This window comes from Abramis brama (assembly GCF_963993115.1).
Source record: "Abramis brama genome assembly, chromosome: 21".
Classification (NCBI taxonomy): domain Eukaryota; kingdom Metazoa; phylum Chordata; class Actinopteri; order Cypriniformes; family Leuciscidae; genus Abramis; species Abramis brama.
Genome location: NC_139983.1, coordinates 6,175,583 through 6,247,671, shown reverse-complemented (window position 1 = coordinate 6,247,671; position 72,089 = coordinate 6,175,583). Strand labels below are relative to the sequence as shown.

The window sequence follows — 72,089 nt, the reverse complement described above, 5'->3', positions numbered from 1 at the left end:
CCCCTACCGAGGCCTATTTGCCTGCTGGACAAGTGTTATATTCAGATAATGACCATTTAGACGGCGAATGAAATCTGGCCCCGTTTTTCCTTATAAAATTAGGATGTATCGCTCAGGGTTTGGACATTTCATGAAATTGATAACTTTAGCAGACTGAGAAAAAGATTTCTGCACCATGATTAATATTAGTATTTAAATATCAGTTTAAAGTTACAAGAAGTTTTTTGAGACCATGAGACAAGAGCAGTCCTGAAAAAAGTAAAGATGGAGGTGTAATACAACACCGCATTCATCTAATTACTGACTGAAAACTAAATACTGTATGTTTTGTTTGCTGGTGCCTGTTACAGTTAGTTTAACACCATGAACAAAATGTTATTTTCCAACAGTGATGCTCAGAAAAGACTTCCAACTGAGAAACTACATAAAACAAGATACTAGAACTGAGATGTTGCATGAATGACCTTTCCTTTCAGAGTCAAGCTCAAGAAGAAACATGGGTGAAGAACAGTTTGGCAAACTGGAAACAAATTCATTTTAGGAGTTACATTAAATTCTGTTTAATGGAAATGAAATGAGTTTATAGAGAATGGTTGCAGCTGAAAGGTAGCTACCCAAACAGTAGTCAGCGCTTCAACTACATGAATGCGACTTGGCCTTCTTTCTGCTTCGGCATCGCTTGACGGTCTTTTATCATAAGCTGAATAGCATGTTTTCACTGCTCTTGTACGAGTCCATCATTAATAAAAGACAGATATGTGTGCATACGAACAGAAAGACACTCTCGCTTGAGGACTACCCATTCGCAATTTTATCACTGGCAACTGAAACACACCATACAAGCAGCTATCCAGCGGTGGTCGCAAAAGAAATGCTTCAAAATGCTTTTTCAAAACCTATTTCAATCATGTGAACTGAAAATGTGCGGCCTTGCTTCTGCTCGATGTGTAGTTGAATGCAAGGTGAATGATATTTTTGATGAACTGGAGCATCTTTTGCTGGTTCCTAATTTCAATAAAAATTCAACCTGATCAGCCACATTGTATAACGCTGTAAGTTAAATACAGATTAATATTTTGTGAGAACAATACGCACCTAATGGCTGTTTTATATGGAATTAATGTCTAGGATAACAAAAACATACTCAAGGGCTGCAATCATACACTAAAATGTTGCTGATTGGATGATCAGCAACAGTGTCCCTCCTCCAAGTCTTAACCCCATTGCATCAGTCAAATGTTAAGATTTCTTTGACTCGAGTACGATGATGTGGGTCCTTTATAAGGAAACTGATCGTGCTCACATCTTATTCAAAGTATGTGATATTCACATAAACACAAATTCAACATTGGTGGCCTCTTAGTACATGGAAAGCAATGAAACTTGAGAGCACTTGTTCCCCATTTCAAGTACGTGCAGAACAGTTTGCTTCTGCAATGCTTCCCTTCTCTTCACACATGCACCTTGAGTCCGTTTATTCTGGGAGAACATGCTTTGAAGTCATATGGGTGATGTTTCAAAGGTTTGGGCACAATGTCTTATAACCTATATGCATTGCGGTAAACACTTGGGTAAACACATTTCTGGGTGTATTTACTCCTCTTTGGGGGAATTCTGACAATATATTTCAATGGTTATTTAATAATCAACCTAATACATGCACATTTAAACCTTCCAACTTCAGTAAGTATAATGAATTACTATTAAACTATACCATGAGATATTTTTAAGTGAAGGCAAGGTTATCCATAAAAAAAAAAAATTATCCACCTTATTCCTGACGACCTTACTGCGTTTTGAATGGGTGGCACTTCCGGTTTGGGGAACTTCCATTCAAAAAGGCTGAAACGAATCATTTCAAATCATAAGGTTGCCCTACAAATAAAGCTGATCCATCAGTTTGACTCAATGCGCTGTCAATTTTCCTTCATGGTTTATTTTCAGACATCATGGGAATAACGTTATGCTTGGTATTTTAACGTGATGTTATAACAAGAATATCTATGGCAAGAGCTTTTTTCAGTCACTGCATTCTTTTCGCCATAATTATTTTATTTTTACCCTTTGCAATCCGCTGTAAAACTATGAAAAAGGACAACATATCCTGCACATGTGTGTACAGTTCTCCCGATTTAATTTAATTCACTGGAATGTTTTCACAGGTAAATGCAATTTATAATCTGTCAAAATGACGGATATCACTTTGAAATAGTATCACGTAATCCTGAAGTTAATTAACATTTTTGATTAAGGCAACATAAATTACATAATACAGATATTACTACAGTGATATTTAACCCGTCCGTTATAGAGTGCCGAAGTTATGACGTCACTTTGTAGGCCAAAACGCGGAAGTGAGTTAGCATTTTAGCACTACCGGTTCCCTCGCCCTAAAGTCTATGGGTTTTTTGAATGGGTTTTTGCTAAATCGCCTGAAATAAGGTCTGTGGTTAACAAAGCCTCTAAATATTTTCACGTTTTGATCTATGACATAAAACACACCAGTTATAACCTGCTTGTGATTTTTTAAAACTTTATTGTGTCTTAAAAACGGTGGTTGCTAACAATTTGCTAAAAGGGACTACATCCTTTGGCGGGGACTTTAGACGTCATCATGACAAACATGAAATCTCTCACGAGCCCGCGTTTCAGCTTCACGGTCTTAGAAGTTTACCTTTCAGTTAATATACATAACGTTATTTTTGTTTTGTCCCGAGATGCAACCACAAGTCATCGAATGAAATCTCGTTTGACCATTTTCCGTCCGATGTTACCCAGCGGAGACTCTGGGTTCGTGCCAGATGGAGTAAAAAAGGCTACCAGTAGCAAGAATAAGCGTTTTTCATAACCAATTCAACAGCTAAAATACCTTTTGTCTTTCTCTTAAAATATCTAAAATCTTGTTTACTTTGCCACTGTTTAATAGATTAGATCCGCTGCAGTTTTATTAAAGGCTAACGTTACGTTGAGAAATGTTTAATTAAAATATTCAAAATAATACCTGGTTTATTGACTTTTATTGTAACTTGTTTGGATATAATTATAGAAAGGGTGGGTCCTGCACCCTGATATTTGTGAACTTGGCTTTTACCCACTTATAATAATATGATTGTATTTGTAAACAGCATTACCGGTAGTTAAGGCATAAGGTAACAATGATATTAATCTTTGTTATTTTAGTAGTAAATGTTAACTATATTTAATGTGCTATATAAACGTGGACAATTCCCAGAGAACACGCTGATATGTATAGCCTTAATGCACTGTAAGTTGCCTGTCTGACACACAAATTAAATGTTAAACTATTGTATACTACTTGTATACTATTGTAACTACACTCCAGTCAGCTCACAGTAGCCTAATGTGAATGTGAGATAAAATTTACTACACTGGCTCTCACATTGGGGCTTGTGGATTACCAGGTAAAAATATATAACGTTAGAAAATGTTAACAAAATTAGTATATGTGGTTTATTTAGGGAACATATATGGTTTAATTATAATATATTATAATAAGCATTTGCTATTGGACAATTCTCTTTAAATTCAACATATATAATTATATACAACTATTATATTAAATGTTTGGAATTTAACTGTGTTATGCTTGTTCAGAGATTATTTGTATAGTTATCTTAAATACATAGAACACTATTATAACTCCTCTATCTCTCCCTAGTTTTACTTATCAAGACTCGATTAACCTTGTCCCTCATGCTGGCCCTTACAATACCGGCAAGTAAACCAGAATCTAAGCTGCACTGTTCATGTCCAGATTTATAGTGGTTCTCTCCTCGATCTATGGTTTTTCTATCGTCTAAGAAAAAGGACTGGAAATTGATACGGCCATAACGTTAGTGCTTCTGAGAAAGCTCGTTTTTTCCTGGCGAATTAGCAAATGGTATGCAAACATACAATCAAACATAATACAGTGAAAGATAATCTTTAAAGTTTATTTGGGGCACAATGATCAGGCATAATAATCTTAATCACAAAGAAAATAATATTAAGGTTTATATAAACTAACAAAATAATAAACGAATAAATAAAACATTAACAAAAGATAAAAAAAAATCTCAGAGAGGCACGCATAAACAAAATTAGTTTCTAACATTTTTGGAAAAAACGAATGGGCAATATTTCTCATGAAAAAGTGGATAAGTGTTCATACCATAGACTGTAAAAATAGGTTCATACACAGCGCAGATCATAATGAGCGAGCGTGTTTTTTAAATAAAGTTTGAAGAAGCTTGATGATGATGTTGATCCGCGACCATGGTGTGCTGGTGTGCTGTAGTCCGTTTATAGCCTACTGTTAGCATTTTATATCTGACGGCTTTATTTAGGCTTCAAAATGTATAAATATTGGATTATCTTGTAAAGATTATCTTGATAGACAAAACGTGTTAGGGTCACAACTCTTTGTTGAACACAGATCTTATTTTTTGCGATTTTCCAAAAGTCTATGGGGAAAATGCATTACTTTTCGATCGAGGGAACCCATGCGCCGCTAACTTCCGGGTTGTCCTACAAAATGACGTCATAACTTCGGCACTCTATTGCTGTGGAAAGACTCGCGCTTTTGGTCTGCTGCAATACCTTGTTGATGCTTTTACACTTTTACATTTCCTTTTAATGTTCGATGGTTGAAGGGTGAGTAGATTAATGTCATCTCATTGTGACACTTTTTTAACGTATTGCGTTCATAGAGCGAGCGTTTCACTGATTGCGCAAAGCGTCATGGGGCGCAGGAATAAGGTGGATATATTGCTCATGCAGTTAAGAGGGAGTTCTAACTGAAAGTATCAAAGCTACTAACTTAACTACATCTTTCAGTAGCTCAGCAGTTTTTCAAAGTAGCTTTTTCCAAAATTAGTGGTGTAGCTTCATTGCTGATTTTCATGTCACATTTTAACAGCTTTAAAATCAAATGCAGTCTGCCTCTTTCAAATAGCTTTGGTATGTCTGATTCATTTTAGCGATATTTCGTAGCATTAATGAAGAAGTTAAAAACGATTAATTTCTCTTTTTAAAGGGGTCATATAATGGTAGGCCTACATGCACTTTTACAAGTTGATTATACTGAAATGTGTGTTGGCAGTGCCTGTACACAACCATCATAAAATGATAAAAATCCATCCAGTGTTTTTTTTTTTTTTTAATCTTATATGTTTTCCCCCATCTCAAATCAAGCCATTCGATTTTGTGACGTCACAAAATCGACGCCCCTCCCACGATTGTTGATTGACAGCAGTGTTTCAACACAGACCCACCCTCGCTCGTGAGAGAGCTGTCAATCATAGTCCGTGTGGACAGGCGCGGTCATTGTTGATACGCTGGAGCACTATTGTGGTCTTCTGTTCTTGGGTGTAATAACGAACACAGCAGTCATTTTGATGTTCCTAAATCCGAACCGCTGTATGGAGCTATTCTTGTGCCAATAAAAATGAACGTAGCTTTTCAAGAAACTAATGAAAATATAAATTGAAACTAAATAAATTATCTCTAAAACTGAAAAAGAACAAATCGCAGGCAAATTTTTTGACTTCGTTTTTAATACACTGCAAGTTTTGCTAACTATTTCTCATATTTCAATCGCTGATCTGAACTTACAAATGCGCTTCCAGAGTTTTCATTTACGCTTCTGAAGTTTTCGTTTACGCTCCCAGAGTTTTCGTTCGCCGTTCTGACACATTTCTCTCGTGGGGGCGGGGCTAGTAGCAGTGTGTTCTCATTGGTTACTGAGCTTTTGATTGATAGCTTCGTGACCTGGAAGTGAAGACGTCAGTGGTGTGTTTATGTGTGGATGTGAGCGTCTGTAATCGCAGCTTTCTATTTCAATTTAGTAATAAGTTATGTTTGTTTTTTAATTTTATTTGTATTTACCTGCTGCTACTACTTAGTTGGCAGAAGCTTTTTAGGAGCACAAGAGATCTATTCAGTCTATTCAGGTGTAATTGCACATTAAAGTACTGTCTGTATATAATACTTAAAATATTGTAGTGTCCAATGTTTTCGGAGAATATTTGTTTATTCCTGATGATTATTTTGCATGTTAGGCTCTGATTAGGTTCAGCTGTTACAATTTAAAGAGAATACTAGCAAACGTGTGTGATATATTCAGCCGTCAAGAAAGTCAAACTTCAACCAGGTAATCAAGGTTGGCAGCCATGGCCATCACACTACTCATTGTTAGCATGATATACGTTTACACCATCAAAATGATTGATCACTTAAATATGCTGTCAGATACAGACCTCAAAGGGCATTTCATTACATATGTCACACAAAGAATGTTCTTGTTGCCATTTTTTTTAAATTGATAATTATATTTAGTTATTTCATTTAATTAACATTTTCATTTAATTTAAATATATTTTAACAATCATCAACCGTTTCAATCGTGACTTATACAACCAGTTAAATTAATGTAATTGAAAATATGAATTCAAATAAATTTACATTCTTTATTGTCACTAAAGCATATACACAAGTATCGAAGTGAAGGTCTTGGATGCAATTATGTTGTGACAGGAAAGACCAGAATCCACAAAACATTAACTGCATAATATACATGTAATGCACAGTATTCTCATGATACATTACTATACAAAATGCACAATTACAAATACAGAATACATTTTAAAAATTCATATACATTTTAAATGTTGCAATGATTCTTTGAGCAGTTCCTGTTGCAGTACAAGTAACAAAGCAGTGACTGGACACAAGCAGTGCAAGGATAGTCCACCCAAAACATGAGCATTCTCTCATCATTTACTCACCTTCATGCCATCCCAGATGTATATGACTTTCTTCTTCATATAAACATAGACAAAGAGTTTTAAGGAAATAATCCATCTCTGTGAGTCCATAATACAAGTGGATTGTAACCCATGTACGTAAGATTTTTAATAGTTAAAACAGTTTACATTATTATTATTTTATCTAGCCTATTGTTTGACTTCAGAAGGCATTGATTCATCCACTGAGGTCGCATGGATTACCTCATTACCTATTATTATTGCTCACTGTGTGTGGTTTTTAAAGCGTCTTTAGGACTCGCAGAGATGGATTACTTTCCTTACAATCTTAATTCGTGTTTATCTGTAGAAAGAAAGTAAAATGCATCTGGGACAGCATGAGGGTGAGTAAAATAAGAGAGAATTGTATTTTTGGGTGAACTATCCCCTCAACATTCATATGCTGTTGGTATGCTAATCCAAGATCAGCATAGATTAATAAGAATAAAGTGAAACCTCTTGTGTACTTGTGAACTGTGTTTGTTTTAATCTAGAGGAAATTGAAATATTTGCTTTATATTAAATTATATTATTGTTTATATTAAAATAAATCAGGTGTCTGAAGATCAAGATCCCAGTCATTCAAAGGTGATGTGTCTGAACAAAGTAAGATTATTGTCTGATAGGGACAGTGGATCTCTGGTACTATCACTCTATCCTCTGTGTCAGCCTCAGAATTTTGTTTATGGAAAAGTTGCTCCACTCCCTGGAAAATGAGAGAAGAAATGTATTATAATCTAACAATACAAACTGCTGTGAACTCCCCATACAGTAACAAGTTGCAGACTTAAAATATTTATTATATATATATATATATTTAAGGGATTTTACAGTACTAAATATTTACCTCGGAGTCAAGCAGCATTTATCATCTGTAATACTGTTGTGTAACCAGTAGATGGCTGTATTGCCCTATATATAAACATATGGATGTGTATTCCCTAGTTGCTGGATGTTTTCAGTCATAATTACTTGCATGTATTAAGTTTTTAATGTGGACATATTTATTATTAAAGACTATTAAAGATGTAACATTTGTCAAAGAAATGTTCATTTGAAGTGCACTTTTTTCATTATTATTAGTCAAATATGGACACAGAAAAAGCAATTTGTTACTCATACTAGATACATATAATAGCTTTATCAGTCATCTTTATCACACAAAAGTAATCAGAATAAATATTGCAACCAGGGCGATACTTCAAAATAATTCAGTGTTTACATATTACGAACAGAGACGTGGTCTGTGGTCAAGTCGTGTCTCTCCTCTTTCAAAAACTTTGCATCGCAAATTAATCAGCAGTTGAGAAATTCAGGTTTAAATAGCTTTATTGGCATGGTAAAAAAGGCTTTACATTGCCAAAGTTGAATCAGGCAGTGACTGACAGCACTCTGGTCCTATGGCATCAGTCATTGACTGATACAGTACAGATAGGCTACTGCACAGTACTCTAGCTCAATGTTGTTTGGGGTGGCTGTGGGGTAATATGATCTAATCGAAGAAAATATGATCTAATCGAAGCAAATATGATCTAATCGAAGACTGTAACCTAATGTAGATAAACAAGTCATGTAATGATTGGGCTAACAGTTAAATCAAGACAACACAGCTCAGCTGTATAATGTTATGGGCTCTCACTGAGCTCTAAAATGCCTCTCCACCTGAAAAAAGCCAGTACTGTATTATAAATAGTATTAGTATAGTATTAAAAAAAACAAAAATCAGACTTACCACGAGTAGGCTAACGTTATCCAGTATCCTCCTGATATAGCGACGATACCTAATGGTAAATATCATTCGTCTGTACTATTCCTTCTATAAGAGATCATCTCAACAATATAGTGTAGCAGCAAATAAATACAGATATAAACTTAATATCACTAAAATGAAATAGAAAGCTGCGATTACAGACGCTCACATCCACACATAAACACACCACTGACGTCTTCACTTCCAGGTCACGAAGCTATCAATCAAAAGCTCAGTAACCAATGAGAACACACTGCTACTAGCCCCGCCTCCACGAGAGAAATGTGTCAGAACGGCGAACGAAAACTCTGGGAGCGTAAACGAAAACTTCAGAAGCGTAAATGGAAACTCTGGAAGCGCATTTGTAAGTTCAGATCAACGATTGAAATATGAGAAATAGTTAGCAAAACATGCAGTGTATTAAAAACGAAGTAAAAAAATTTGCCTGCGATTTATTCTTTTTCAGTTTTAGAGATAATTTATTTAGTTTCAATTTTTATTTTCATTAGTTTCTTGAAAAGCTACGTTCATTTTTATTGGCACAAGAATAGCTCCATACCGCTGAAGGCTCGGGTACATTATGGCATGTTTTCTATGTATTTTTTTTTATTAAGGACCATGTACAATTTCCAACATAAATGTTACCATTTGATGCATTGTACCAGAGTTAGCCATAGGCTAATTTACATCTGCAGTCTGACATTCTCAGTATAATTCATAATCCCACATTTATAATGAACAATGAGTTATGGTTATTGTGTTATTGTGTATGTATGCACAGAACAGAGGGGCGGGGTGAACAAAACTCATTATCATTTAAAGACACATGCACTTAAACAGTGTGCTGAAAACAGCTGTTTTTGACCAGGTAAAATGAGTGTTTTCTTACAATACTAATGAGAATTTTTAATTAAAGTATATTACAAACTTTTAATTTAGACCCTAAAGAATCATATTAGCTTGTACAAAAATGGCATTATATGACCCCTTTAAAGCAAAATTATGAGGTTAAGGTTGCCGTTCATCACTACACAATATTTTGATAGGTTTATTCAATTTATTCATTGTTTATTCATTAAAATATCCTCATTGTTTTTTGTTAACACTTTGTATGTATATACACATACACATATAAATGATGCTTAGTTATAAGCATCCCCCCTAAACCAAACCATAATTCTATAGAAATTAGGCTACATGTTGTCAATTCATTTTACTCGGTACTTACTGTGTAATTACAATGTAATAATGACACCTTATATATTAAGTTATAGTTTAATGTAATGTTACTTTTGCGTTACTTTTTCTCACGTTATCCAGGCTTGCCTGTTTGTTTTTAATAAAAAATTTTTTAAAAAAGAAGATATATTTTGGCAAATGTAAAGGCCCTTTAACACTAAGGGCCCTATCTTGCACCCAGCGCAATTGACTTTGTACACCGACGCATGTATCATTCCTATTTTGCACCCGATGCACAGCAGACTTTTCCCTCCACAGATGCACATTGATAAATTAGGGAATGAACTTGCGCTTCTGGGGGCGGTTCAGCGAAAAGAGGAGGCGTGTTTCAGCGCAAACATTCCCTGGTGCTATTTTGCAGTTCCAGAAAACAATTCTTATTCGCGTTATTCAGATGCTATTTTAAAGGCGCATACTTGGCCATAATGTAGCGTGTGCACAACGCGCATACACTTTGCTTCTCTCATCTACACACAGACACAGCAGTTGCCATTTTTGCAAACTATAGGCTACATAATTACAAGGAAAAATATTCCACACGAGGGAAATCATTGTGGTGTCCATGAAGAAACCATGAAGATGTGAAAAAATAGGCATAAATCTAGCTTACACATTTACCCAAATTATTATACGCCTGTTTAACCGAAGCTAATTTGGGTGGGTTTCTCCCATCCCCATACAGTGTCACTTCTCTGTCTTTTACGGCCCTGACGAGAACGTCGGTCTCCTCGGCTGTGAACCGCTCCTGGCTGCGCCTGGCAAATCCGCCGTTATAATATCAATCCACCATGGAACAAGCGTGCCTGCTCTTAAAGGGAATGTGAGATGACGCTCTGATTGGTTTATTTCACATTACACCCAAACCACACCTATGAGTACACTGTAAAACTTTTCACTGTAATTTTACAGTAAAATACTGGCAGCTGGGTTTCCAGCCACATACTGTAATTTTACAGAACTAGTACTGTAAACAGCATTTACAGTATTGTACTGTAAAACGTTGTACTGTAAATTTACAGTAAAATACTGGCAGCTGGGTTTCCAGCCACATACTGTATTTTTACATAACTAGTACTGTAAACAGCATTTACCATACTCCACTGTAAAACGTTGTACTGTAAATTTACAGTAAAATACTGGCAGCTGGGTTGCCAGCCACATACTGTATTTTTACAGCACTAGTACAGTAAACAGCATTTACAGTACTCCACTGTAATTACCAAATACAGTATATACCACATACTTTTACAATATTAAACTTGTCTACAGCAATAAATTGTATAGTAGTCACACTAGGAAAAAGAAAACAACATTTTCTGGGTTTTAAAACATTTATTTTGGTTAAAAGCAAAGATCAGAAAATTGCCTTCTGTGAACATGTTGGCTGAATTTTTTTGAACATAAAAATCAATTTTAACACTTAACAACAAACAGGTAACACTTAGCGCTTAATTAAAGGGATAGTTCACCCAAAAATTTAAATTAGTCCATGTTTTACTAACCCTCAAGTCATCCTAGGTCTATGTGACATTCTTCTTTCAGACGAATAAAATCGGAGTTCTATTAAAAAATGTCCTGGCTCTTCCAAGCGTTATAATGGCAGTGAATTGCTGTTTCTGTTTTGAAGTCCATACAAGTGCAAACGAAATCCCATTCAAAGTCTTCAAGTTTTTGCAGAAGTGAGGAAACCTGTAGGCTTACAGTGTAATGTAGCTACTTCAGACCAACCCATTTTAGATTTGCGTCAGGGCGCAAGAGTAATTTATCCTGCTGGTATAGCAACAGCGCCCGAGATCCACCCACAAAGTTACTTGCGTTTCGCGTTTGATACTTGCATTTCAGATCGTTAAAATAGGGCCCTAAAAGTAAAATGAATAAGCCTCAGGCTGAAGGAAATGCAAATTCATGCCTGTACAGTAGAGGGCGCAACTCAAACAAACCTTTCAGCAGTGCTGCCATTCTGGATTGCAGAAGAACAGGATGCAGGAGAAGAAAGTTGAACACTCTTACTTCAGCAATAAAAAATAAAAAAATAAACACAAACGTGATGTTAAACTAAAGTAATTTTTGCTTATTTTTATGGTTGAATTGGATTATCAAAGTTCAGCAGCAAAGACATAATAAAGTGAGATTAAATACATAAAGTGTAGGGCCCCTATTATGGATTTTTGAAAATTACCTTTCATGTAGTGTGACATAGCTCTAAGTGAATCCTGCAAAGTTTTAAATCTGAAAGGTGCACCATATATAAAGTTATTGTCTTTCAAAAGTAAGAGTCGACTCTGAGTCAATGAAATGAATTGTTTTTCAAACGAGTCATAAGCCGTTTCCTTGTGACATCAAGAGAAACATTAGCATATTACCCAACAACTTTTAGTGCATGCAGACACCAGGGAAAACTTGAACCTCAAACCAGCAGCTGATTCCTTTGGATCGCATCATGTCGAGAAGACGCTGTGCTCTACATTGTGAAGGTAAAGTAAAATAAATTTCACCACCCAAGGACGAGCATGTGAAGAATCAGTGGTTAAAATTCATCTTTACCATGATATCACAGCAGTATAGCCTAATCCTAAACTTTTGCTGTGTTCCCTTTATTTCACTGACGACTTCTTAAATCTCGGAGTTCAATGCAGGATTCGTAAAACGCTTGCTCTTGAAAGATGGTGTTCAAAATACTTATTTCTCTTACGAGAGGTTCTCTCGTATTGCGTAAGTAGCTTACGCTTCGGGAAAGTTCTCTTTCTTCGAGATCTGAAGCCAAAAAATTATCCTTAATTTTGCATTTATTGTCAACGCAGTGCAGCAGCAGGCAGACCAAAGCAAGCTGTATAAGCGTGCCCATTGGCTGCCAGGCGGCAACTGCTTAAGCCTACCAGTGAGCCCGGCGTGACGTCACACCCAATGAGGTGACGTCGCGCCCTCCACACCCTTCTAACCGTCAAGAAGGGTGTGGCCAGTGTGTATATATTGCGGGCTCACAGGCTGAACTCTGATTTTCTTGTCTTCAGCGAAGCTCTTCGCATCGCTGGATCTTGAGAAGCCGCCGCCGTCGAAACCAGCGACCAGCAAGCCTAGGACAGCGCCTGAGGAAGCCGGCCACCTTCGCCGCCTTCAGCCATCCGTGCCTGCTACGCTATCCGGCGACATATCCTTTTTCTTTGCATAATTCTGCTGAGTGTGTTTTCGCCCTGCGACACGCACTTTCTCTTCTAAAAGAGCGCGAGGCGTTTTTATCAAAATGCCTCGTTTCTCCTGCGGTTCATGCCGCGCCCCGCTCAGCAACGGAGACCGCCATCTCATCTGCGCTCTCTGCCTGGGCCGCGATCACGCCGCCGCCGCACTCTCCACGGGCGGCTGCCCCGAGTGCGAAGAACTCTCAATGTCGACCCTGCGGGCTCGACTTGAGGTTTTTGACCAGGCTGTCGCTCCGCATGTCCCTGTCGGGCCGCGCAAGAAAAAGCGCCGCTCGCAGCGACCACCGGAGACCGATGCGGCGCTTAGAAGCTCACCGGAACATCTCCCTCGAGCTTCTCTCTCGCCCTCTCCACCCCCCCTCCCGGCCGCTCAACCGCCAGCTCTCGCCCGCGCCGCCGCCGTTTCAGGGGACGAGGCGGATGAGTCTGACGAACGTGCCGCTGACAGCTGCTCCATCCTGGCGTCTGACAGCGAGGACTGGTCCACCGCCTCCTCTACAGTCCAGGATTCTGGCCGTTCTCGAGCGGGCGAGGACGCGGAGCTTTTGCGCCTCCTTACCCGGGCTGTTGACCAGTTAGGCCTCGAGTGGTCACCTCCTAAGGAGCCAGCACCAAACAGGCTCGACGGCTGTTTTCTTCATCGCCGCCGCCGATCACCAGCTTCCAGAACCACGCCTTTCCTGCCTGAGCTCCACAGTGAGCTTTCTAAGTCGTGGAATGCACCGGTTTCCGCGAGGGTCTCTTCACACGCCTCATCGACGCTCTCACAGGTTGACGGCGCCACTGAGAAGGGGTATAATGCCATTCCCCCTGTGGAAGAGGCGGTAGCAGCGCACCTTTGCCCGCCTTCTCGTTGGTGCTCAAAGGCTGCCCTCCCGTCTAAGCCCTGCAGGACCACATCAGCCCTTGTCGGCCGCACTTTCTCCGCCGCCGGTCAAGCTGCTTCTGTCCTTCACTCTATGGCCGTGCTGCAGATTCTCCAGGCCAATCTCCTCCGTGATTTGGACGAGAAAGGTCTGGAATCTGCTTCCATTACGGATCTAAGAAGCGCGACGGACCTGTCCCTTCGCGCTACGAAATCCGCTGCCCAGGCCATCGGACGGTGCATGGCTTCTCTGACTGTTACAGAGAGGCATCTCTGGTTAACGCTCGCCGACATGAGAGAGTCTGAGCGCGCGGTGTTTCTCAACGCCCCTCTCTCTCCCACCGGCCTGTTCGGCCCAGCGGTTAGCGGGATCGTTGACCGTTTTTCGGAGGTACAGAAGACTACACAGGCTATGAATCTCTTCCTGCCTCGACGCTCTAGCTCTGCTGCACGCCGTCCTCGCGACCAGCCTGCGCAAAGTTCCACCCAGCGTCCAGCTCGACCTCCGTCCTCGCAGCGACGACAGGGCGGCCGCCCTAGATCGCGCTCTTCCAGCCGAAACAGACCGCCTCCTCCCCGGGGACCCCGGCAGAGGATTACGGTGAAACCTGAGCCCGCTAAGACCTCCTAGCCCGAGGAAAGAAGCGACGGCTGTGTCCCGCTGCGGCCGGACCACCGTTAAAGCTTTATGTCCTGTCAGTCCCCGTTGCCACGGTTACTGCGGACACTCATTTCGCAGCCAACGAGCCGGTAATCTCACCCTCTCGCCTGCATACAACCGCCGTTCTCACGGCGACCCAGAGAAATCTCAAAAAGAGCATTATGTCTGGTTGCACGGCTCGCGCCGCATGTGTTTCAAATGCAGTGAATGTGCCCACGTTTCTGTGTTCACCCCTGCACACAAGCACTATAAATCCCGTGTCTTTCACAGAGCCCACTCTCATAAAGCGAGTAGAATCCGCTCGAGTGTTGAAAGTAGGTCACGTGTCCACCTCACGGTGCCCCCGTCTACTCACTGCCCGCTCTGTCACACGGCCATTCACAACCGGTTATGTTCTAAATGCAAATGCTGTGCCCGCTCCCCTGCGCTCACACATACTAACGAACATTTCGCCCCCAACGCCGCCCTCGCGCGTCGCGCCTCACGCTGTATGTTTCCCTCCCAAAGCCACCGGGACACCACGTGTAAAACGGCCAGTTATCGCTGTGTGCGATCCGCCGTGTCTAAGCACAGAGAGCGCGCGCGCTGCACCCGCCCCTCCGTTTCGAGCTCTCGAGCCCGCGATGTGCGGCGATCAGAGCCCGGAGGCCATCCTGCCCCTGGGTTATCCCAGGTGCATCAGAATGGGTGCTAAACACAGTAAAACAGGGCTATACTCTGCAGTTCGCTCGCCGCCCCCCGCGCTTTCAGGCGCGTACCGAGACGAGAGTCAATGGGGAAGTAGCACATCTGCTTCGAGCAGAAATAGCGACACTTCTGTGCAAAGGGGCTATAGAACCGGTTCCCCCTTCTATGAGCGAGTCGGGCTTTTACAGACGTTATTTCCTCGTTCCCAAGAAGGACGGAGCTCTCAGACCGATTTTGGATCTGAGATATTTGAACAAAGCTCTCATGAGAAGACCGTTCAAAATGCTCACAACCAGGCAGATCCTCGCGCAAATTCGCCCGAGGGACTGGTTTATCTCTCTCGATCTAAAAGACGCATACTTTCAGATCCAGATAATACCCCGTCACAGGCCATTCTTGAGATTCACCTTCGACGGTCAGGTATATCAATACACCGTCCTACCATTCGGCCTGTCTCTAGCACCCCGTACATTCACGGAGTGCATGGACACGGCTCTCGCTCCCCTGAGAGGTCGGGGAATGCGGATTTTGAATTATTTGGACGATTGGCTGATTCTAGCACAGTCAGAGACCGAGCTCATCGCTCACAGAACAGTGCTCCTCAGCCACCAGGAAAGCCTGGGGCTTACGGTCAACTGGACCAAGAGCTCATTAGTGCCCAGTCGTTCAACCTCCTTTCTGGGTTTGGAACTGGACTCTGTGGCAATGACGGCCCGTCTGTCGACACAGCGCGCGCGTTGCATTCGATGCCTGGCCGCTTCCTTCCGGTCAGGCAGCACCGCTCCTCTAAAGACATTTCAGAGTATGCTGGGTTGCATGGCCTCAGCTGCAGCAGTGCTTCAGCTGGGTCTATTGCATATGCGCCCGCTTCAACGCTGGTTGAACGCCCGAGTGCCTCACAGAGCCTGGGCTTCCGGCGGCATTCGAATCAGAGTGACTCAGAGCTGCGTTTCAGCACTGAAGCCCTGGTTAGCGGCCGACTGGTACCAGCGGGGAGTGACAATGGGTGCCGTCTCGCGCCGCAAAGTTATCTCGACGGACGCTTCCACCTCAGGTTGGGGCGCTCTTTTCGAGGGCAAGCCGGCATTTGGCCTGTGGTCGGACCAGGAGAAATGCCTCCACATAAATTGTTTGGAGATGATAGCGGTCGAGAACGCGCTCAAGCGCTTCCTCCCATTCATACGGGATCACCATGTGTTAGTCCGCTCGGACAACATGTCAGTGGTATCCTATGTGAACCGACAGGGCGGTGTCAGATCCAAGAGCCTGTGCAAACTGACAGAATGCCTTCTCGTGTGGGCTCACCGCTCGTTGCGCTCGCTGAGAGCCGCGCACGTGCCGGGCCACTTGAATGTGGGACCAGACAGACTGTCCAGGGACATCATTCCCCCTGGAGATTGGTCCCTGCATCCTCAGACAGTCCAGCTCCTCTGGCGCCTATTCGGCAGGGCGGAGGTCGACCTCTTTGCGTCGAAAGACAACGCTCACTGCCCGATATTTTTCTCGAAAAGCGAGGACGCGCTGTCCCAGACCTGGCCCAGCCTCCCGCTGTACGCTTTTCCCCCGATCTCCGTTACCTCAGGTTTTAACAAGGATCAGGGAAACACAGCACCCAGTGCTCCTTATAGCCCCGCGCTGGGAGAACCAGATTTGGTACCCAGAGCTGGTGAGGCTGTCGCACTCACCCCCATGGCCGATCCCGGTGAGAAAGGATCTCCTCTCTCAAGCCGGTGGGTCAATCTGGCATCCCCATCCGGAGCGATGGTCTCTGCATGCATGGGTAATCAACGGATACCTGTTGACCTGCCAGAAGGGGTCGTGAACACGATCACGCAGTCTAGAGCTCCCTCCACGAGACGGCTCTATGCGTCTATGTGGTCTGTGTTCTCTAAATGGTGCGCTACTAAGAGCTTTGATCCACGCACATGTGGGGTTCCGCAAGTGCTCTCCTTCCTACAGGAGCTGTTGGAAAAGGGCAGGTCCCCTTCCACGCTCAAAGTGTATGTGGCGGCTATTGCAGAGTTCGCTGAGACGACGCGCAGCCGGGCAATCGGAAGGAATGAGCTTATTATCCGTTTCCTCAGAGGAGCCAGGCGGATGAATCCCCCGCGGCCCCCCTCGGTTCCTATTTGGGATCTGTCCTTGGTCCTGGAGGCCCTGAAGGCTTTTCCTTTTGAACCGCTTGAATCTGTGGATCCTAAGTACCTTTCGCTCAAAACCGTTTTTCTGATAGCTCTGTCTTCAGTAAAACGCGTGGGGGACCTGCACGCGCTATCTCTTAGCCCTGCATGTCTTGAGTTCGGACCGAATGACTCTAAAGTCATTCTCAGACCGAGACACGGGTATATTCCCAAAGCGATTGGTACCCCCTTTAGGGCACAAATCATCTCCCTCTCGGCTCTGCCAATATCCGATAACGGGGACAGTGATAACCTCCTATGCCCTGTTAGGGCGCTGAGAGTTTATATCACGCGTTCCGCCGCTTTCAGGCGGTCCGAGCAGCTCTTTGTTTCTTTTGGCGGACGCACCAAGGGTCTCGCCGCCTCGAAACAGAGCCTGTCCAGGTGGATAGTGGACGCGATTGCAGCAGCTTACGCCTCCAAACACCTGCAGTGTCCTTTGGGTGTCAGAGCCCACTCCACTAGAGGCATGGCCTCTTCGTGGGCCTGGTCCAGCGGAATTTCTATTCACGATATTTGTATGGCGGCGGGCTGGGCCTCCCCATCTACATTCGTGAGGTTTTATAACCTGGAAGTTCCCGCCCTGCAGGCTAAACTGTTATCAGTATAAGTGCAGACTATGTCCACATACTGGTTAATTTTCTGGTTGGCACCAGGGGAAGGATTATTTTCCACAAATAGACCAGTGTTTCTGCTCTATTCCTGCTCTATTCCCTTTCCGGCCACACCATTTACACTGATGTATAGAGTGTATACTTTCCCGAAGTGTAAGCTACTTACGCAATACTCGTTCCCTCTTCTAGAGAGAACCGAGGTTACATTAGGTAACCGAGTACGTTTTGAGTTTTATATTGTGTAGGTCTCCTCCTAACTGGCTAACTCACGTTATCACTGTCTTACTTAAATACTTATGCTAATCAGTTTGTGGGCCACTATTACCTATAACTGTGTCTATTAATGCAGATTGTCTGTCATTCTCACTACTTTGAGGAAAGATTAAGCATGGAGCAAGATTTGTTTTACCACCGTTTATGTTACATCAGTCATTCACGCTAGAGCTCGGCTAATTTAATATTCAACAATATTATTGATCTGCCTTAGCCTACTTAGGGTGGACGATGACGCAATTTTCTTCTAGAAACAAACTTTGTTGTATTATTATAAGCTGCTTTGATACAATCTGTATTGTAAAAAGTGCTATATAAATAAAGGTGACTTGACTTGACTAATGTATACACTGCATACATGCACTGTTATTGATACAGTTTCCATGTTCACCGCAATATATTACAAAAATACTCTGTAAAATCAACGGCATTGTTTGTTACTGTCTTTAGTTTACAGTGTAGGAAGCCTCAGGAAAGCTGACGTTGTTATGGCATTAGACGTTTTTATTTTCGCACGCTGTATGCGGTAACCTAAACTAATCACAACAGACTGAGCTGTCTGGCCAATCAGAGCAGAGTAGCTCGTGGAAAGGCGGGATTTAGAGAGATTGATTCATCTGACGAGTCGTTTGAGAATCATTGAAAATGTAGTGATGTGCAAATGTATATTATGAGGAAATTAAATATATATTTTTTTTTACCTTTGATGCATGTAAACCTGTTGTAGGAGACTCCAAAACAACATTAGGAAACTTTAAAATAGCATAATGGGCACTTTAATATTCAATTATTCCAGGTTTGTGTAATATTTTGAGTTTTCATTTCACTGTTTTAATTCATTCTCCTTCTTACCACTATAACAGGTAGGAAATATACAGAAATTGAATACATTTATCAGTCTGCACTGCATGAATTATAAATTAAATATAGATTAATCCTTATTAAAGCTACAAATGTTCTTTAGTCGAGCAGTGTGTAATTTTCTCAGTTACCTTTGTTCTTTGATTAACATTAATGACAGAGAATTAGTAGCTGCTGTCACTTTAAGACCTGCTGCTGCTGTACATGACGCGGATCTCACACACGTCTCATTTTTTCATGCTTTGCGTTTATTTAAGATATTATTTAACTCATTTAAAACTGACATTTTGGCATAATTGTGTGTATCATTGTTCATTCAAACGTAAAAGAGAACCTGATACTGTCGCGTTCTCTGCTGTCACACTTGAATGGTTTAAAAGCATTTGCATGAATAAGAGCAGGATCATATAATGTAACGCCAGCCAAAGGATGAAAGAAAAAAACGGATGCTGCGTTAATTGCGTTAAATATTTTCAATGTGTTAAACTGGAAAAAATAACATTGACAGCACTAGCCAAAACACTTATTTATAAACTTCAATAATTAATACAAAATAATCACAAAATGCAATAGCAAAATGTGCCATCAACATCAAAACAAATAGACTATATGCCTCACATTGCTTGAGTCTGTCACAGAATTCAGACTCAGGAGAACGATGAGTACAATAATGACATCATTGGTTAATTAACCAACAGGGTGAAATGAGATGGCAAATGTAGCAAATCACAACAACCAGAGTGGATGAGGAATGACAGAGTCCAAACAGGTAAGTTGCACCACACACACTTTGATGATCACTGAAGATGAAGATAATAATGTCTCTTATCGTTGAAGGAGCAGAACATACGATAATGGAGGAGACGGGAATCCAGGGAAGTAGGAACAAAGATGAATGGAGCACAGGATGACAAGTCAGGTAAGTAGATGCAGATATGTAGCGATTAGCAATACAAGCAGTCTCAGTTAGCAAGGATGAGACTAGACAACCCCTATGTGCGTAGTGCTGGCTTTTATGGAGAGTTGATTAGCATGATGGCAGACAGGTGTGGTGATTAAGAAGGGTGTGCAGGTGAATTTCCTTCACTGGAACGGACTGGGGAATGTCTCTCACTGGAACAGAATCGGAAACTTCTCTCACTGGAACGGACTCAGGAACTTCTCTCACTGGAACAAACTTGGGAACTTCTCTCTCGGGAATGGACTCGGGAACTTCTCTCTCGGGAACGGACTCAAGATCGACACGGGAACTTCTCTCTGGGATTGGATTCGGGAACTTCTCTCTCGGGAACTTCTCTCTCAGGAATGGACTAGGGAACATCTCTCTCAGGAACGGACTCGGGTACATTACTCACTGGAGCAGACTCAGGAATATCACTCACTGGAAGCATTGTGACCATTGGAATTGGCAATGCTATGGTCCTTGGAATGGGTTCTTGTTCTGGGGAAAACTCATACAGAAACAAGGACTGAAGGGGAATTTAGAGTAGACTCACAGGTGGGTACGGATTCTGAAGTGGACTTGAGAGTTAGATCAGGTTCTGATGCAAGCTCAGGAGTTAGAGTGAGCTCCAATGCAGACTCAGGAGCCGGGACGAGCTTGATACTGAACTCTGGGGCTGGAACAGGCACGTAACGGAACTCTGAGGCTGGAACAGGCTAGATGGAAAAAAACGTCAGTACCAGGATGGCTAGAGTGGGTTGGAAAGACAGCAACTGAGTAGGGCTGGCGACTTCCGCAACCTCGCCAACGGTGAATGACGAACCACTTAACCACAGCACCTGATCTATGTATTGTGCCAGAGTACCTGGGGTAGTACATGCTGGTGTGCTTGGAGAAACAGCTGGTTGTCCAAACCACTCCAAAAGACAGTTTTCAATGTCTCATTGTTCCATGGTACCTGGTGGGTGAGCTGAAGATGAAGATAACAATTTCTCTTATCGTTGTAGGAGCAGAACAGACGATAATGGAGGAGTCGGGAATCCAGGGAAGCGGGAACACAGATGAATGTAGCACAGGAAGACGATACAGGTAAGTAGATGCAGGTAAGTAGCGATTAGCAATACAAGCAGTCCCAGTTAGAAAGGATGAGACCAGCCACAGCCGGCTGATACATCCGTCCCAAGGCCAGAGTCAGTTATGGAGTCCGCGGAAATAAATACAACCATCTTCGAACCAGAAGCCAAAGTCTGGCTCATCAATTTGGAGCCAACAGAGCCAATTCCCAACCTTGTCCCACTCTCGAACTCTCTCCTTCTCCACCGGTCCTGTCCGACTGTTTAAATGTTCCATCCCGCCTGAAGTCCATCCTCCTTCGATGACACCGTCCAGTCTCCTAGCTCCTTCTTGCTTCCTTGGCTCCACCCTAGTCCATCAGCCCTTGGACACCACTGAGCTTCCTTGTCCCTCAGGCTCTGCCTTGGTCCCTCAGAGGTCTGGCTAGCCCTCTGGCTACCAGTATAGTGATGGGGAGAGCCCTGACTCTCTGTGGTCATTAAAAATCCCAAGCCACTTCTTTTAAATGAGTAGGGGTGTAACCTCGGTGTCCTGGCCAAATTCCCTCCATTGGCCTTTATCAGTCATGGCGTCCTAATAATCCCCATCAACTGAATTTGCTCTATCACTCTCTCTCCTCTCCATCTATAGCTGATGTCTGGTGAGCGCACTGGCGCTGTTGTACTGTGGCTGCCATCGCATCATCCAAGTGGATGCGGCACACTGGTTATGGTTGAGGAGAGACCCCTGACATGATTGTAAAGCACTTTGTACAGCAGTACACAGGAAATGCACAATATAAATACCTCATTCATCAATATCGCCCTGGTCTGTCGTCCTCTCGACTTCGCCTGGGTCTCCATCACTTCCAGCTCCACCTCCATCAGTCGTTCCCCAGGTTCGGTTCGGACCACTGTTGGACTAGGTTTATTACGGTGCGAGGGTGCGCCTTACGGGGGAATATTGTAACAGTTTGGATCTGTTCTATGGACTCTAATTTTAATATTCTTTTCTGATCCGTAAATTTCCTGTTTCTCTGCTCTGTTTAATTTAGGTTTCCTTGGTTTCCGATTATGTCCTTATTTGTTTCTATAGTTACCAATTATCCACAGCTGTCTCATTTAGTTCTCATTGTATTTATACACCCGGACTGGTTATGTCCTTTGACGGTTATCGTTGTAATTTAGTGTGTGCAATTATACTAAAAGGCCTTTTACTTGCTAGTAAAAAAGTTTAAATATCAATCAGATGATAGAGTCCTGCACGCAGGTGGGTACCCGACGGGTGACCCGCTAATATTTGATGTAACGGGTGGAATAATATTTACGTGTCAGGTGCGGATCGGATGCGCGGTAGACACGGGCGAACTGCGGGTCCAATAGCCAAGACTATTTCAACTCAATTCGGTGCATTTGACAGTTGCTTTCAAATGGTCCCGTGCTTATTTGTGTTCACGCTGCTACAAAGAGGACCAGCCGCCAGATAAACACTGCTAAGTTTCAGAAGAGACAACCATGTTTAAATTCCTAAGTGAATCTGCTAAAATATTTACTAGCTTTAAGCTTACAGTTGAATAGGCCTACTAAACATTATTTGTTCTATTATTTTACTTGTGTTGTTTAATGCAATGTTAATTGCATTGACTCAGAATGCCTAATGTTGGTTTTATTGCTTGTGTTGGGCTAGATGAGAAAATTATTTTTGTCTATCTCATGTAGTAGATTTAATGCGGGTACAGTTCTGGTTGCCGTTTTTATGTCGGTCGGGTCGGGTACGGACTAAAATTAGTGTTTCTGTCGGATATTGGGTCGGGTGTTATGCTAATTACTGCGGGTGCGGGGCGGGTTCGGGTTTATCAAACAGGACCCATGCAGGACTCTGATAGAAGGCATGTAGTAGATTGTGTACAACAAAGTTTTAAGCAAAGTTTTGCTCATCTTGATAATTAAGAGGCCTTAGAAATGTGCATATCAAAAATTATGTAGTAGGCGTTATATGGTTAAAAATATATTGTACCCTTGAATAGCTTCAGTGTAGTTAGCTTTGTTGGTAACTAGCAACTTTTCAAAAGAGTAACTTCACAGATTGTTAGCTTGCAGCTTGGGAAGCCATGGTTTCAAAGAAGCTTCCCCAACAGAAGGTGCCCTGTATACATTCATAAAACATTTTCACTTCCTTAACTGCTCTGAGCTAGAAGCTCTCACTACGCGTAGTTAGGACCGCTGCTGAGGAGCAGGTGTCTGAGGCTTTAAATTAGCATTTCCTATTCATGCTAATGGCTGAACCCTGTTCCCCCCGTGAGGAGAGTTGAGCGTGCTCTCTTCTCCAGAGCACAGTGAATGCTAATAAGAACACACTCCAAAATCCCTGCTCTGTGTGTCTTGGCTAATCTTGTTTTATCACCTTTGTTAACATCTCCATGAACAACAGATTTAATCCAGGCAGAGATTACCGTAATGTGACGTCTGCTTTCCCAGATGGAGTCTGCACCCTTCAGTCTATAAACATTTGTATTCCCTGTGGTAGGACAGACAAAGAAGGATGAAGTGAAATGCTACCGATGTAACGGCAGGTTATGAACTGCGCCTGAAGTGCAGAGGTTAAAAACACGTTGCAAACCATCACATCTGTGCACAGGACGCATATGACATGTGAATGCGAGAGGTGACCCCTTTTGAGCCCTCTGCGCTGTTCTGCAGAGTGAAGAGTCAATAGTTGCGCACGCCAAAGAGACACAAGAAAAACTAGTTCTCCTTTATCCGTGATGATTAATTCTGTTCATCTCAGGAGATTGTCTTCAATCATGGAGCATAAGGTGCCAGTGCTTTGGCCCTGCATTCAGGGAGCAGTGAATTACCTTGTGCCAGATTACCAGACAGCTGTAATAAGACTCAGCTTTGGGTTAATTATCCAATAGGAAGTCAAAGCTCACAATCTGGGCTACTTAACAAGAGGGCAGGGTCACCCTTGGACGAGAGCAGGTAGCAGAGGGTGCAAAACAGATCCACTGCGAAGAAAGCCCTCAAACATTCTGTGGCAAACATTCACATCCACCTTCGAAACCAACTGATGGAATGCATGTGCAGCAGATGCACATTTATTACAAAGCATTATATTGATGTCTATAATATCTTAATGCCTTATAGTTGCACTTAGCAGATTAGAGCTGGGTGATAATATAGTTTACTTTTCACAACTATACAAGCAATCAAGCATTTGAGATTTGCTATATAGTGGCCTACATGCGTATACTGTATGTATATGAAGATAAAACTGGACATATTTGTATAAAGAGATTGGTGATAACATAGTTACATTTTACTAAGAAAAGCAGATGATTGAGATTTGCTATGTAGTTTATATCGCCCAATGCAACAATACTGCATGTATGGGGATGAAGTTGGACATACTTTTATATCCAACTGAATATAAATAACAGAGTGATAATATAGTTACATTTTGCGGCAAAATAAAAGTCAACCAGTTGAGATTTGTTATACAGTATATATCGCTTTACTGAGTGATGCCAATTATCAGCAAATTATCTGCAAAACGAAACCTGGCTGGCTGTTTTAGTTCTGAATAATAGCTGGATTTGGAGTTCACACTAATTGAGATATGACCAGTACATTAATGCCACTGCACAATCATGGCATATGTAAAATTTCACTCTAAATGGTTCATAACTGATGGAGAAACCCAGACTATAGGTAATGGGCAGTAATCATCCTAACTCAGAGTACACCTTTATTTATTTATTTCCGTGCCCTGATGTGTGGGGTTAAAGTATCACACTGTTGTCGTTCCATTTAGCAGATCACAGAAATTGATTTGCTGCCCAAGGAACGGCATTTTTCCCGCTTCACTCGTGCAGCCGGGTGGCATTCCGCTCACATAATCAAGGATGAACGTTGTCTGTCTACCCAATCTAGCCCTCGGTCCCAATGGGAGAGCGGACTAGTAGCGAGAAAATCTGCATGAATACTAATTCAGCCTCTCGGCTTTAACAGCTTTCGCAAACCCATCTCAAAGGAATTCACCGAACATGATGTCTTACCATATTAATTACTCCTTGGGCATGAAGCGGAAAAAAGAGGCAGAGATCACAGGAAACCTATAAGGAGGGACTTGCTGCTCCAACTTAAATGTGGTTAATTATAATTTGATTTTGTGCATTAGATGGAAGGGCCCAGTGGTCCTGAGTGATGCTGAGAGTTCCTCTGCTATGGATCTGCCCGCCGGGATGTGTTCTCATCTATATGTTACATATGTAGCTTACGGCTTGACGTATAGCATTACAGCTTACTGTTGCATTATGCACAAGCCTACATCTGTAAAAGAACATTCTTCCATAGAGAAATTAATTCATACAGGTGCCTCGTATGAATGTTTTTGCTCATAGTGTGGAGCCAGTAAGGCATTTTCCTATACGTGAAACAAGTTTTTTTTTTTTTTCTCAATATTTCCAAATCATAAACTTACTCTACTATAGTGTTCGATACCTTTCATTTAAAGTTGTTGCTTGTAATGCATGATTCATAATGTTCACATTCATTTTAATTTATTGATTATCATTTAGTCTCATTTTAAATGTTGATTAACAAATTGTTTGGTAGACCTATACATTTTAAACTGGTTTGATTATTTTGTATTATTTAAATTACATGTAAAAAAAAAATAAAATCAACCATAATAAATACTTGTTATGGTATTACAATATTAATAACCACTAAAATATATTGTAACTGTTTAAAATATACATTCAAAGTGTGTTTGTTTGTGTGTGTGCATTACAAGGTAGAATATGATAGGAAGTCATAATTTCACAGTATGCTACATAATAAAAGGCTGGCAAATTACTATACCTCACCCAAAGGTCAAAAGGTCAGATACAGTACCAATTCAGTTATACTGGAAGAACATTTTATCAAGATAACATGTAGGCTGCAGGCTGTGCTGTCCATTGCATTATTTTAAATTGCACTTTTTTTTCAAACAATGCCAGTGTCTTCATTTATCATGGAATTTGTCATTTTGCTTATGTAATGTAAGTGTTTAACCCATGATGACTGTACATTACAGCACTGGGCAATTTGAAACATTCCTCTTGTATTGTGAAAGGACACGTACAACCTTAAAAAACAGCACAAAAGCAGGTTTTAAATGAACGAGAAGTTGTTTTGAGAATGATCAGTGTGGATTTTTGTACTGAGGGTTTCGAAATGTTACGCTTGTGAAAATAGTTCCAAAGTGATTAAATAAATCTTTAAAATACAAAGAAAAGATAAATATTGAAATATTTTTTGGAATGCTCAAAATGTATACTATGTCTATTGCCAAGGCCATGCAGACTTGGAAACAGGCATAATGGAAAATATACACCTTGAATGCGTGGTATGCCTCTTTTTATGAAAACGTTTGCTCAATGAACTGCATAAAATGATCTGTACATTGGGAAATGCAGGCTCAGTACAGACAGGCTGACAGATTGATATTTTCTCTGGAAAAACATGCCACAATATGCAACATTGTCCAAGAAATCTAACTGCAGTCAGATGGAAAGTGAATTCATTGAGATCACGACATTCATATTGCACTAATGATTGTTCATGTATTAGATGTATTAGAACACACAACACACTACAGTACATTTAGTCTTTACAATCCTAAGAAAAAGATTCAATATGTGCAGCCCAAATTCCCCTCAACCCACAAATCCTATTGGCATATTACAAATGGCTTTTGCTTGGACACCTATAAACCCTCTTGTTAGGTAAACTGTAGGTTTCTAAGTAAAATAAGGTATAATTATCAATATCTGTATGAATCAAAATGCGAAACGTGGGTTTGAATGATGAAAAGCGCGGCCTTTGTGTCTTCGCTGAACATCCTCAGAAACACTGTCAGAGAAACCACAGGCGAGTAAATGAATATTTCATTAAGGTCTATTGAAACAGAAGATCAAATGACCTTGTTTTAAATCATTATTCCCTGATAAAAATAAAAGTGGATAGGGGGAGAGTGGAAGGGACACACTTGAAACTTCAACTTGTCGAATAAGCGTGAATAAATTACACAAACATGCAATATGCAAATAGCACAATGCTGGCATATCATTGTTAATGAGAGTGTTTAACTTCCCTACTTGCTTTCATCTAGGTCTTCCTTTCTTTTATTGTCTGAGATTGTTCCAGAAACAAAAACATACATGTCTGGCCTTTGCTGCATAATATATTGTTTATCAGCAGAATACAAGTTTAGCTTAGGTGCCTAGTGATGCTAGCAATTTAGCCACTTAAAAAGGCTCCAGTTAAACACGCTGACAGTTTAAAATTTTAAATTAGCAGAACTGCATGATAACTGAGACCTTAAAAAAATCATGTTAACATTTATAGCTAAAGTAATGTGATAAAAGAAAGAGTTCAGCAAAGTATATATATATATATATATATATATATATATATATATATATATATATATATATATACACATACAAAAAATGTTTTTTTTTTAAATATAATTTTCAGCTAATTATAAAATAAGATTATTAGGTTACACTATATTTTAAGGTGTTATTGCACCAGTTATTGCTAATTATACATTTAAGTACTGAATAAAAGTACTGTAGAAATAGGAATTAACGTACTTAGTATTGGATTAGTTGCATGCGTTTATTCATAATTTACTGCTACTACAGTAAGTACATGTAACAAGAACACTAAAATAAAGTGTAAACAATTAGTATTGCAATTAATAATAATACAATTATTAATAATAAAACCATAAAAATTAATAATAAAAAACATATATATTTCATTATTCTGCCAAAGAAGGCAGTTTTGTGGGGTATTGTCACACACATCTCATGCATAACACATACAATAGCTAGATAATAGGTTTCCATTACAGATTTGCACAAAACTTTTGTGATATTTTCTTAAGTCGACAAAAAACTATTGCGAAATGACGGCGTTTCCATTAACCGATGTTATGCGACTAAAACTTTTAGCCTTTTTAAAAAAAAACATTTCCTCTCGAGACAAGTCATTCCAAAAAACATGGCGACGGACGTTGGTAGGTTTATGTATATCTCAGCCACCGCACTGGCCATTATTATTAATCAAAGACGACGTATGTGTGTTATCCAATCATTAATGGCAAGGAAAGACCCTTAGCCTATACTTGAGAGCGGCACAAATGAGGTGTTTCTGGGTGTTTCTCCCTCCTATCTGCTTTTGTGGCATTTCTTTTAGGTTTAGAATCCAGTATTCCTGTAATTCTTTTGTCTTTTACAAATTTAACAAAGAACTCTGTCTCGTCTTCTGTCCAAACATACCACGCCATTTACGCCAGGTGACCTGTAAATGGGCAAAATCTGTTTCCATTGCAGTTTTGCGAAATATTTCTTTTTCGATTTGCCTGAGAAACCACCTCATGCGAGCGTAAAAACTTTGTAGCAATAAATGGGAGTTTCTGTAAAATTGACGTGTTTCCATTGGGCGTATTTTCAATTCGCAATTTCAATTTGCGCAGTTTGAAGGGTAATGGAAACGCGGATACTAACACAGACTTAAACATGTAGACTTGACTCCTTTTATTCGTTAAATGAATGGATGTTCCAAACTGAGCCTTGAAACGGCACAACACACCATTAGATTCAGACAGATCATTTAAACTGAGAAAGTCTCTGAATCGGAATGCTTAATGACCTTCCCTGCTGGGAGACCTTCATGCATGTTTATAAAGTGGCTTAGTACACACATTTTTGCAAAAGTAATCTGGGCATGGTCTATTTTGAAACAAAACACTCTCTCCGTTTTGATGTGACATCATTTACAAGTCACACTCTGTAGTTTTAATATTATTTTTTTCCATTACCCAGTCCATGGGCTATGCTGCTCAGAAGACAGTTCCTTTAAAAAGTGTTTATCGCGTTGTTACGGGCCGGCACAATGTAACTCTCTATCACACAAGTATCTGTTGACATGATCCTTAACACAGTTATTATGTGAGGGGAGCTTTTTAGCAATCCCCAAATTATGCAGGCGCGTTTTGACGCGTGCGGGTCAAGGCTGGCTGGAGCCATTACGGCTAATGAGAGTGGAGTCCTACTCTAGCAGGTTCGGCCTCATAAAGTTACTTAAAAGCTAACTAATGGAATCATACTGATGGATAGAATGCTGCAGGTTTTGTATCATTACAGGATAACATGCCTGTGTGCATGTTAAATATACCAGCACAATGATGAAACCTAATGAACCTGGGAGTCACAAACAAAATTGACAATCCTCTGTCACTGACGATGTAGATTACTGATGGCTGGGGAAACAGATCTGGAAATCCATGAACTGCAATTTTAGTTTGTAATGTTATTTTCAGGTCCATTAGAAAAAGGGTTACAGTCGTTCTCACTGATTGGCTGTTTTGGGAAAAATAACCGTTATTACTGTAATGATATTGCTGTGTTTGATCGGTGCTCTTTTCAATGCCTAATCATAATTATCCATAATTTTAACTATCATTTTGAGTCTAAAAATAAGCAATAGAGGGAAAGACTTTTAACAATGAATCGAAGCATGCACGTCACATATTTTGTACGGCAACATCTATGTCTGTGATGCAACATGCTTAAAAAGCAACCAGAGAATAAAGTGTGAAAATGAATAATAGCACATTTTAAAAACAGTCGAATTCTGTGAAGTGGGCACATATCGTCGGCGTAAGAGTTGGGGAGACGCTGTCGCGTTCAGCTGACGACCAGCGCAAATACAGAGAGCGTTTGTTTCTATATTGAGATGAGCACAACGCATTTTGTCCTCCTAAATGGCCCATGGGTACTTGAGTGAGTTCAAAGGTGTTTTAGCAGCATGCAGAGTGGCCATTGTGCACTGGCTTTTCATAGGAGTTGACTCAGAGCATTCCACTCCAACTCAACGCCAGATACCTGCAGCATCTAAAACGCGTAATATTCAACACAGTGCAAAGGAATCACTTTAAAAACCAAGTTTAATCTATTTCAACCAGGTCCAAGTGTTGTTCAGCTAAAGAGACTCAAGCAGGGTTAACACCAACATGTTTTGAAAACCCTTCACAGTCTTTGGCCACAATAAAGTGGATGGCTCTTTTTTGTTTTCATGGAATGTCGCACTCATTCCTCTGTGAAGATTTCTGTTTGTTTTGCGATCGCATAAAGGCATCTCTTTCAAACATATTAACTACTCATTGGAGGAAAAAATGTGACAGCGTGAACTCAGAAAAAATAAACATCAATCATAAAAATCATCAAAGTCATGGCTGCTGGTGTTGCGGGACTGAGGACGCAAGGCCATTTCGATCTCAGAATTGCTGTCGTCTGATTCTCCCCAAAATGCTGCAATCAAAAATATGTACGCACACCATTAACATTCTGTTGCAGTAAGGGGGAAGTAATGTCCAGGAGCGTGATCCGCAACAAAGTAAATAATTCCAGAGACACTGGTACAAAAAAACAACAAAAAACAAATAAAAACTAAAAACTAAACGCACGTGGTAACCAGACATACTGGCCACATTTTGGAATAATTAAGATTTTTTTATGTCTTTGAAATGGGTCTCTGATGCGCCCAGTAATAACATTAATATTGTGAAATAATATTATATTATGTTTTTTTAAATAATGTAATGTAATCTCCTGTGATCAAAGTTGAATTTTTTGCATCATTACTCCAGTCTTCAGTGTCACATGATCCTTCAGAAATCATTCTAATATGCTGATTTGCTGCTCAAGAAACATTTCTGATTATTATCAATGTTTTGCTGCTTAATAAATGTTTTTTTGTGGAAAAAAATACACTAGCATTCAAAAGTTTTGGGGTAAGGAAGATTAAAAAATATCAGCAAGGATGCATTAAATTGAACAAAAGTGACAGTAAAGAAATTTATAATGTTACATAAATGTAAAGACTGAACATTTCAAATAAATGCTATTCTTTGGTTCTTTGAAAACATATATCATGGTTTCCACATAAATATTAAGCAAACGTTAATGAAACTATTAGAAACTGAGCACTGAAAATAATTGATAACTGAGCATATTAGAATAATTTCTGAAGGATCATGTGACTGAAGACTGGAGTAATGATGCTGAAAATTCAGATTTGATCACAGGAATAAAATTATATATTAAAATAGAAAACAGTTCTTTAAAAATGTAATAATATTTCACAACATTGCAGTTTTTACCGTAGTTTTGATCAAATAAATGCAGCCTTGGTAAGTATGAGAGACTTCTTTAAAAAACATTATTCCAAACTTTTGCCTGGTAGTGTATTCACAAAATATAAGTAGTGCAGTAAATCTAAGTAGTAAATAAGTACAACCTGATTGTGGAACATAAGCATAAATATAAAGGATAAATATATTTTTTAAATTTGTACAGTGGTCTTACCCTTTGACTGGACAGCAGAGAAAGCTTTACTTTTTGCACTCTTCCTGTGAGAAATGAAAAACAAGAGATTGTGAGACTACACATTTTCTTACTTGTTCGTAATTATGAACAACAATATTTTATCTAACAAAATGAAAACACACACTAATAATTAAAATCTCTGTACAAACCATATCATTCAATCAGTTGCTCAACATCAGTTCAGCCACAACAGACAACAACATGCTCCCGGAAGCCATCATTTCTTACACAACATCGTCTTTTCTTTGCAAGGTACTAACCAAACCCTGAAGAACATCATTTCCCCTCTAAGCCTGTTCTCAGATGGGGTGATCGGCCAAATAAACTTCCTCGACTTCTTTTCTAATGGCACTGAAGGACCCGGTCAAGGTTCTCTATTCACAAGTGGACTGAGCGCTGGGTTGCCGGGTTCCCATAGCATCACTGATATCTCTATGTAAATGCATGACCCCTGACAAGCCTTTGATCTGCAATGATGCATATGCAAAAGCTCGCGCTACTTTTCATACAGCCTTCCTTCTTCATTTACATCAGCACAGGGCTATTCAGACCTCAACAATGACGTCTTCATCTTCACCCTCATTCTCGCCCTCCGTGTCTTCATATATCCATATCATTGAATTTGTTTTCACGTTGATGTACTTTAAAGGATTCAGGGAGCAAGAGTAAGAATATTTCGTTTTCCTTTGATGGATTTGGATGAAAAGATAAAACAGCGGTTGTATGTGCATTCACATGTGGCCCGCCGACCTGACAGCAAATTCAGTCACGTCGTACGCTCAACCTTGACACTGACCAAAGGAGCTGTAAAGACGTAGTTGAACTCAATTAGGTTGGCTCTCACATAATTCAGCTTAGCTCTTTTGTTTCCAGAACATCTCTATACAAGGCACAACATTTCAGAAATTCTATTGATGCAAGTGTAAGTATAGTTACAGTTGACAGATACGTATTCAGTCCCAAGGTCAAGGGACATGACTGGCATAAACCTATGAAAAACTTTTCTGAAACAGATACTGGCGGCTGAATTATTTTTCAAACTGACTATTTAGGCAGCAATTTTGCACAGCACAACAATAAAACAGAAATCATTATCTTGTTCAAAATGGCCATTTACGATGGACTGAGCACAATTTGTATTAAATATTATCGACATAAATACGTGGTGTTTGTGTTGCATAGACAGAGCATATTGGCAGCACATTCAAAACACACACACATGATGAGCATCAGACACGTTTTAGCGAAGCACATTATTTGTTATAGCATATATTAATATTTATTGCATGGTTCTCTGGAATACTCAGTTACAACTTTTCATGGGCATCTTTTTTTAATGCTGACTGACAATATAATTTTTTGATTAAATTAGGTAGATTACATTTTTGCATTATAAAATAACTTTGACTCAGATCAACATTTCATGTCTGTTTATTTATTTGGCGAGCAGCTGCATAATAAATCGACTGACTGTTTATTATTCCTTACATTCATCACCATTACGTAAGATTTAAAGCTGCATTTAAACAAAATTTAAGTAAAAACAGTATAATATAGTAAAATATTACCATTTTAATAACTCTTTTCTATATTCATGCATTTTAAAATGTAATTTATGTCACATGATCCTTCAGAAATCATTCTAGTATGCTGATTTGATGCTCAAGAAACATTTCTGATCATCAATAATGTTGAAAACAGTTGTGCTGCTTCATATTTTTGTGGAAATCAGGATACTTTTTTTCTGAATTCCTTGATGAATAGAAATGTCAAAATAGTTTATTCGAAACGGAAATCATTTGTAAGATTATAAATGTTTAACTGTTACTTTTGATTAAATGCATCCTTTCTAAATAAAAGTATTAAAAAAAATCTACTGATGAAGTTGTCATGTCCTGGTGTATAAACAAACTAGAAAAACTGCTTTAGAGAGTTCGACATAAAATACATTATTCAAATAATTATGCTAAAAAAATGCTTTTCAGAATTTATGTAAATTTAAATACTAAACTGTCTGCAAAAATGAATAAACTAACAAACAAACATGTTGTGTCCAATTTTCCATCTCCCTTTCTCTGTTCAAATTGAAAATATGGGAGGCCGTTCTCTTTTATGAACATTGAACGCTAGAGCAAAATTTGAGGGCTTCCCCCCCCCCTTTAGTCATGATGAGCTCAATAATAAATACATGTTTTGGTGGGTAAATAGGGCTATTCTTTTATATAACTTGCTTGCCATGGGAATGCTCTATCCGCTGGGCCACTTCAGACAGTGACGAGTCTGATTTCAAGACACTATTATCACAGAGAGCTGTGAATGCACTGACCCTCCAATCTAATATTCCATTTCCATAAACATTTATGCCAGTTCATCTTGCACTGAGGTTCACTTAATTGAGGCAATGAATCTGAATATGTAAGACAGGGCTGGCCACTGTTTGGCTGCGTCTCACACACAGAGGTGAATGTAATGTGTAAAATGATGCAAATTACTGCTTTGACGGCAACCTCTCTCTATTTCCCTCCGCACCAGCGTTTACTTTTTCCGCTCTCCCTCTGTTTCGCGTTGTTTTGAGCATTTGGATGTATTTGCGATATTTGATGAAAAGTGCCCCTGTGCGTTTTTAGGCAAGCATTTGATACATTAATATATGGGGTGTGTGGGTTGTTGTTATGATATCTGAGCTATGAATAAAAGACATCTCTCGGCATCCTATGCAGCAATATGCTTCATGTAAATAGACTGCAGTTAGTCTGCATTTGTTGTCTGGGCAAAGTTATTTTCATAATACCTATGATCACGTACGATTACAGCTCTGCTATTAGTTTTGATGAAAGTGTATCATTGCAATATCATTCCTTTTGAAATATTCTGTTTATAAAGGTGAAAAATATATGTGTCTTGTCAAATATTACTGATCTTCACTTACATTTATTAAAGGGTTAGTTCACCCAAAAATGAAAATGAAAATGACTCACCCTCATGTCGTTACAAACCTGAAAGACTTTCGTTCATCTTCAGAACACAAATGAAGATCTTTTTGATGAAATCTGAGAGCTTTCTGTCCCTCCACTGACAGCTATGCAACTACGACTTTGACATTTCAAAAAGTTCATAAACAGATCGTAAAACTAATCCATATGAATTGAGTGGTAAGTCCAAATTTTCGGAAGAGACTTGATCACTTTATATGATGAACATATTGAATTTAGTCTTTTATTCACATATAAACATTCATCAAATCACACATCAGTTGTGGTAAACGGAAGCTCAAGCATGTTCGCTTGATGTGCGAGAACCAATAAGGTTAATTCTCATGTTACGCAGCACGTTTGAGCTTCTGCAAGAAACCAGTGAGGTTCATTCTCGTGTTACACAGCACGTTTGAGCTTCTGCAAGAACCAATGAGATTCATTCTCGTGTTACGCAGCACATTTGATCTTCCACAAGAACCAATGAGGTTCATTCTCGTGTTACGCAGCACGTTTGAGCTTCTGCAGGAACCAATGAGGTTCATTCTCAAGTTATGCAGCACGTTTGAGCTTCTGCAAGAACCAATGAGGTTCATTCTCGTGTTACGCATCACGTTTGAGCTTCAGCAACAACTAATGAGGTTCATTCTCGTGTTACGCAGCACGTTTGAGCTTCTGCAGGAACCAATGAGGTTCATTCTCAAGTTATGCAGCACGTTTGAGTTTCTGCAAGAACCAATGAGGTTCATTCTTGTGTTATGCAGCACGTTTGAGCTTCAGCAAGAACCAATGAGGTTCATTCTCGTGTTACGCATCACGTTTGAGCTTCAGCAACAACTAATGAGGTTCATTCTCATGTTACGCAGCTCGTTTGAGCTTCTTCAAGAACCAATGAGGTTCAGTCTCGTGTTACGCAGCACGTTTGAGCTTCTGCAGGAACCAATGAGGTTCATTCTCAAGTTATGCAGCACGTTTGAGCTTCTGCAAGAACCAATGAGGTTCATTCTCGTGTTATGCATCACGTTTGAGCTTCTGCAAGAACCAATGAGGTTCAGTCTCGTGTTACGCAGCACGTTTAAGCTTCTGCAGGAACCAATGAGGTTCATTCTCAAGTTATGCAGCACGTTTGAGCTTCAGCAAGAACCAATGAGGTTCATTCTCGTGTTACGCATCACGTTTGAGCTTCAGCAACAACTAATGAGGTTCATTCTCGTGTTACGCAGCACGTTTGATCTTCCATAAGAACCAATGAGGTTCATTCTCGTGTTACGCAGCACGTTTGAGCTTCATCAAGAACAAATGAGGTTCATTCTCATGTTACGCAGCACGTTTGAGCTTCCGTAAGAACCAATGAGGTTCATTCTCGTGTTACGCATCACGTTTGAGCTTCAGCAACAACTAATGAGGTTCATTTTTGTGTTACGCAGCACGTTTGAGCTTCAGCAAGAACCAATGAGGTTCATTCTCGTGTTACGCATCACGTTTGAGCTTCAGCAACAACTAATGAGGTTCATTCTTGTGTTACGCAGCACGTTTGAGCTTCAGCAAGAACCAATGAGGTTCATTCTCGTGTTACGCATCACGTTTGAGCTTCAGCAACAACTAATGAGGTTCATTCTTGTGTTACGCAGCACGTTTGAGCTTCTGCAAGAACCAATGAGGTTCATTCTCGTGTTACGCAGCACGTTTGAGCTTCTGCAGGAACCAATGAGGTTCATTCTCAAGTTATGCAGCAAGTTTGAGCTTCAGCAAGAACCAATGAGGTTCATTCTCATGTTACGCATCACGTTTGAGCTTCAGCAACAACTAATGAGGTTCATTCTCGTGTTACGCAGCACGTTTGATCTTCCATAAGAACCAATGAGGTTCATTCTCGTGTTACGCAGCACGTTTGAGCTTCATCAAGAACAAATGAGGTTCATTGTCATGTTACGCAGCTCGTTTTATCTTCCACAAGAACCAATGAGGATCAGTCTTGTGTTACGCAGCACGTTTGATCTTCCACAAGAACCAATGAGGATCAGTCTTGTGTTACGCAGCACGTTTAATCTTCCACAAGAACCAATGAGGTTCATTGTCGTGTTACGCAGCTCATTTGAGCTTCTTCAAGAACCAATGAGGATCAGTCTTGTGTTACGCAGCACGTTTGATCTTCCACAAGAACCAATGAGGTTCAGTCTTGTGTTACGCAGCACGTTTGATCTTCCACAACAACTAATGAGGTTCATTCTCGTGTTACGCATCACGTTTGAGCTTCAGCAACAACTAATGAGGTTCATTCTCGTGTTACGCAGCACGTTTGAGCTTCTGCAAGAACCAATGAGGTTCATTCTCGTGTTACGCAGCTCGTTTGAGCTTCTTCAAGAACCAATGAGGTTCAGTCTTGTGTTACGCAGCACATTTGAGCTTCAGCAACAACTAATGAGGTTCATTCTCGTGTTACGCAGCACGTTTGAGCTTCTGCAAGAACCAATGAGGTTCATTCTCGTGTTACGCAGCTCGTTTGAGCTTCTTCAAGAACCAATGAGGTTCAGTCTTGTGTTACGCAGCACGTTTGATCTTCCAGAAGAACCAATGAGGTTCATTCTCGTGTTACGCGGCACGTTTGAGCTTCAGCAAGAACCAATGAGGTTCATTCTCGTGTTACGCAGCACGTTTGAGCTTCAGCAAGAACCAGTGAGGTTCATTCTCGTGTTACGCAGCACGTTTGAGCTTCATCAAGAACCAATGAGGTTCATTCTCGTGTTACGCAGCACGTTTGAGCTTTAGCAAGAACCAATGAGGTTCATTCTTGTGTTACGCAGCACGTTTGAGCTTCAGCAAGAACCAGTGAGGTTCATTCTCGTGTTACGCAGCACGTTTGAGCTTCATCAAGAACCAATGAGGTTCATTCTCGTGTTACGCAGCACGTTTGAGCTTTAGCAAGAACCAATGAGGTTCAGTCTCGTGTTACGCAGCACGTTTGATCTTCCGCAAGAACTAATGAGGTTCATTCTCGTGTTACGCAGCCCGTTTGAGCTTCAGCAAGAACCAGTGAGGTTCATTCTCGTGTTACGCAGCACGTTTGAGCTTTAGCAAGAACCAGTGAGGTTCAGTGTTGTTACGCAGCACGTTTGATCTTCCATAAGAACCAGTGAGGTTCATTCTTGTGTTACGCAGCACGTTTGATCTTCCGCAAGAACCAATGAGGTTCAGTCTTGTTACGCAGCACGTTTGATCTTCCATAAGAACCAATGAGGTTCATTCTCTTGTTACGCAGCACGTTTGATCTTCCAAAAGAACCAATGAGGTTCATTCTCGTGTTACGCAGCACGTTTGAGCTTCATCAAGAACAAATGAGGTTCATTCTCATGTTACGCAGCACGTTTGAGCTTTAGCAAGAACCAATGAGGTTCATTCTTGTGTTACGTGGCATGTTTGATCTTCCGCAAGAACCAATGAGGTTCATTTTCATGTTATGCAGCAGGTTTGAGCTCCACAAGAATCAATGAGGTTTGTTCTTGAGCGTCAAGCAGGTTCGGTTAAGCTTCTGTTTATTTTCGCTGATCAATGTTTAAATGTGAATAAAAGCCTAAATTAAATCTGTTCATCATATAAAGCAATTTAGTCTATAAAACTAAACAGCTCAAAAAATATGCATGTCATGTGAAATTTTACAGATATTCACTTATATTTAATAAATATAATAAAGGTTGAAAATTAATTGTGATTTTTTGAGTTGCACATAAAACTGATTATTGAAGTACGTTTTACAAGAAAATACTCACAGCCTTTCCACTTAAAAATGTCATGTTTAAGACTTAATTTAAGTGTTTCCGGCTCTAAGTTTGCTGTCATGTGGGAACCTTTCATAAGTTATAGTTATAGCAGAAGGGGATGAATTCATACTGATGGCTGGTTTTGCCTGTAATTCACTGATGTTACTTTACTTTTTTATTAATTAATTTATTTTATTAATATATTATATATAAATGTATGAATATATGTTTGATATGTACGCTAAGTAAAGCACAATGTCTGTACACATGTATTGTTGTTGGTTGAGTTGACTGTGTGTATGTTGTTTAAATAAAAAAAACTTGCTGATTCTTTGTAATTACTTGTCAAATTTACTAGCAATTTCTGAGGGAAAATTGTTTCTACACCAATGTGTATGAGTAAAGGATCTATACCTATCATAAGAATTTAGCATATAAAAACATAGATAAACATCTATACGCCTCCACAGCTATGCTAATAGAACATGCTCTTTGGATCAGTGTTTGTGCAAGGTAGCAGTAGCACCTCCTACACCCATCCCAGCTGTGACCCACAGCAGCACTGATTTACCATTGATTGGACCCCTGTAAGAGCCAAGAGCTCTGGAGTGAGGTACTGATTCAGAGCAGCAGAGAGAGCGCCCTCTATGTGCCACCAGCTGCCACTGTTGGGTACCACACAGCTGGCCTAAATATGAGTGCCCTCTGCTGGCAAACAGCAAGAACTGCAGGAGGATAGGCAGGGGACTTTTCTTTTTAAATGTGCTGTGTACACACAGACATCACCTCAAGAGAACTGGGTCATTGCATTTTCTCCTGTATTATTTCAGTTTACAAATTGAAGACCTCTTCTTGGTTAAGAAAAAAAAAAAAAAAAAAAATGGGCTCAGTGAAATAAATGTTGATATGTGTACAGAGGATATTCTTTTTTGTTAGACAAAGCAGGCGGATGATGAGAAGCACAAAGAAAGAGAGTGACCCCCACTGGCTACTGCCATTTAGTGCTACCCCGTCCCACCCACCACCACCCCTGCATTCACTCTAGACAACAGAAGACACCAGTAACAGGGATATTTTAGTTAACTAAAACAAAAATCAAGGCAACATTTCTCATTTTCATTTAGTTTAACTTGATGTACTAAAATAACTGAAACTGAAATAAAATTAATAAAAATATACAGACATATTTAAAAACAAAAAAAACAGAAATATACTATAATAGTATCTCAATGATGCAAATTTGTTAAACTGGGAAAACTCAAAGTCTATATACAAACGGCTTCCTTTACATATTAACCTCCCGCTGCTGTTACACAAGCACAATTGTTTTAAATTGAAGAAATGTTGGTGAAGATTTTACGCTACTCCTAACCTGTTATTTTTCCTAAAGCAACAGAGCGGGACACTAAGATCCAGCGAGTGGGCGAGACCTGCACTACATGCCTGCAGTAGCCGAGGACACAATAGCCGCTGAAGAGGAGGAAGCTGTGGCATGCAGCCTTAAACAAAGCGCAGGAACAAGAGGTCTTTACATGGAGTGCAGCTGCTTATTGCAGCTCTCCCCTTCCCGAATCACTGCAGCACACAGGCGTAACAAATACCGTCCACACAGCCTCTGAATTATAACACAATAAAACGCTGTGTTCCATAAAAGTATTTAGCAGTAAAAATGGCACGTTGACGAGAGGAGGGCGCAGGGAAGGGAATTAAGGGAGAAAAAAAACAAAACAAAAAAACGGGGCTGGATATGAAAGACCCCGATTCTCTTCAGTGCTATAATAGTGAAATGAACACACATAAATGTGTTAAGAGTATCTCTTTGCATCTTGTATGGACTGCATGTATTTAATCTGGAAAGCTTATTATGGGCGAGTCATTGCTATGCAAAGCAGCGCCTGACGCTTTTCTCTGGTCTTTTCAGCCCAGCGCAGTGTTTGGCCAATAGGCCTGGCCCCCCGCCTCTCATTGGGCATTCATAACATGCAACATTTGCACAATGTATCTCTCAAAAGACTACTGAATAGGGGGCCTTAATACTCATGTAAACAACTGCAAACCAATTACTTAATGAATCAGCCCCACACATAATGAGGAGGCGCACAAAGGCCCATAAATGCATTTTTTTGCTCCAAAGTGCCTGCTTTAAACTCCGATTCTTCAGCTACGGTCCCGGCTTAAGCGCAAAATCATAATTATGACTAAGAAAGAGAGGCACTTGATTTATTTTATTTTGCTTTATTACAATTTTTTTGTGAGTTTTGGACCGAAGCAGACGGTCTTTTAATGTGCCCATCGGCTCAGTGACAGAATGACAACAGTAAGTGACGGAGAAGAGAGAGCGAGAGAGGGGGAACAGCACATGTAGTGTTCTACTAGTGCTCGAGTGCAGGGTACTTGTAGAGGCAATAAAGCGCAAGAAGTGACTGGCAAGAGGAATTCTTCAGCACGCCACGAAATGGTTTACCTGAAAGCAAAGCGAATGCTGCAACGCTAACCATCATCTTTAACCATCGTAACCTCATAGAGGGTCTTCTCTCAGGAGCTGTGTGTGACTACCAGGTTCTGGGATGTTCCAAAAGCATCTCGCACTAGAGACGGCTTATGTTTATTAATGAGGCCATTCATTGGGCAGACTGTGGCATCCATCAGAGAGCTCTGTCAGAGTGCAATCATTATACCCTTTCCTCTGCAAATAGTGTAAACTAGCTGAGAGAGCGCAGGGGGAGGCGGGCAAAGAGTGGGCATAAAGACTGGGCAGGAAAAAAAGACGGAGAGACAGGGAGAGAGACTTTCGACCCTTGTGTCAGCGTGATGCTCTGAAAAGCATGTGAAATCAGAGACGATTACTCTTCACAAGGTTTACCCATCCATTACCTGCCCTAATGGATTCATGGAGGAGAGGCACTGCTGGGAGGGCTTGCGTGTCTTAGCTGATTGTGTGAACTTGTGTTGATGTGAAAACCTAAACAATGTACCTTCAAGATCCTTTTTCATCATTCAAAGTCCTGATTTACTGAAGCAATCAAATAATGCCGATGATGAGAGGAAGCCCTGAATGAAAATACAGCTTGACTGATGCCTCCCACGTGAACTTGTGTTAATGATGCTAAGAGTATTTCAAGGACAAACACACATTGTTTTTTTTTATTAAAAGAGGACAAATGGAAATAAGGATTTTTTATATAAATATAATTGTGTGAGTACTTACTGGCTATTTTGTGTTACAGGGTCCCGGAGTGCCTCAGACCTCTTTAATTTGTCTTTGCATAAAAAATAATAATAATTTAAATAAAAAGAGAAGGAAAAGGGTGCATTATTATTACACATTTATACTCTTGTTAATTTGTATGATCAGTGTAATCATAATGTATATAGAAATATTATATATTTTTCTGTTAAAACGCAGATAATATTGACAGTGAACAACTCTCCAAAATATTTTAAAATGTAACTGTGTTAAATGGCCATTGCACAAAACAATGGCCATTTAATAGCCAGATTTTTACAATTAAAATGTAATTTATATATATAAATTACAAATATATATATATATATATATATATATATATATATATATATATATATATATTTGTTTTATGGTTGTCCCCAAATGTCTATGGAATTTACGACCCTGGTACTTTGGGCCTGAGGTGGGGGGAACAATGAACTTGAAACTTTGGGCACAAATGGCACAGTTTCCTGAGATTGGGCCATCTAAAAATAATTATTTACAAACACAATCTGAACACACAACTTGCTAAATATGTTAAAATAACTGTAACAACTGTAGTGATGTTAAGAAGAATTTGAATAAGGTTCAACCAAATAAATTCTATTTTATATAAAACATTTAAATGTTTCCATGCTAATAAACAAAGCCTCTTCGGAATAAGACTTGCTCATACATGCTTTGTCAAACTTTAGAATATTTATTTGCTATTATTCCCCGTTACCTGACTGCTCCGAATCCTCCTCCGAGTCACTCCAGTGCCTCTCTTGTGCCACAGACTGTTTAAGCAGCTGATATGCTTTGGTCTCTATAGAAAAAAAGAGACAGAAAAAACAAAAAACTAAAAGCGAGAGCAGCTAGTCAAATATTTGCTAAAGACCTCAACTTCCAACTTTCCAGAGCCCTGATGTTTGATGAACCAACATCAGCTCTTTAAGGCCTTGATGAGCAAAGAGAGGAGGTGAAAAACAGAGTGAGTGAGCACTAAACTATTGATCTAATCCAGACGCACACATACAGGCTACCGTCTACAAAAAAAAAAAAGAACAAAAAAAAAGAACCCGTCGGCTTTTGTGTTGCCGCACCATCTTGTAGGATTCCATTTAAAACACTCTTTCATGTTGAATAAACTTTCAAAATTGAGATCTTTAAACAGCGAGCATTCAAGCTTAAAATACTTTTTGAAAACGAGCTAAGAGAAAGAAACGTGCCCTGTAAAACAAAAAAAATATGTCCGTTTTAAATGTTGAAAGCAAACCAAACAAAAACTGCAAAGTGGTTATGCCCCCAAAGAATACCCAAAGACAAAATACATTCCGGCATCTCGTTATCCAGATATTTGTAGTATGGCTGCAACAAACATGTTGTTTGTTGCTCTTTTCTTCCGGTGTAATGACTGCAAAATATAGGCTTCAGTGCCATGTAAAAAAAACAAAAAAAAACAACATCTAAAGATTTCCTTTTTGTTCGGCATTTACATAAAACACTATTATGCGAAACGCCGCTTTACCGACAAGGACGGCGGAAGGCCAACGTTCGGACAACGTTTCCACGGATGATTGCAAAGTGATGCAATACGAAAGGCAACAGAACTCAATGCAGTCTTCATTAGCCGCCTGTAAACAGCTCATAAGCAGCCAGGGACAGCAGAGGCGGTTTTCGACTACCATAATGCCTTTGATTAGTTGCAGTGAGAAGCTGGACTTCTCTCTCCGTGGCGCTCTTGGGCTAGCCCTGCGCATGAAAGGCACAGTTTGAAATCAGATAGCCAAGTGGAATAATGGATAGTTTTACATTTCTGAGCTGGCGCTGGGACTTGCTACCCAAGGCTTTTCAAAGGATGCCTTGACATCCAGTCTTTTCAAGTCCGCCTCTGGCTGGCATTGTTTAGCAGATAATGAGAACCAATGACAGATCTTGTGCGGCACCCCCAACCCGGCCGGCGGACAATTAAACCTCCGCATTATGCGCTCTGAGAATCTCAGTTTCACCCATACCTAGGGCAGAAGAAAAGAGACGGGTTTGTTTTCTCTGCCGATAATTAGAGGAACTGTTCCACTCTTCAGGTGGGACTTTGACCTCTGATTCACCTTGATCATCTTTTCAGTAGCCATCCAGTTGGGAAAAAAAGGGACCCCCATTATCTACTGCGTGAGGAGAAAGACAAAACAGACACAGAAGAACTCCCGAACGGGCGCTTCTTCGATCTGCCTTTTTACCTCTAATAGGAATACTTTCCACTGGGCTTTGGTCGGCACTGTCCTCTTCAGCACTTTGAATTCCTGAAACAAAGAAAAGAGAAGGAAAGCGCAGCTCAGAGAGATGGTGGAAGAGTGAGACAGAGGAGAAAAGAAAAGAAAGATCTGGTAAGGGGGGGCTGAGCTTTTCGAATCTGAACAGCAGGACTGATTGAGACAGGTTTAAAGAGAGAATGAAGGCTGGCTGGCTTTGTCAGAAATGAGATTTGGGCAAAAGTGTATTCTCATGAGGGTCAGAGCTCTGGCATCCTGCGAGTACTCGAGGTCCTTCATCAGAACGGAGCCACCGAGCTGATGTTTCTCTGCTTTGCCACTGAAAATGAGCCATTAATGCAGTTTGCCTGATTTTAGGGCATCCCTCTCGGTCTGGCCGAGCACGGCTCTTAACATCTGTGTGTATTTAAACTGCTCAATAATACATGGATTACAGGCTATTCATCTGAATCCGAAAAAACAGATATTTGAGATAAGCAGAATTTGCAAATGCCAGCTGAAATGTCAAACAAGCGTATTACCTTGTGTTCCAACGGTTGGAAGATTTATTCCGGAAGGCCCGGCGGGCTTTATTCCCACACTGTCATGCAGAAGGGAATGCAGGCTGCAAGAAGATGAGAGTTCACTTTCTGATGGCTGATGGGTCTCAGATTCGTGGGTCAGAAGCCTCTTCAACAGCTCTCCTGCCTGGATGACACAAAGAGACGACTTATCTTCATTTCAGGGTTCTCACACCTTTTCAATTTTCCATTATTTTCCAGTCATTCATGATTTCTTATTTAAAAACGTTTTATAGACATTACATTGACAATTAGTAATTTCTAACCAATTAAATATTTTACAGCAAAACCTAACTTAAAAAAAAAAATAGACAAGTGACCATTTTAAAAAATAGCAATCCATGACTTTTAGAGTCCTGGAAATCACAGTTTTAAAATTCCCTGATATTTTCAGGATTTCCATAACCATAAGACCATGCCATTCAGATTCTTATGACTGTGTTTACCCTGTCCAAATTCAACATGACGATGTGTGATTTTATTTTAATTTGCAGAAAATTCACATGTAGGATTCAGCTCCCAGTGTTTGTTTATTATACATTTTGGCAGTACTATTGACCACATTTCACAAATCTTCAGAATTCAAAACAATTCCCAGCAAAAATCAGTACAAAAAAAAAAAAATCTGCAGATTCCACCAGAGCTTGATGATCACTCACTGCTCTTTTTACATAAAAATAATACAAGATCAGAGGAATGATACCGCAAGCAATGAAATGCATGATGGAATCCAGTGACTGACTTAAGCCAGGAAAAAGAAAAACTTAATAATTATCTTTCTTTAAAGCTCTACTCTCAACTCAAAACTGAGGTAGATCAGCTAAATATTAAAACTCAAACACTTCAAACTGCAATTAGATTGTCAGTGGTCATCCTCAGGTCAGTTCCAAAGATAGAAATTCAGTTTCTCTACATGAAGCTAAAAGATACAGGTTAGACAAAATAACAAATAACAGAAATACGCATGAAAACATATCAAAGCCAAGCCAAAAAGTCACTACGTGGGTAAACAAACAAACAATAAAACTGTATCACAAACAATGACAAGGAATAGGGGTCAGGTATCAAATATTATCATACCCTTGCAAAAGATTTACACCTTACAGGCCAAATGCCACATAACACAGTCTAATAACAACATGAGAGTATCACCACCCCCCTTGACCACATTTTAACAAAAAAGTAGAGCACTTTATAAAGGTGCATCATATTCTTCATCCTTTCCTCGTATTTATTCCATATTCCAGGATAATAATGTCTCCATGTACACCACCAAACATTAAAAAGTGGTTTTATGGAAAATAACATGAATCACTGAACCTTTAAGAGCAGTTTTGGCACTGCTTAAGTACATTTCCAGTTTAATTGATTAAAGTTTTTTTTTTTTTCTAGAAGAATGGTATCCAACTATAAATGGATAGGAATCATTAAATAATAATAGTAATAAATAGGAAATATTAAATAATAATACAAAATATATAATATTTAAATCTCAATCAATCAATCAATCAAGTTTTTTAAGGTTTGTTGCGATGCGTGAAAACATTCATGTCTAACACTGGTTGTATTAGCATTAGTGTAATCCTTGTAATCACAGCCCTCTTATCAGTATCAGTATGTTGGCACTTCATGATGGCAGTTCCATACATCATATAATGAAATGGCAATAGAGTGCAACAGTCAGGTTGTGGAAGTAAAAACTCCATTCATTTTCTCCATGGGGAAATTGATTTTGAATGATAACTTATAAAGACAGCCCTACTGTGAGCTACTACGAAGCTGTAAATCCATGGTATTTGCTTCTGCTGAAGCCGTCAGCCAGCATTATTTCAGCTTATTTTGAAAATAATCACGTTTAACAGTGGAATTCCTGGGGCCGGATTCACACCTCAAAGCCTGTCTTTTTGCACTGCCTGCAGACTACCGTAGTTATCATAATAAGCGCTCAGACTACTTTCGTCGCAACTGGCTTGAAGGGGGTTAATCACTCAGCGCAGTGATTTTAATGTACCAAGTCAAGTTAAAATAGTTATTTTAAAAGAGCCTGTCTGAAAAATACAGTGGTTTTTCTCATTCATTTGCACATTTTTCTTGCGCTATTTCTAGAGTGCATGCGTCCTGTATCTGTGCGTGCTGCCTCACTAGTTCTAGCTAGAGTGACTGCATAATTTATCTTATAAATGTTTCATTAATTCGGCTGCAGGATCAAAAACTACAATACCCATGATGCTGTACAGAAAATTACACAAATCAGAAATATCTCTTTAGCTCCACCCACTCCCATGTAGCACTGCCAATGACAGAATTGAGTCGATCTCTTTACATTCTCAAAATAGTTAAATGTATTATATGCAAGGAACTGTAAGGTACTGTAATTGTAAAGGAGTAGTTTTATATTTCTCCATTTTAAATTCGATGTCATATGCAATGCTTCATGAGATTGTAGTTCTTTCCCTCACTAAAGCCATTAAGCACACAGTCTTGAACCTAATGGTGGGCGATATGATCAAAATACTACATAAAGTAATCAAATGTATAAAACTAAATTAAATATACTTTATTCATTATATTCAATATATTTATTCTTATTAAAGTTACAAAAGTGATTCAGTCAAGAACAATGAGAGATTTTCATTTTTTTTGTTGTTTGATTAACATTAATAATTTTGTACTGTAATAATTTTGTAATAAACTTGTGTATTTTCTAACTGTTTGGGCCCTATTTTAACGATCTAAGCGCATGGTCTAAAGGCGCAAGTTCACTTAGGTCGTGTCCGAATCGATTGCTAGTTTAACGATGGGAAAAATGGTTGGCGCGCCAGGCGCATGGTCTAAAAGGGTTGACCCTAATCTCTTAATGAGTAATGGGTGTGTTTTGGGATTTACGTGCATTAACTCAATTTAACTCAACACATACCCCTTTTCCACCAAGGCAGAGTTGGTGCTGGTTCGGAGCCAGAGCCTAGTTTCAAATCGGTTCTTTGTTTTTCCACCGCCAAAGCACCAGCTCCGAACCAGTAAAACTGGTTCTTAAGTAGCACCAAATCATTGCAGGGTCTAGAACGGAGCCAAGAAAGAACCGCTTGCGTCAGGGGCTGGGGGCGGGGTTACCGTGACCAACAAGACGAATAGAAACTTGTGACCGCCATTTTTAAATAGCAGCTAGTCGAGCTAATAGCAGCTCGATTATAATATCCGTCTATGTAAGTTACGGCGAGCTGCACGAACGCGTTGGATTCCGATGTATTTTTGTAAACCCATGAGCATCCATAGTATTGCAACGTCCGTTATTGTTGATGGCTTGTTCGAGATGCATCGGAGCGGCGAGGACCGATCAGCTGCGGGAGTGTTGTGCTTTTAGATCGCTATCCCAGTGCTTTGATGTCATGCGGCGATCGATCTGCGAGAAGCCGATGCATCTCGAACAAGCCTGGCGTGTTTGTGTTCGGCGCTACCGCACTAGCGGTTGCTGGGCAACATGAGACGTATACAGTGACGTAAGATCTGGCTCTGTTGTGGCTCTATAGCCGGTGGAAAGGCAAACCGGTTCTTAGTAAGCTCGTCAGTCGAACCAACTCTGAACCAGCTCTGGCTCTGGCTCTGAACCAGCACCCGGTTCTTGTTGGTGGAAAAGGGGTAACATTAACTTCCCTTTAAATGCAAGCTGACACTAAGAACGGGTCCCTCGCACTACTGGCCACTGGGGGCGAGTATACGGGAAGATACCGGCTCTACACGGAGGCTATAGAATCTAGCGAACGTGTTAGGTGTCACCCAGCCCGCAGCTCTACATATATCTGTCACCGAGGCGCCTTGAGCCAGCGCCCAGGAGGAAGCGACACTTCTAGTTGAGTGTGCTTGCAACCCGAATGGGCAAGGCACGCCTTGGGCTTCGTAAGCCAAGGCGATGGCATCCACTATCCAGTGGGCCATCCTCTGCTTGGAGACAGCCTTTCCCTTCTGCTGGCCTCTGTAACAGACGAAGAGCTGATATGAGGTCCTGAAGCTTTGCGTTCCGTCCACGTATAACCGCAAAGAGCGGACGGGACAGAGAAAAGCTAGAGCTGGGTCTGCCTCCTCCGAAGGCAGAGCTTGCAGGTTCACTACCTGATCCCTGAAGGGAGTGGTAGGAACCTTGGGCACATATCCAAGCCGGGGTCTCAGGATAACTCAGAGTTGGCCAGCCCAAATTCTAGGCACAATTCGTTGACCAAAAATGCTTGCAGGTCAAGTCCCATAGAAGAAGAAGTCCCATATCAGCTGGACCACCTGGGGATGGAGACGCCACTCTCCCGGAAGTGTAGGCTGTCGGGAAAGCTCGTCGGCTGCACGATTGAGCATGCCAGGGATGTGAATGGCACGAAGTGACCTCAGATGCTTCTGACTCCATAAGAGGAGATGGTGCTCGAGTTGTGACATGCGGCGGGAGCCTAGACCACCTTGACGGTTGATGCACGCAACGGTCACAGTGCTGTCCGTATGGACCGGTACGTGCTTGCCATGTAGCGGCCCATTGAGGCGGCCCAGCACAAGGCATACTGTGAGCAACTCGAGGCAATTGATGTGCCAATGCAGTTGAGGCCCCGTCAAGCCTGAAAAAGGCTTGGTGGCGTCCCCGAGCCGCACACTGCTGCCCACTGGCGATGGAAGAGGGGGAAAGGAGTGGCATCCGTGCCCTCTTGTGACCCAGAGATGGAAGAAATTGCTCTTTTATTGAAAACGTTGGTACCGAGGAGCCAGCGGCAGAACAGAAACAAAACGAAACAAAATATTCTCCACCCAGCCCTCCGAAGAAGAGCAACTTCCTCCATTGCTGGTTCGCCCGTCTCAGGGCCGCTTACCCTTACGCTTGCCACCGGATTTAGCGGGGGCCTGGACGGGCTGGGCGCTCCTCTTGCGACTGGCCACCTGCTGACTGGGTGGAGGCTGCTGGTGCTTAGGCTGAGCAGGGGTGGAGGCGGCCGCAGGGGGGCACCCTCACCAACGAGTAAACTGGGTGGAGGCAGCAGCTGGTCGTCGGGGCAGGATGTGCTTAATCGCCTCTGTCTGCTTCTGTGCTGCAGAAAACTGCTGGGCAAAGTTTTCCACAGCGTCGCCGGCCTTGCAGGCAGGGGCGTTGAGGAACTGCACTTTTTTGGGCTCATGCATGTCTGCTCTTTCGTTGCCTGGAGGGCGAGGTCCGTCCCTGTACGCAGTTCCTGCATAACACCTGGGTCAGAACTACCCTCATGCAATTCCTTGAGCACTTTGGCCTGGTAGACCTGCAGGAGTGCCATGGCATGCAGGGCGGAGGCAGCTTCTCCACAGGCTGAGTAAGCCTTGTCCGTGATGAGAACTTACACGCCCGGGAGGGGAGGCGTGGATTTCTCTGCCAGGAGGTAGCGGCCTTGGGACACAGCACAGACCCCTCCACCGGGGGGATCCCCACGTAACCCTTCGCCGCTCCGCCGTTGAGGGTAGTGAGGGAGGAAAAGGCACCAGAACGGTTTCGGGCAGAAAAAGGTGCCGTCCATTGTGCCGGACACTGAGAACCAGCACGGGCCGCACCGAGATACCAGTCGTCCAGCCGCGAAGGTTCGGGACACGGTGGAGGGTTCCACTCGAGCCCGACACCTGTGGCGGCACGGGAAAGCATAGCCGCGAGCTCTGGGTCTGACTCGGACAACGATGGCACACCCGAAGGAGGCAGCGCAGCCGAGTCTTCATCCCCAGAGGACATTAGCTCACCCTCTAATGCAGCGACCGACATTTGATCATCCGGTGGAGCTCAAAAAGGAACGACTGGGACCGCCATGGACGGCCCAGCGTGCTCTCTTGGGGGCTCCATGGGTGGCGTTACAGAGGAGTGAGGGGCCCGAGGAGACTGGCTCGGCGGGTTACCTCTCACTGTGATCCTTAGGTCACCAAGGCTATTAACCGAAATAGGCTTAATTCTGCTGGGCAGAAGAAGCGCTAGATCGGGGGAATAAGCGAAGAGGCTCCACCTCTTTCGAGGTAACGGAGTCTCGACCGTAACACCGCGATGGTCATGTTCCTGCAATGAGAACATGAGTCATCAATGAGTGCCATTTCAGCGTGCCTATAGCCCAAGCACGTGATACAGCTATCATGCCCGTCAGCCGGAGTCAAACATTGGCCGCAACCAGAAACACATGATCTGAATGACATCTTGAAAAAAAAACGCAGACAGTTCGTGTTAGCTCTTTTAGAAGTGCTCTGAGATGCTGAACCGCACAGGGAGATAGCCGCGGCTACACACCAGGAATGCAACCCAGTGTGAGCACTCACTCTCAATCGTCACGCCCACCGAACCGACAAAGCTGTTAAAACAGCTGTTTATGCTGAGAGAAAAGACGCAGAGAGATCACGACCCTCGCTGTCAGCGCTGTCACACCAACACCACAAACCAAAGTTTCTTCTTGGCAGAGACTCGAAGACACTCAGTAGATCTTGCAGGAGATAAGAACAGCATACACCGTCTGGCTCCAAAGCGAAAGACAAGGATGCGAATGCACCTGCTGCTCGTTATTTGCTCGCACGCGATGCACGTGCAATTATCGCATGCCAATGTGTATTGGCTCGTTTAGTTTCACTCGAAGTAGATAGGCTCTCGCAAGCGATCCTCATTTGTCAGAATCACTTCTGACTCACGTCATAGTGAGCTGACGAAGGGGAACTCAAATTTGACACATTTTAATCACCACAAACTGATTCATGGCTGTAGAACATTTTATATAAAAGGCCTGTGAAAATAATTCCTGTAGTATTAAAAACATCTGTGCTGAGTTTGGGAGATTGCGGTTAAGCAGAAAGCAAGTGAGAGAGAGACCTTGTCAGTGTACGTGGCACTGCTTGTCACCAGGAGTGGAGTGAAGAGCTGGATGATGTGGTCAGTACTGAGGATTTTCTGTTGTCGAAGCTGAAGGAAGTGCCTGAAGCAGCAATCCCACAGCAGAACGCTTTCAGCTGACAGACACAACCTACAAGCCCAAACCAGGACAAACTAATTTAACACAGGCACATAATTTCCATGATCTTATCTAATTATGACAGTATGAAAATAAGAAAAACATATCTATAAGTATCACCTGTTATTTAAAAAGCCACTGAACAAATCTGCATGCAAATAACCACATTGAAATACAGCAAACAGCAATACATTAAAACTCAATTAAAATCATTCTCAAAATAAATAAAAAGGGAAAATAAGACTCTTGGACTGCAATCATACTTTTTAATGCATTTTTTTATTTAATTAAAGCTGCCAATATTAGCCGATGATATTATTCAAACAATCTCTTGCTATACATTATACTGTATATACATAACAGTGAAACAACCTGAATAGATGCTATGACTCCAGAGAACAGCAAAGCACTATACCTGATCTGTTCTGGCTTTGTAGCTGATGACCAGTGTGTGTTGACTAGATCACTGGGTAACAGGCATCCATGAGACAGATTGCAGGACAGCAGGGGCAGCTGCTGCAGAACCACAGCACCACACGCATGCAGATCCACACCATCCAGACGCCCACACTGACCACATATACTGGGGAAGGCATGAAGAAACAGGCTAAAAATGACAATATGTGGAGTGCAGGCACACACATTTCAGCTTCAGCTTTGAAAACCTCACTAATAATGCAGTATTATTAAGAGTACTTTTAGATTATTACAAATATTCTCCATGCCTTCAATCTACACAAATAAACACGGAGAGCAATAAAACACCATTGCAAAATTGTCACTGTGATCCAAAGCCCCTTAGAAACCAAGATTTATTGCTGGAGTGTTGTTGTTGCCAAAGTAATGGCACTTAATTTATAGTGAGAGCCCTTAAAAGCAGGATAATGCAATTTCCACTGAATCTGTGAACACTACACCACCATGAGAGGTAGCAGACTCAAGCAGGGGACAAAACATCTTCCTTCTCTGACCTGATGATATCACTGAGTTTCTGCTCATTGACTGTGCTTTTGTAGAGGTTCACGTCTTTCTCTCCGAGGCGGCGCTCAATGCTGTCCAGAAGAAGACAAAATCCTTCCATGGAGAGCCTGGAGAAATGTTCAATAACAAGAACAAGAAGGTCAATTCGTGGTTTATACTGTTATTGTATACAGCCTTATTAACTTATGGGGCCCTATCTTGCACCCAGCGCAATTGACTTTGTACATAGACGCATGTATCATTCCTATTTTGCACCCGCGCACAGCGGACTTTTCCCTCCTCAGACGCACGTCGGTTAACTAGGGAATGAACTTGCGCTCCCCGGGGCGGTTCAGCGCAAAGAGGCGGCGTGTTCCGGCGGCGCAAACGTTCCCTCATGCTATTTTGCAGGTTTAGAAAACAATTCCGCCACTGACCGAAAAAAACTAGTTTAAAGTCAGTGGCGCGTTGCGCATGTTATTCATATGCTATTTTAAGGGCGCATGCTTGGCCATAATCAATGTAGCGTGTGCACAACGCGCATACACTTTGATTCTCTCATCTAAACAGAAGCAGCAGTTTTCATTTTTGCAAATCATACATTATTAAAATAGATAGATAGATAGATAGATAGATAGATAGATAGATAGATAGATAGTTTATTATAAAAGCATACATCTAGCTTACACATTTACCCAAATTATTATATGCCTGTTTAACCGAAGTTAATTTGGGTGTGTTTCTCCATCCTCAACGTCACTTCTCTGTGTTTTACGGCCCTGATGAGAACGTCAGTCTCCTCGGCTGTGAACCGCTCCTGGCGCGCGTCTGGCAAATCCGCCGTTATAATAGGAATCCGCTAGCGCGCCTGCTCTTAAAGGGAATGTGAGATGTCGCTCTGATTGGTTTATTTCACGTTACGCCCAAACCACACCTATGAATAATGAAGCTACTTCAGACCAACCCATTTTAGATTTGCATCGGGCGCAAGAGTCATTTATCCCGCCGGTATAATAGCAACAGCGCCCAAGACCCGCCCACAAAGTTACTTGCGTTTTGCGCTTGATACTTGCGTTTCAGATCGTTAAAATAGGGCCCATGGTGTTTTTCCTCTTGCATTAATGTTACTGAGACTACATTTTCAGCCAGTTTTACTTGTGTAATGTAACACATTTCTGAGTAAAATAAGGATGTGAAATTTGAAAAATAGGGTGGCATTATCCACTGGGAATTGACATTATCACAGTGAACATTCCATTCCATTCCAAGGAATGACCTTTCAGACCTGAAAGCGAGTTTGCAGTGGATCATGGAGGACTACTTTCCTCCAGAAAACCTCCAAAACCCACTTTTAAGGGAAATTTAGTACCGAGATGAGGAGGCTGAGGGTTGAGTTCACCCTCGACAGCACCTAGACTTATCCTTTCCTTTTTCATATCTACCATTATTTGCTGTTATTGCTTTCACATCAATTAGCATTAATGTGATTTTATAAAGGCTGCATTATCTATAATAGTAGCATAAGGCAATGCCTACTTTTATCATTATCCAATAGCCCACAGAAAACCATTTTAGAAGTGGAGCATTTAATTACATTACAAGGTTAGAAAAAGACATTTTCTTCCCATTGCACTGATCCCCAGTAATTGTCCAGGGATGTGTACTGAAAATGAAAATAGAGTCAATTCTGATTTTGTATTGAATTTAAGTATATTAAACACATATTGTATCAAGTACAACATTTTTTTATATATATAAATACATTTATATTTACACTTTCAAAGAATAATAATTAAAAAAAACAAAACAAAACAAAAAACATATTGTTCTTAGGTTTGGCATTGGATGGCTGCAGAAATGTGAAATATTGTTTGTGGCTCATTTTGTTCTAGCGAATCCATATCTTTCACACTGACGTATTAAGCACTGGGTGGCCCTTATAGAATAGCTTCTGCAAAACCTAAACCTAAACCCAAATCCTAAAACCCCCACCATATAAAATGGCCAAAAAGAATTTATGACAATCTATAATGGGCCCTGGGGTCAGGGGCCACCAAACAATCGCTGCCTCTCTTTGGCAGGTTGTTTCCTGGAAACACCCTGATTAAGCTGCCTGTGTGAATTATATCCATGACATTCTGTGGAGCACAATCCATCTGGGCAAGGTCCCCCCCCCACATACATCCCTCTGCTCCGTCATCATCTTCCCACAGTGTATTCGCCAGGGCTCTTCAAAACACCTAACACACCCAAACAGCAGCTGATTACAGAATATTGTTGGCAACATCTATAGGTGTTTGCTCTTGAGACCATTTATGAGGAGCATGTCCTCTATATTTCAGCTATTTGTTTTCTCCATAACAGCAATAATGGTTCCACTAGCATATATTCTAGTCCACCCTAGAGACAGAATGTAACAAGGGAACTGATGTGACTCTTTCTGAAAAGTAGATAAAACATGAAAATGACAAACTGAGACACAAATATATTAACAAATCAATCGGTGAAGATACAGCAGGATCGTGGCATCATTGAAAGGGCTTGACAACGGATCCATTACAGGGTGTTTTAGTGCTGGTCTCTCCTTTTACAAAGGTAGAAGTACAATGGGTTAGTCGAAAGATCAACTGAAGCACATCAAGATCTTTGAAAACACAAACTCGTACCATCATATGAGAGGCTGAGAGGACAGCCTCATGAAGGGAACGCTCGAAAGAATACAATGATACACTCTCCTCTCTAGACCTGAGCGCACGATAGCCTTGACTCCACTTTCGCATCACAAAATGTGTGACACAGTATTTGCTAAATGCTACGATTGATACTAATGGTTTCTCCTTCTCTTGCTTGCACGCACAATTACGTTACAAGAGCTTTGTTCTTAGCCAGGCCTCTTCACAAGGCCAAAAAAACTCTCACATTCATGTTTAACAGCAAACATTCACAAAGACGAATAATATGCCAGAGAGGTCACTACAAACCATATTCATTTAACAGACGGCAGGAAACGTAGTAGCCCAAGTGGTGGGTTGTGTCAATAAAATGTCATTTTAATCTATTGAAAGGTCTTAAATTACTAGGAAACACTTTACAATCACCTCCATAGGGAACCACTGGGGCTTTGCATGCGCATTAGCATCTAAAGTGAAGGGGTTGTTTGTTTTGATAGTCATCTCATTTGATCACAGGGCCTTTATGCATGAAGCAAACAAAGTATTCTGCCAAAAACGCAGAATTTGCATGCATACCTTTGTGCTAAATATGTATTCAACCAACTCATTAAAGTGGATAATCCACTCCATGTGTAAACTTGGCAATATTAATTAAGCAAGCTTCATTAATCTATTTATTCAATGCAGAAATAATAAAATAAGTAATAAAGAGCAAAAAGGATATAGCTGGAGTAATTAGTATAAACCTTAAATTACACTGTCCTGGAGGGTTATGAAGTTCGTCATGACACATTGTTTTAAATGCTGCATGTCATTCCATGGTTTCTTTTTCTAATGTGATGTCTATAACCACAGGAGCATGTTTTACGATAGGGTTGAAGGGACAACGCATTGGCAAATCTTACAAATCTTATTTATACTCTGCTTATACTCTACATTAAGTGGCACTGGAGAAAAAAAAAGTAGAAATAGACAGCTAATCCATTTGACCAATATGTTTTAACCAGTACTCACACTTTTCTACTTAATCGGTTCTTAAATATCGAGGGTACCGATAAGCATTGCCATTTACTGGAAACAGTAGTTAGGGTGTGTTCACACATGTAGTTCGATTCGCTTGGTTCGTTTGGTCTGGACCAAGAAAAAAAACAAAACAAACATTTAGTCCTGGTCTGCTTGGAGTTCACATTGGCATGTTTAACACCGAACCTAAAGATACCAAACCTAAAGTCATAGGGATACGTTCACAACCTGATTAGTCAGCTTTTTACGTATATTTTGCAACTGAAGTTACCGAACATCCAAAACAATGCTGTGTTCGGGGCTAAATGCACTCGTTGTATTTGCGTAGCCACATATGATGCAGTTTTGACCAGCTGAGAACTTGTGAAGAGCTTATAAAATGTGTAAAGGAGTCAAAACAGCGGCAGGAATCCCTCCGTCACACACAAACACGAAGATCTGCTGCTAGGAGATGCAGTTCTGATGCCTGTACCGAACTGTGATGGACAACATCGTGACAATGATGAGAAAAAACGGGTATGCTTGAGCATTCTGACCTTGTTAGGGTCACATTTTGTGACATCATGTACCGTTTTTGGTTCGTTTAGCTGTCTTTGATCTGTGTTGCCTTACCAGATAACACCAGAGTTCATTTGGAAGCGGAGCGAGACCTATCTTTTCAGCGGTTTCGGTCCGCTTGATTGGTGGGCACCAGGGTTCAGATGGCAGCATTCACATTTACTGTATTCAAATGAACAGAACTAACAGAGCAATCGCACCAGAGTTTGTTTTCATCAAACCAAACATGCCAAGTGTGAACACACTCTTAGTTACTTATTCATTTTGAGGTACACAAAAAGCTATACAGTTAGATATAGTCCCCTATAAGTCCCCCAAAAAATGTATTCAATATTGTGTCAAGAGGGAGAAATTAGAAACAACAAGGATTAAAAATCTGTTCGGCATATTATCAAACAGGCGTGTAAACATAATCTGTATTGGTATCAATCATAAAAAAAATCGATCTCTAGTATTCAGACATGCATGTAGCCTAAATTTATCAAGTACATTTTATAATGCAAATGCAAATGACCCAGCTTTTATATGGGCATTCAATTATAGATTTAATATGACACCTGTATTTTTAGATTTATCATAAGATTACATAACAGTTTACTTTCAAAAGTTCTATGTCCATTTGAGATGTGTACATATTTATGTTGTGTATATATTATAACTAGTATTGTATATATACTATAAATAGAATAAGTCCATACACATCATGCAGACCTACTAACTATCTGTCTGAGCGAAGCCATCATGATGCCCACACTTTCATTCTTCAGAACATTCTATGAAGTCAAGAAATAGTTGAGTCTCCTGGGACTTGGGGTCAAATCTCCCGAGAAGAAAATTGCTCCCTTACAGTATTATCTGGGATTAGGGCAATAATGTTGGATTCAGGGTCTGAGCCGTCCATACAAGGTGTCCTAAAGCCACAATTGAGCCCCGTTGAGTGAGGTTGTTGGCTGCAGAACCCCAGTTCATTATATCTGTACACCCATGATGTGCACATGTACACGCATCCCCCATCCCAGAAAACCACACACAGAGAAAAAAACCTCCCTGTTGTTGTGGTTTGAGTAGAAACTCTACTACTGACTGCATTAGCTGAGTGATTTCAACATGCTTACTAACATGCTGCAAAAAAAGATTTTCTTTGCTTTATATCTTGTTATTAAGTAATGCCTTCATGCCTTCTTGTTTTTGTTTTCTTTAACATTGGTTGGGATAGATTTACTGCAATAGAAAATACAGTACACAATAAAGTGCAAAATGGATTTCAACATGCTATGGTTGGCACAGATGGGCAGACTCCTGAACTCTTAAGTGGTGATGCACCGATGTGAAAATTGTGGCTGATACCGATAATAACCGATATTAATATTGCTGTTATGGCCGATATCGATATCTCTGTATAGAAAACAAATTTACTGATAATCAAATAAAGAGATATTTTCCAAAACACATTTTTATTTTTTTTACTTTAGAAATGACTGATATTGGGCACCTTTACCTGTGTGCAAAATATGTCACACATAGGACACACATGCATTATATTGCATTGCATTGCATATACTGTGTGCTGGTCAACTTGTCTAAAATTAAGAAACCCCTAGAAAACAGTAAAAAACCCACAAAAAAAACAGGAACATTGTGTACAATTAAGATAGGCTACTTAATTTATTATTCCAATATCCAAATATGATACTAAATCCCACAGGGAAAAGGGCTTCTATTTGTGACGTGCTGTCTTTGCGTTTGAACATTGCACATTTTAAACAGGACACGCATTAGCTGAATAAATGTTAGCCAATACAAACATATTTATAGAAAACAGTTGACAATGAATAGACAGGAGTCCAATAATAGCATAACGAATCACTTATTCTAAAAATAATATCAAGTATAAGTTAGACGAATCCGACATATAACGAGGGCTGTGTTAACAGTAAAACGTCCGTCATTTAACTAATTTTAAAAACACGGATGGATAATACAAAATGCTTTCTGACATTTTGACAGAAAAACAAAACAAGCAAGAACAAAATTTAAACTATAGCCCGTCAATTTTCATTTTACAATTATCTTCTCTCTCTGTGTGCGCGCGTCCGTGTTTTGAGAGAGCACTGATACAATGGTACGTTTTAATCTAAGTAACGGTCGCGGGGCCAACTTGATGTGTTGAATGCTCAGAGCACGTTATAAAACGTATTCTTAAAATACACATTTCTGTTTTAATAAATGCTCATAGTAAATCATAGCATATTGCCTAAAACATAGGTACAAAAATAATCAGTGATACATTTGCGACCCATTAAAAATTAGGTTCGCAATGGCATTTCAAAAGGTTGCATATGCGACCATTTTGGTCGCAGTGTAGTTCCCTGAACTAGTTATAAGCTTTACGTCCACAAATCAGCAACATTCACCGTGAACCGAACTGTGAATTTTGTGAACCGTTACACCTCTAAAAAATAACTAAATATACTTAAAACTAGATTCTTTAGGTTTATGTAAATACCATCAATCGGGCAAGACAAACAATAATAATTTAATATAAACCAATAAAACCAATATCTTAAACGGCACTTTAATCTTTTTTTACAATTTTGCTTCCGTTTCATTGCGACTTCATCATATCTTCTAAACTAGAGTAATAGTCAGGTGCATCTATATGATAATACTTAGATAAGTGAACACGATACTGTAATTGCATCGATAATGAGAAATCTGTTACTGTGCAGTAAACACACCAGTAGGGCCGGTCTTTAGGTCTATAGTTTCTATCTGCTTTCAGAAGTGAGAAAACCGTAGAGCAATCCAAGCAACTGTACCTGTTGGGGGATTCGAGAGGGTCAGGCCTTCCATACTGCCGTGTGTTGACCTGCTCATGTGTGCCACTGTTGGTTTGAATAGGTATTACACTCTCCTCTTGAATTACATCATCTCCTCTCCAGGTGTCATGCCCACTTTGACTCGGTGAAACTGAAACATCACTGTCCGTCTGCATCGAGAGGTCTGGTTTAATTTCACCAGCTGGATTGAGAATGCTGGGACATCTGCTGTTAGTGTGATCTGAAATGTGTATAAGACCACGATGAGTAAGTCTAATTCTTAAATTGGGCAAATCAATTTAAAAAGTGACAAACATTGATGAAACTTGGCAAGTCATGCCAATACATCTGTTTACTAACAATGTGGAATTAAAAGTAACTGAGCAGGAATTTCAAACCTGGATGATCTTGAAGTCTTGGCACAGAGTCACCTTCATCCTCTGCAGACACGTCCTCATCCTCATCTCCAGAGTTCATGTACTGTGAGGAATCTCTTAGATCGGTGGTATCAGGGGAAGGACTGCGGGTCGGACAACGCTTTAATGACACAATGTCCGCAGGCTTCTTCACGGTCACAGATAGAGAGGACACTTCAGCTTCCTTCAGGGTCACGTGAGGTGAGATTCGTTCTTGCTGCTCTCCTGCCCTCTGAGAGAAGTCCCAATCAGACTCCATCTGCTTTTCATGCACGTCACTCAAACATTTGTCCTCAAGGAAATCACCTGAGTTTAGAATGTTATCAGATAAAATGGCAGTGCCACTGGCTTTTGAAACATGGGAGTGCATACAAAGGCCACTTTGTAGAGGAGAGAGTGAACGATGATTAGGCATCAGCTCTGTCTGAGATGGTGAACGTTGATCATGTCTTGATGAGCGGCTGGAGGTCTGGTGACCCGTGAAGATGACAGCACTCTGTGATGATCCGCGTGTGCTGGGGAGCTGTAACTTGCTCAGGTGCTGTTCAAGTGAAACAATAGATATGGTAGATATAAGTGGTGGCAGACAGGAGTTGATGGCAATTAGGGCTAGGCGCAAGAACGATAATGATAATTATCCTGACATAATTTTCCTCTATAAAATTATAACAAAAGTTCGATAAGTGTTCAATATAATGTTTATGCACTATGCAAATAATGCTGGCATGCGTGTTGCAGACAGTCGCACTGGTGGCAATAACTGATAAGTGCTGCCATTTCTGTTTCGTATGAGAAACATAAAGGCGCACCGGGGTAAAAGGCACATTTTCCTTTATTATCCTTTAAACCACTAGATGGCACAAAAATTCACCTTTTTCTAAAAAAAAAACGAATTTAAAGATGCATGTGGAATTTTGGCTGATCCTTGACACGATTGCGTGACATGGTTAGATTCAGATGGTAAATATCATATATTAAGTTGGGAGTCCACCTTAGAGATAATCAAGACACGATATAATGAAACCATAATATTTAAAAATATGATATTAATCATATCATATAATAAAATATCTCATTTATCGTTAGAACTGTAAAGCTACATCAAATTATTATGGGATCTCATTCAATGCTCCGCTTCGCGTCGGGGTCCTGATCAGCCTGTCGGGGTTGTATTCGCTATTACAACCGCCTCGCTCTACATTATCCCTTACTTATCAAACATCTCAAAATTACAAAAGATTTGTGTACTATTTTGGGTCTTCTAAAACCCTATGATAGGTTTGTGTTATAAACAGACCTTCATTCTGCACATTCAAACTGGTATGTTGCAACCAGTTAAGATATACCGTATTTTCCGGACTATAAGTCGCACTTTTTTTCATAGTTTGGCTGGTCCTGCGACTTATAGTCAGGTGCGACTTATATATCAAAATTAATTCAGACTGAGATGAAAACATTACCGTCTACAGCCACGAGAGGGCGCTCTATGGCGGAGTTGTTCAGAAGCGACACCAAGGATGAAGAAAATTCAATGGATTCAGTGATGTGGAATGAGATCGCGGGTGCTTGGTGAACTTGTTTACTGGTAACTTGCTTGTTGGACTCACTGGCTTATGTTAATTTAGCCTATTCAGCCTCCCAGGTATATGTTCTTTATGCTATTGTGTAGCTGAATAACTGTTAGTGTGTTGTGTTAACACACCGGACACCTACTCAGCCTGTTGTGCTACTGTGTAGTTGAATAACTTGCCTTTCCAGATTAAATGTCTGTTCTTGGTCTTGGATTTTGTGAAATAAATTTCTAAATAAATGCGACTTATAGTCCAGTGCGACTTATATATGTTTTTTTCCTCTTCATGATGCATTTTTTGACTGATGCGACTTATACTCCGGAGCGACTTATAGTCCGGAAAATACGGGTACTTGGAATATTGCACACTAGTCATGTGAAGAACTTTTTTGTTGTTGTCATTTTTGAGATCCTTAGAGTCAGTCCCAATGCACTTCTATTGTATATTGTGAATACCCTGGCATCTCCTTTTGTGTACGACAGAAATAAGAAAGTCATACAGGTTTGGAAAAACACAAAAGTGAGAGAATTTTCATTTTTGGGTAAACTAACAAACCCTTTGACGCATGTCCGTTTGAATACTCATGGGAAGAGTTTGGGAATATTTAACCAATGTAAAAAGTTTAATATTTCTCAAATACATCTGTAAAAATGTGATATACTACTTTTCTAAATTCATGAAAATGAAAGGAAGTAAAACTGCAGAAAAACAAAAAGGCATGTCAAGTACATTGAGTCAAGGCATTTACAAAGTGCTAAAATTAATTGGCCGGTCAAGGATACCTCATTGCCAGTAAGTGGGAGCTAAATGTCTGCTATATCATTCTCTCATTGCTTTACTTCCACTAGTCCTTGGCCCCAAAACTCAACCCTGACAAATCAGGTTACGGTGGCTTCTTTTCAAATAAACTTTAATCTAAAACATTTCAAAGTATCATTTTTGTAGCTTTATACAGACCGACTAAGATTTCTTTTGGTCAAGGTTAGATTTTCTTCTAACTGTCTGTTCAGCTGAGTGCACTGAGATCAGTGTCTTAACTTTAAATCTTATTAACAATCCTATGCTCCTAAACTCTGTTTCATGACAGAAATACTGCACTATGGAGGAAGAGTGGTGGATGGGTACAGAAAAAAAAAAAAAAAAAAAAAATCAGCACACATAACAATAATAATAAAAAAAAAAAAAAACATGGCTTCTGTTTCTTTTCTGATAAGGGTCTTAAATACCAACCCGTTAGCTGCTTAATAACATCCACTGTAAACCACGCGGTCTGTCTGGCAGATCCAGTGTGGAAGTAAAAAAAAGGAAAAAAGAAATGGAGTGAGAGGAAAAGTTAATTTCTTGGCTGAGTGATTCCATCGCTAGCTGCAGGGCAAAGTAGAAAGTGTTTCGCTAAAGTAGCAATTGATTCTTCTATCAATCTGCGGCACGCGCCTGCTCTTCCAAGGAATATATTAAATATGAAAATCATATCCCGTTATCATGGCTTCCCAGCTTTCAGGCTGGTAAGCTCCCCTTAATGAATGCTGCAGCCTCGGGGACATGCACGCAGCCAGTGGTGGCGTCTATGCATAATGGAGTGATTCCTCCCATCTCTGCTCATTACAATATCGGCAGGCTGGAAGGGGGGGTGGGATTTGGGGAGGGAGGGGGGGTTAGGTACGGCATAGTCACAAGTGACTGCTCTAGACAGAATGCTCTAAGTCATTATGAGCTGTCTTCCACATTTCATCCGAGAGAGCTCGAGTCGCTTGAAGAGAGGGAAAGCTACAGCCACGGGCTTGAACTACATTGTCGGTTCGGGCAAAAGCAGCCAGGATTAGACACCTGCGGCACTACAGATACGAGAGGGAAAATGAACAGCCTCACAACCACCGCTGAGCAATCTGCATAACAGCGAGCCGACTTTTATTCAAGGGACTGACAGAAAGAGTTTGGACGCATAGTGTTTCAGCTGTCGTACGTGTGATGTGCAATACTGCAGACTGTCACAAAGAAAAATATGACACATGATCAGTTGGATTGCATTAGCTGTAAGAGTCTTTAAAAATACTCTTTTCCATTTGTGTTTTTTTCTTCTAATTTTAAACGCCCTTTTAAAAATGTGTAATATCATTTTTGTTTTAAGACTGTGATACTCCTTTGTTAAACCAAAGCAGTCATTTGAGAAAAACAGTAATTACTTCAAGCACTTTCCAATTTGCTTTTGATTATAAATTAATTGTGGCCTTTGAACACTGATACCCCATATAAACTGTCAAAAGTGTCTCCTGAAGAGGGAGGCTGAGCTGAATAATGGTTGTGGTATTTTTCTCTACAACTCTCAACTCTCTTCTTTTGAAAAAAAAAAAGAAAAAGACACACTTCCATTGGATCCCATCACAGCACTGCAGTTTTATCAAAGGCACAGAGATAGCTTTGTAAATTCCCCACTGAACTGTAATTTCCATAGATGACATGATAATTTTCTCTTACCTCGTCCGCTTCTGATTCCCCCCTGCTCCCAGTTTTCTTCTTGTCTTTCTTCAGTCTGGTAATATGATTCTTGTACTCCAACTGAAATGAATTCAAGTCAAATCCTTATTAACCTAGATCGTTTCAACGATCTAAACGACAAAAAATATTTGCTTATAAACACTAGCTGTAACACGGCACTGACTTAATAACATGGCAGTCAAAGTGACCACAGTTACGAGACACATCACACACAAATTCCAATATAACCTCTTATTTCATTAAACATTACAAACAAAGCAATGGAAGAGGAAGATTATGTTTCTGCCCCTAAATGTAGCACCAATCAGCGTGTGTATTCCTTTGTGAGTGCCCTTAATAGTGCCTGCCAAGGCTCTTAATCAGTTTGGCGAGTTAACCAGTGGCAGAGATGAGGGCGCTGGGATTACCTCCAACCTCCCACTTCATTCTCGTAAGACAATATCTGCACTCCCAAAAGAGACCAGCGTTACCATTTACACACGATAACACCTAAAGTGGTCCGTGCAGTTACAAGCAGACAAATATGAGCATTGTTAAAATCAGAGTGGGAATGAAAAATCATCAGGGAAGAAAAGAGAAATGAGAGCTTTACGATATGAGGTGATGGTATGAATTTGAGCAATTAAGCAATCAAGTTCAGTTTAGTGTAATAGAAATTAAAGTGATATTCTTTGACTGGCAGCTAGATTAGCAGGTATCTCTTACAATTGCAATTTTAGGCGACCACTGCAGCAACAAAACAAAACACAACACGCACAAAAAGGAGGAACACGGATTTCTTTCACAAAAAGGGAAATTCAGTGGCACTTCACTATCTGAATACAGGGCGATTAATTTGTGGTAGTGTAATTAAACAATTTGTCTAATTTGATATTAAGCTGTGGAGCACTGTTCAGTTTTAAGTGACAATCTGACGGAGCTGTTGTTTTCTTTTTCTCATTTGCGTGCAGTGATAAATGAGTGCTGGAGTGTTTATGATTGTTCCCAAACAACAATAAGTGTGAAAGTTTAAACACTGGAAGACAATTAGACAGACAATTACAGGATTATGGCAATGGTCTAATTGAGGCTCAGAATATATGTCGGTGGTGGGGTGGGAGGGGGGGATCAGTGCCGCAAAATAATGCCGTAGTTTTGGGAAATGCAAACATTCAGACTAAATTTTTGGTACCGAGCAGCTATCATTTGGGTCACTGCACATTTCATTTCACCTCTATGATCAGAACAACGCAAACATGTGCTTTGACATGAGAATAACAGAAACTAAAAAAACAACCAAAACACAGCTTGGAATGATAAATCGATGTATTCTGTCTAAACCATAACAAAAGTAAATATTCAAAGATAAAAACTGTGAAATAAGCATAACAATTGACACAGAGTCAGTACTATTTTAGGAAGCACATATGATGAATATTGGGACAGATTCGGCTGTCCAAGGTTGTTACCCTCTTTTGAAGCAGCCTGCTACAATCAATGGAGAATTCTTTCAATTTCGATGCCAGGTTTTCCACGTTCCCCAGAAGCTCAAGGTTGCGTGTCTTTGCTTGCTGCTCTCTCTCGTGCAGCTCCTTGTAATAGCAGCGCATCTTGGCACACTTCAGCTTCGTCCTGTGAGCAGGAGACAGACGTGAAACGGACAGCTTTGCTACTCTCTGTATGGAAAAAGGCTGCACTGACTTTTTTGCATTAATGAAAATAAATATAGAAACCTGTAACAAATAGGTCAACCATTACTATAAATAGGTTAATGCTAGCTTATTAGTATTACTAATTGCTCCTCACTGTGCATATTACTGGACAAACTAAAAAATTACATATTTGTCAAGAGCCACTTTACAGTAGTACTAATGGATTCTCCACAGCTAAGATGGAGTTTTGTGACTAGCAAAGGGCGAAAATGGATAATGATGGATGAAATGTTAAAATGAATGATAAATGCTGATCTACTAACCTCTCACACATCCTTGACCATCATGGCCCCATATCAAAATTCTTTATTTTTATAAATGCATTTAATTGAGCCATCATAAAAACAAACTGGCCTCAAGTACTTAAACAGAAACAGATGACCCCAAATCATCAATGAGTGAGTGTATTGGTCTACTTATTTATCCTGAAATAACCATTTTTCGGAGAAAGCCTGTTATATGGGTGAAACAATAAAAGCAACAAAAGACGTATGTCACAGGAATATAGACTCAATAAAATAAAATAAAAATAAACAAGAGGATTAAAAAAAAAAAGTAATAAGTGAAAGCACATGAAATGCAATACTGTAGTAAAACATTTCTTTCTGACCTCTTTCAGGTTGTAAAAGAATCCCTAAAAATGTCATCTGAAAGTCAATGTTGGTTGATAAATACATACACGGGAAACAGTACTGTTTGGGCCAAAAAATATCAATACGTTTTCTACTTGAGGGGAATCCATGCATATACACACACACACACACACACACACATATATATATACATATATACTGCCGTTCAAAAGTTTGGTATTGGTATGATTTTTAATGTTAAAAGAAGTCTCTTACGCTCACCAAGGCTGCATTTATTTAATTAAAAATACAAAACAAACAGTAATATTGTGAAATATTATTTATTTCACTTTTTTTTTTAACTGAATATATTTTAAAATGTAATGTATTCCTGTGATCAAAGCTGAATTTTCAGCATCATTACTTCAGTGTCACATGGTCCTCCAGAAATTATTCTAATATGATGATTTTGCTGCTCAAGAAATATTTCTGATTATTATCAATGCTGAAAAAAGTTATGTACATTTTTTTCAGGATTCTTTGATGAATAGAAAGTTCAAAAGAACAGCATTTATTTGAAATAGAATCTTTTGTAACGTTATAAATGTCTTTACTGTCATTTTTGATCAATTTAATGCATCCTTGCTGAATAAAAATATTTATTTATTTCACTTCTTTCCAAAAAAATAAATAAAAATAATAATAATAATAATTCTTACTGTCCCCAATCTTTTAAATGGTAGTGTATGTTACAAAAGCTTTTTATTTCAGATAAATGCTGTTGTTGTAATTTTACACACTTGTTTTCAACATTGATCATAATAATAATACATATTTCTTGAGCAGCAAATCAGCATATTAGACTGAAGGATCATGTGACACTGAAGACTGGAGTAATGTTAGAATAAATTGCATTTATATTCAAACAGAAAACAGTTTAATATAATATTTCACAATAGTACTGTTTTTTAATTAAATAAATGCAGTCTTGGTAAGCAGAAAATAAATATTTAAAAACATTCAAATATATAGGTGTCTTGATATTTACTATTAATTTCATAATACAAGGGTCTACTGTTATACTTACAGTCTTTCCTCTGATCTTAAGTAGGCAAACAGTTTTTCTTCCAGTTCATGTCTTCTTCTCTCCCTAAACAAAAAAAAAGTAACTTAGTGTTAAACAATTCTTCCATTCAGCTCCACAAATACTAAATTAGATCAAAAAGAAGAAGAAGAAGAAAGAAAGAACTAACGTTACATCGATGAAATAAATAGCTTGAGTAACGTTAAGTTAGATGAATCCAGGGAGCGTTACCAAATTGACGAACTTTATAATAGTAACGTTACAGTAATAGTTCTTTAACGTTACGTCTTTACATTTAGTATAACTTTACATCCCTCACAAAAACTAAAGAGAAAAAGAACAAATATTGTGATATAGGCTAACTTACTGAATCTGTCATCCACTGTAATTATGAAAAGGCGATATCCAAAAGATAGATAAGACATCCGACATACTACTTGAGCTCACTGCTATACACGAGTGATTATTAAAAAATCATGTTATTTCAAAAGCTACAAAGTGTCGTTCACCGCTGTCCCGTTGGTATCACTCTCCTGCTCACCGAGCCAGACAGCTAGCGCTAGCTGCTAACGCTAACTTACAGTCCGCGAGAGCTGAAATCTACCGCGCTGCTTCATTCACGGCCCACTTCAATTTCCAAACATTTAATCGAGGCAATACATTTATTGTGAATAAGCAAAAGGAAAAAGTACACAGCGTCCTTACCGTTCGTGTATGATCTTTTGAATATTTCCGATCTGATCGAAATACTCGGTGTTGCAGACAGCCATGGCTGGTTTTGTTCACTGTTCACCTCAGTGCTGTAGGGCGCGTTGTTTACAATGGTTACCATACGCACCGTTACCCAGGAGACCGCGCGAGCGAGTTGACTGAAGGGCGCGAATCTGAGGCTGAGGCGGCGGGGAAACACATTTACCTCGGTAAGAAACACAGTTGAAACCGGGGATAAAAGGTGAAAAAGACTAATTTTACTTCAGACAGCCAGGTTAGCCCGATATAAAATGTATAAATACCACGTTTTCCTTCAGATGCATAAACGTTTAACACGAGATAAAATATAACTACACGTTTTGTCTCTGAAACAGACTTTTACACGAAATAAAAGGTAAAAACGACAAAGACAATGGTTATTGTTATTATTCCAACTGTCAAAATAGCATTTTTCGAAATATGTAGACCTAAGCGATATTTTAATATTAAAAATGGTGCTTCAAAATAAAAGACAATTCAGAAACCAAGTTGTTCCTACAGAGTAGACCTACATTTTATTTGGAAGCTTCCATTTCCTGCTTGTACTGAGCTGGATTGCAGTATGATCTCAAAATGAGTTATTACTTAAGAAAATATTTTAAAATGATCAGTTTTATCATAATCTTTAAACAAGTTTCCTGTGCAATGAAGGATACAACAGATGGATCCTCTGTGACCTTGCCTACCCCAGAATTCATAAAAAAAAAAAAAAAACTTTAGAGCAGTTCATATAGCAATGTTGAAAGGCTCAGGAAAACGTGGGAGACGGAACCGGCGAACGATCAACGTAAAGTGCAATGACACAAATAAGCCAACAACCAAACGAAAGTAAAGCGGCAGCCCCTCACGGACGCTCGGTCCGATCTTTGCGCCCTTTGAAGGATGCAGCCTCTGAATTGGGATGCAGCTACTGTATAGTAGTTAGTCACTACATTTGGTTTGAAACTTACTTCGTGACTGTTAAAAAAAGAATGTTCAATATGTTGTCACTGTCTTTTTTTTTCACTATTGGATTTTTTTTTTTAAAAATTGTAATTTTTTATTTAATAGATGCACAGATACAAAAAAAAAAAAAAAATCACAGTACATATAGTATATAGATTGCTGTATACAAATAGAGGTTGAGAAAACACAATAATAAAATAAAAAAAATACCCAGGGACATTGCAGATATTTTTATAAAAAAAAAAAAAAAAAACACATTTAGAGAGGAATATATCAATCTGTCATAATGTTGCTGATTAAACATAAAAGTCTGTCATTCTTCTTGTTATTTCGTACATTCCTAAGTGACTGAATATGTTGTCACTGTCATTTGACCTACCTACGGCGTCAGTTGCGTCACTTCACCACCAGTAGGTTTTTTTCAGTGTTGCCAACTTGCCAACTTTGTCGCTAGATTTAGCGTCTAGCGACTCTCACTATCACAGAGCTTTAGTTCATCCAGTTTCAGATCATTAATTTAGAGACTGTACATTGTACATATTCAAACATGATAATAAACTTTAAACTTTATTGAACTTACACGTAAAAAAATGTAGTCATTCACTATATCATGCAGTGCAGATGGACAGTTCTCTCTTCTAGTAGTAGTGGATCAAACACCTATGAATTCAAAGGCGGATATCGCGGTATTCACTCTTGCGTTGTCTTGCTAATAAACTGGATGTAATTTAAGTTCTGTTGCTTTTATATGAAAATAAATATGATTAACAAGACACCAAAGTACTTTTTATTTATTTAATTCCATCCAAAAGATGTGTTTTTCTTCAATTCTCACTTTAATATGCACATATTTCAGATTTTTAAAAAATAAATATGACAAAAATCACATATCTCATAGAGAGATATCACTGTCTTAGTGTTTGGGATGATTCACACATAATTTAAACACATTAAAACATGATATCACAGTTTCAAAATCCAACCTTTTAAAAGAGAACAATACATCACGGTTGTTTAAACCAGGGGTTTTCAAACTTTTTGGAGCCATGGACCCCTTACAGGGGAGAACATTTTCCAAGGACCCCGTCAAAATTATAACAGATTAAACCCAAAGTTATTGTGGGTGGTGGTAGTAATGAACATAACATAATTGTTTCATTCTATATGCACTTTTTAATACTACAGCACAATTATATTATTTACTGAAAATAAGTCGCACCAGGTCAGACTTGCGTTGTTGAGAGAGAAAAAACAGATAGGCTAAGTCGCATCGGTGTACAATTCGCATTTTATTATATGTAAAATGCTGGTAGCCTAAATAAAACGAAACCTTAACAAACACTATTATAGAACACCATGTAACCTACTTCTCCTCACTCCAAATCCTTTAAATTTAATGTTATTCAGAACAGAGCAAAAATTTAAAATATGTGTATAAAATAAAAATAAATTGTGTCATTCATTTAAAGCAAAATTTATTTTAAATGCCAAGCCTATAACAAACTTATTTAAAGCTAAACTGAAACTGAACACTACGATGGGCTCACATACCTTTTTTTCTGTTAAATCGTTATAGTTAAACTATTATTTATTATGTAAAGAAGGCTTTGCACTTCTCTTGTGTTCCAATATCTAAATATCATCCTTCACATACGCAAAAAAATCTGTTTGGAATTAGGCCAACCCCAAGGCAGGGCGATTCTCATGCTGACAGCCTACATATCGTAAAATATACAAATTAAATTATTTTAAGTGGCTATGATGTCAAGCAATAAGAACTGATATTGTATTTGTGCACGCAAGGCGCCGGCTTGATCACTTAGATTCCTTATATCAGCAGAAACAACTTAAAATAGCCTACTCTGGATCAAAAAAGGAGTAAGATACTAATACTATTGTTTGATAATTTGCATGTTTATGTGCCCGATAACCAATATACAGAACCAATATTTACTTATTGATTTATTTCTGGTTTTGACAATTATAACAACAGAACAAACTGTTTTAACATGTATTATACTGTAATTTCTGCAATTCCACTCTCTCCTTGCATACAAAACAAAACACACTTCTACACGAATAGTCTTGAAGAGTGTGAAAAATAAAAAAATATATATAGTGCACTGTCACAAAAAAAATAAATATATATATTATTTTTTTATAAAACCTTTGATCAGGTAAACAACAAACAAGGTAACGATTCTAACAAATATAGAGTGTAAAAATAATTCGAACATTTTTTTTTTTTAAAGCATAAAACATTGAATAACCTGAATAAAAAAAAAAACATTACAACTTTAGTGTAGCTTAGTAATCCCAGTTGCATGTTTTTATTTATAACAACAGCATTAATATGAACAACAGGCAAAATACATTTACAAAGTCTGATGTTTTCATATGGAGAACATAAATAAATGACAGGAGAGTCTTATCAACTCCCCATAAATATAAGCATAAATATAATAATTTGTTTTAAACTCCAGTTTTAAAAGGTTTATGTGTTTAATAGGCTAAAGAGTGAAGAGAATGGAATACGCTGGAATATTAATATGCATATATTACGCATGCATTCGCTGGAATACGCAAACATTGTCAGAAGAATGAACAAAACAGCGAATACATCATCGCAATTACCGAGTCCATCTCTTCCGGCATGTTATCAGAATTATTAATAATGTTTTTTGTCGGTCTCTAGATAATGAAATACCTGCTGACAGAGCGCTGTTTTTGTCTGTGCGTTTACACAGAACTTCTCTCGCAGAGATAATTATTAATTTCCACTGAGCTGTATTTTTATTTATTTTTACTAGCGAAATACAGATTATATAGTAGATGTTAATAGAGTTTACGGTGGCCGTGCTTATGTAGCATTTCCTGATCATCAACCCAGTGAGTGAATGGCATTATGAGCGCGACATATCGAGACTAATGATATGCATAGACCCGAACCGGGAAAATGCTTAAATATCGGGGAAAATATCGGTAAAACCGATTATCGGTTGGTCTCTTATCTATTTTCTGAATGCATCTTATAGATTTTATTGTGATAATTCATCTGTGCATCTTTCAAAAATATTGACCTTGTAATGTTTAATCAAAATGTCATATCTGGACCTTCTGATGAAAATGACAGATTTCTCTCTGATGACGTATGCGGAACTTCTCCAATTATTTAGTCCATTTAAACCCTGTCCCTGCAAGCTCACATTCATCTGCCTGC

General features: G+C 39.9%; 1 protein-coding gene and 1 long non-coding RNA gene across 5 annotated transcripts; both read right to left on the bottom strand.

Moving 5' to 3' along the window:
- Positions 1-6,453: 6,453 nt before the first annotated feature.
- Positions 6,454-9,093, bottom strand: LOC311072341. The gene is made up of 2 exons (XR_014604004.1): positions 8,536-9,093; positions 6,454-7,509 (listed from the first exon to the last, which is right to left on the bottom strand). It is a non-coding gene; the product is annotated as an uncharacterized lncRNA (long non-coding RNA).
- Positions 9,094-30,114: 21,021 nt separating this feature from the next.
- On the bottom strand, positions 30,115-68,020 carry kiz (kizuna centrosomal protein). Of its 4 annotated transcripts, none has more exons than XR_014603926.1 (15): positions 67,880-68,020; positions 67,178-67,240; positions 65,276-65,438; positions 63,807-63,887; positions 59,743-60,301; positions 59,345-59,585; positions 52,284-52,400; positions 51,728-51,895; positions 51,174-51,324; positions 44,306-44,471; positions 43,623-43,814; positions 42,257-43,529; positions 41,512-41,563; positions 31,553-31,596; positions 30,115-30,496 (listed from the first exon to the last, which is right to left on the bottom strand). XR_014603926.1 is itself a non-coding variant. In XM_084096336.1 (15 exons), the coding sequence occupies exons 1-15, from the start codon at positions 67,942-67,944 to the stop codon at positions 30,393-30,395; spliced, it is 2,121 nt and encodes a 706-aa protein (XP_083952462.1). In that variant the 5' UTR covers positions 67,945-68,020; the 3' UTR covers positions 30,115-30,392. The 4 variants fall into 4 exon arrangements, 3 of the variants coding, with proteins under 3 accessions (XP_083952462.1, XP_083952463.1, XP_083952464.1); XM_084096336.1 differs by having other exon boundaries at positions 42,257-42,340; positions 43,752-43,814; XM_084096337.1 differs by lacking the exon at positions 41,512-41,563 and having other exon boundaries at positions 42,257-42,340; positions 43,752-43,814.
- Positions 68,021-72,089: the final 4,069 nt, after the last annotated feature.

What these genes read in the sequence shown, in the direction of transcription:
- kiz (XM_084096336.1), bottom strand. Translation starts at nt 67,944, where the DNA reads ATGGCTGTCTGCAACACCGAGTATTTCGATCAGATCGGAAATATTCAA. An exon ending in AAGACTTCAAGATCATCCAG is followed by an intron (nt 59,586 to 59,742) that starts GTTTGAAATTCC and finishes TACACATTTCAG; the next exon opens with ATCACACTAACAGCAGATGT. An exon ending in GGAAAGTATTCCTATTAGAG is followed by an intron (nt 42,341 to 43,751) that starts GTAAAAAGGCAG and finishes TTTTTTCTATAG; the next exon opens with AGACCAAAGCATATCAGCTG.